Source organism: Scomber japonicus, chromosome 16 (assembly GCF_027409825.1).
Source record: "Scomber japonicus isolate fScoJap1 chromosome 16, fScoJap1.pri, whole genome shotgun sequence".
In the NCBI taxonomy this organism is placed as follows: Eukaryota; Metazoa; Chordata; class Actinopteri; order Scombriformes; family Scombridae; genus Scomber; species Scomber japonicus.
Genome location: NC_070593.1, coordinates 15,629,826 through 15,701,914, shown reverse-complemented (window position 1 = coordinate 15,701,914; position 72,089 = coordinate 15,629,826). Strand labels below are relative to the sequence as shown.

The 72,089-nt window shown below is 40.4% G+C and overlaps 3 protein-coding genes across 4 annotated transcripts; 1 reads left to right on the top strand and 2 right to left on the bottom strand.

Annotated features, from left to right (window-relative positions):
- Window positions 1-22,932: 22,932 nt before the first annotated feature.
- Window positions 22,933-57,170, bottom strand: rnf144aa (ring finger protein 144aa). Of its 2 annotated transcripts, none has more exons than XM_053335689.1 (8): window positions 56,699-57,170; window positions 35,864-36,014; window positions 34,570-34,674; window positions 33,488-33,548; window positions 31,525-31,741; window positions 29,439-29,586; window positions 28,881-28,970; window positions 22,933-27,074 (listed from the first exon to the last, which is right to left on the bottom strand). In XM_053335689.1, exons 2-8 carry the CDS (start codon window positions 35,996-35,998, stop codon window positions 26,943-26,945), a joined length of 888 nt encoding a protein of 295 aa, XP_053191664.1. In that variant the 5' UTR covers window positions 35,999-36,014; window positions 56,699-57,170; the 3' UTR covers window positions 22,933-26,942. The 2 variants fall into 2 exon arrangements, with proteins under 2 accessions (XP_053191664.1, XP_053191663.1); XM_053335688.1 differs by lacking the exon at window positions 56,699-57,170 and adding an exon at window positions 51,640-51,712.
- A 985-nt stretch (window positions 57,171-58,155) lies between these two features.
- rsad2 (radical S-adenosyl methionine domain containing 2) lies at window positions 58,156-60,536 on the bottom strand. The gene is made up of 6 exons (XM_053335870.1): window positions 60,156-60,536; window positions 59,907-60,068; window positions 59,504-59,733; window positions 59,261-59,410; window positions 58,850-58,882; window positions 58,156-58,504 (listed from the first exon to the last, which is right to left on the bottom strand). The coding sequence occupies exons 1-6, from the start codon at window positions 60,472-60,474 to the stop codon at window positions 58,340-58,342; spliced, it is 1,059 nt and encodes a 352-aa protein (XP_053191845.1). The 5' UTR covers window positions 60,475-60,536; the 3' UTR covers window positions 58,156-58,339.
- A 642-nt stretch (window positions 60,537-61,178) lies between these two features.
- On the top strand, window positions 61,179-64,996 carry cmpk2 (cytidine monophosphate (UMP-CMP) kinase 2, mitochondrial). The gene is made up of 5 exons (XM_053335869.1): window positions 61,179-61,777; window positions 62,061-62,175; window positions 62,574-62,775; window positions 62,975-63,208; window positions 64,263-64,996. The coding sequence occupies exons 1-5, from the start codon at window positions 61,187-61,189 to the stop codon at window positions 64,381-64,383; spliced, it is 1,263 nt and encodes a 420-aa protein (XP_053191844.1). The 5' UTR covers window positions 61,179-61,186; the 3' UTR covers window positions 64,384-64,996.
- Window positions 64,997-72,089: the final 7,093 nt, after the last annotated feature.

Here is a 72,089-nt window from a genome sequence, read left to right as displayed (position 1 = left end):
TGATTCATGTACCTTAAATATAATTTGCATGCAAATGTTTTACCTGTAAATTATTTTTTTAAGGCAGTATGGCTACTGAACATAAGTAGTCGATTACTACTACAAAATGTAGACTAAGACTTTTCAAGGTTATTCATGTAGCACAAAATCACAAATTTGTTTCAAAAAATGTAAGCATCTATTAGTAGAATTACAAGATTACAAGGGAAATATAATGCAAACATCTACTTAATAAAGTATATAACTTGTAACCACTGCTTGTTCTTTATTATGTGGCTTGTTTGCGTGTTTATTAGTTTTAGGTCATTTTAGGTAATGTGTCTTGTACTACACACTCTTGTAAGAGCCTAACATCAAGGAATATGTTACTGACTTTCATTTTGAGCTAAACCAGCTCATTTTCAGCACAGGGACTGATAATGAATCGACTCGAATCTGTGTCTTATTTGATTTTCTCCTCTGATGTAAATATCATATTAGCATACTATTGACTGGTCTGAAGCTCTCCATCTCTGTTCCTCTTTCTCTCGCTTTCTCCCTGCCTCTAGGCCTCTTTCACCACTGACCTTTGTGCCCTCTTCTTTGATGAACTCATGAATTCATTGCTCTGGTTCTTGGGCCCCTTCTCTTCCTCTCCTGCTCTTTACCCTTCTTCCCTATGCTGTATAATTGACTCAGCTGCAGCCTTTGTGATATAATAGCTAGTTTACCTGGCAGAATGACATTTCACAGGCTCTGAGCCACCATAAAGCTAATTGTTCTAGAGCGAGAGGGGGAGAGCAGTGTGTATGTGTGTGCAGCTGATGATAAGAGGAGAGCGGTTGCTCCATTTGTGCTGTATAGGCCAGCGGAGGGTTAGAAGTGACATTTATCTCCGTATTGAGCCTCAGACCCAACCATGGCCTGATGTACTCTCTCTGTCTCCCCCTTCCTGCTCTTTCTCTCTCTCAAATTTAGTCTCTATTACCTTATATAGACTTTTTGTTGTTTCATTACTTTTTAATAACTGTTGTGCATATGTGTGTATGTGTGCAACCTACACCTCAAACCTGTCACCCTGCACAAGAAAGATAGGGTCTTTAATTAAGTGACTGTTTCTCCTCTTAGTTTTCAACAGAATGTAGATTGAATAACAAAAAAATATACATTTACATGGAAAAGAAAGGCATATGGTTTCTCTGCAAGTGTTGCTTCTGGTTACGTAGTACTGTTTGCCCTGTCCATCTGTCTTCTTTAAAATTAATATATGGAAGCAGTCCATTTGTTCTAAACAATGTCAGCTACTAAATAAGGCACTGCTGTTGTACTTAAAAATATCACGGAACAGATTAAATGAAGTCCTCTGTTATCTTTGGTTTTTAATTTAAATGTCTATCAGAGTTGCTATTGAGGGTAAACATACATAAGCAATCTGACTGACAACTCTATTAGATATGCAATCTGCATATGTTATGGGATCTTCTAAGCCACAAGAAGTTTTTTGAAGTGTTTGGGCCCCAGTGGTGTTACACTAAGCATTAGGCAGGATATATTCCATTGTGAGTTGCTCTGTGATTGGTTATTGATCTTCTTTGATTCTGTCAAACTAGAAAGTAGGGTGACTGATCAATATTGGCTGATATAAATCCTATCATAAGACATCCCAAACTCTCAAAGTAGAAATCTAATTGAGCAGACCATCAGAATTAAAAATGACAGTTCCAATTGACCTTCTCTTACTCATAAAGCTTTTTGTTAATTAGTGTTCATTGTAATGTTCATTTCAAGCTTTTCTGCAAACCATACAATCATGCTGCTTATTGACCTGAGTATTTACTGTATGAGATATGGTTCCCAATCCAAAAATGTTTGACTGAATCACAGCATTCCCTGAAACTCAGTAGTTCAATTGCAAATGGATGGGCAGAAATGTAAGGCTGGAATTATGGTGCTCTGAAGATAAACAAACTGATATGATATTCAACAATGCTTTTTTCTTTCTGAATTGATTATTCTCTTCTATATCCTGTATGGTCTGTGGTCAAATTGTTGATATCTATCCAGTTACATTTCTGAAACATGTTACATGAAAATGAATGTGATTCTTCGTGCATCGCAAAATGTAGTCTATATTGTGTGGGGTCCAGGAATTGAGATATAGCAGTCTGACTGCCCATCATTCCAGTGAATCAGATTCTTTATATAGAGTCTGACAACACAGTCAGAGAGTAGAGACCTGCTGCTGACATGTTTTGTATCGATTCTGTCGGTCTGACATTCAGATAGCCCTGTCTAGAGTTTCAGCAGGGAGAAAGAGATGGAGGGACAAATATATAGAGAGAAGAGAAAGGTCCCAGAGGGAGAGCAGCTGCTCAGCAGTGCAAGAAGATACATTTCATAATGACAACATATTGCTATTGATTCCAAGTTTGAATAGGAGCATTGATTTGATTGAACAGTCATTACGTCGTGGACCTTAACAACCCTAATGTAATCAGACTAAAAGCATGTCTAATGTTATCTACTCAGAGCAGGATTATTTTGAATGTACATGCTGAATAAATACTGATTTTTAAAGTAATACTTTGATATTTTGTTAAACACACTTATTCGCTTCCTTGATGTACATCAGATGAAAAGACAGATACCACTTTCCTGTCTTTGCATGGAGCTTCTCTTAGTATAGATACTGGAAACAGCTAGCCTGGCACTGTTCAAAATAAAGACAACACCTACCAGCATTTATACCTCACTAATTAACGTGTTATCTTCTATGTTCTTGGTGAACAGCAGCTGGCTGTAGCGACTTCCTGAAGTCTTGTCATCACAGTGAGGTTGCAAGGCAAGCAACCAGAGGAGACTCCAAGAAATCACTGTGCCCAGCTGTTGCTTGCTAAGATAGCTCCCCATAAAACCACAACTTGTCATTTTTACATTTCTGTTCAATATCCATGTTAATTTGTGAAGTTTGAGGTGTTGATACTGTAGATGTTTTTGAGACTGTAGGGAGAGACAGGCTAGCTGTTTATACTTGCTTCCAGTCTTTATCCAAAACTAAGCTAATTGCCTCCTTGCCCTTGCACTATACTTAACACACAAACACGAGAATAGGAGGTTTTGAATTGATAACATTTTGGTAAAAAGCCTTTGTTAATCCTTAGGCAATCACTGCATCTGAGTTTTGTAATTGTGACAATCAAGAAAAAATATGGAATAATATGTGCAGACCATAATATGTAACGGTAAATAGTGAAACAAATGTTGACTGAGAGAAACATAATACCTACAGTAATGACAAAAATTGAATTTGCAAATTTCCAGCTGAAGTCATGCTCCAAGTAAACATCCTTTCATGTCGGTGCTGCCATATTAAATATATGGCAACACATCCATCTATGCTGGCAGGTTTTGAGGAGGCATGTCCGCCTGCCTCTGTGTTGAACAGACTGTGGGATGTCACTGTAGCGTCAATAGGTTTCTTCTGCTCTGTTCCTGTCAAAAAACCCACAGGCCCACCCATCCAAGATGGCCTCTCTGCTTCCCACTTAGAGAAATAGATGGAGTGTTTAAGTGTTTTTGTCGAGTCAAATGGCACCAGGCAGATGACTGCATACCATTACCATAATTTACCCTGATACAGGCTGTCAGGGTGTATCATCAGCAGGTCTGTTTCCTGTCCTATGGAGCTTCCAGGAGCCTATAGACAGGTGTAGCACTCTGTTGTCACTGTGTGAAACTCTATATAGGTTCAGATTGTTGGTTAGTTTGCCAAAGTTTTGTTTGTTGTCTGCCACAGCTTGTCACCAGTAAAGTAAGCTTCACTTCGTCTACTTTGGTGACAGCTGAGGGGTGCTGAGTGGCACTCGTCCTTCAGTCTGTCTGTCTGTCCATCCCCACCTGTCTCTCTCTGCCAAAGCTTTCAGTGGCTGCCCGCACAAATCTGTCAGGCAGATGGGGGGCCGGCTTTTTACATGTCACTTGAGGGACGCCCAGGCAACACAATCTGTAGCCCACAATGCAGTGTGTTTGAACCTTGTGAAACCGGAATGGAGAATCGATGCAGCGCCATACACGGCCCAGATTCTCTGAAGAATCCCTCTGTATCCTGCCTGTCTGTGTCTACCTTCTGCCGGGCTCCTTTAGAAGAACTCTGCATCTTTTATTTATCCCTTGAAATAAGGCTGGACCCTGACGAGAGCATAGGCTGCACAAACACACACACACTCTCTCTCTCTCACACACACACAAATGGGCCTCCTTCTGTTACTGAAAAGTCGGCAATTATGGAGAGAGAGGGGAGGGACAGTTGGGATTTGCATTATGTCGTTGAGAGAAGAAACTACATCTCCCACAAGGCCCGGCGGTGGAAATGAACCAGCTGTCCATGGTTTGTAGATCAGATCCCATCCTCTTGATTACGAAATCACAGAATAATAAGGACCAAAAAGTTGTGGGCCACGCTGTTTGTTCCTCCTTTGTTGTTCCCTAGAACAGAAGTTATTTTGCTTCCGCTGCCTCCGAGCTGTTTGCCATGTGCCAATGTTTGGTGCACTGTGCTCCACTTGTTCTCCTTCTCACACAGAAAATCAGACGGCTCCAGCCCTGCCCCTCCAAAGCTGTCATGTGAACTCCCGCCTTTTGTTTAATTTACATTTTGAGGCACAGCCCATCAATTCCCCCTCTTCCTGCTGCCCCCTGCCAACACCACCACCCCACCACACCAACTGGCTTCATCAAAAATGCAGAGTTCAAACTAATTAGTGACATTTGGCCATTTGTGAAACTTTTTCCTCTCCAAGCTCAGCTTCTGTCAAGCATGGACTCGTAGCTCATAGAGGACTCAAATACTTTTCATCAGTATGAAAAATTTGAATACTATACATCAATGACAAAAAGCTGTTTCTACCTCTACATCAATGCAGATCTGACTAGGGATTAATGTCAACATGTGATACAATTAACTCATGTGATGATAATCAGACTTGGATTTAAAGAAAGGAATTAAAATACAACTATGATACTAATTTTCCATTAAATATTGCATAAATGTGCTCCTTGCTCACATTCCACTTTCTATTCCTTAACATTCAACAGTAAACTGAATAAGGATTTATTTAATGTTAGCACCCACAGAGCAAATCCTTGTCTTATCCTTATTCTAATAACACAGAAATCAAATGAGTGTGTGCGTATGTACAATATGTGGGAGCTTTTCAGTTGATTTAAAGGTTTGCTTTTGTCACGAGAGACATCTGTGTCACTGATTAAAAATAGCTCTCAGTATGAAGGCAAACATCTGTAGGGACAAAAATAAATAAATGATTTGATGAAATGATGACATGAAAGCTTAATTACACAGATAAGTTTTGAGGTTCCAATAGCAGCTTGTGTGGAAGTGTAGAATCTGGGGATTGGAGATAGGATACACACACGGACACATGCAGGCCTATTCAATGTGATTTGGCCAGTGCAGTGATATTTTCAAAGGCCCATGGTAAGGTGTCTCTGTGCTGCCAGCTGTTTTTCAGTGTGGATGCAAACAGGTGCTGTTTATATAATGATTTTTCTATATGTGGCCGGTCTACCTTCCATATATGTAGATGAGGCCCTGGGTTCTTTATGCCCAATAGCTTTGGCATTGTTACTCTGATTAACTTAATGCTATTTATCTTGGGTAACTCTAGAAGCCTCATGCCTCCTAAATATAATTAAATATTACGAGACCACGGTATAGCGAATAATTGATGTACTAACCCTTTAACAATGTCCTTTAACCTCTGAAATAATAAACACGGCCAGAAAATTAATTTCTTACTTTAAGAACTTTGCGGTCAGTTCCCCAAATAAAGCAGGGTGGAACCTTTTTAGAGTTATGTGGTCCTACCACCAAGAGAACAAATCAGCATAAATGTGCTATTTCAGAAAGCACATATTTATTGAGACAAATGACTTTACCTCAACTAAAAATCTAGCCACAGTGTTTAAAAAAAAAAAATTAAAAATAGCTGATTTAGTTATATGATGTGTGGAGGGGGTAGTCTTTCAGGACTTACTCAAATAAAAGGTCCCAACATTTAAAACAAAAGTATCTGTTCAATAAACAAAAGGCTATAATGATAAACTACAGCAACACAAATTGTAGCCTCAACAGCATCTACATGGAAATTAAATAAATAATAAGTTTGCTTTATCAGCTCAAGTTCCACATGCCCTACTGTTTTGCAATCTTCAAACCGGCTATGTATCCATAACTTCATTGATCTGATTCAGTACTATTATTGACTTTTGGTATATTGATTGTAGGGCGAAACTTATCAACCAAATATGTTAATTGTCATAGATCAGTCTCTCCTCTCTTCCTCTCTCGCTCGCACACGTGCACATGCTTGTCAGCCAATTAACAAGCAAAAGCCTATGTGACTATATACTCTTCTCTAGAAAGATAACACTATCGAATTTGCAGTTTTTTTTACAAAAATAAATAAAATAAAATATTTTTTCTATGCATAATATTTTATCACTCAACAATTGTTTTACCATACTCCTTTAACCAACCCTCTTTATTTATTTATTTATTTATTTATCTTTTTATCACAGACAACTATTTATTTATGAACATTTTTGACTGGGATAGATATCAACAGCCTTGTTTTCAGCCTGACCATCCTACACTTTTGCATTGAAGCATTTGACTATAGTCTATAGTCTATAAAGAAATCACTCAATTCTTTGCAGTGAAGTTAAAACAGTATTTTTATATGAACTACTGATCACTTGACATTAATTCACTTAGATGTGAAAGCAGTCCCGCATAGCTCTATACAGCTTTATTGCGTCTTTCCGCTGTTTTTACCACCCACAACTGTTTCGGACATCCTTACTGCTCTCATCAGTATTATTTTTGGCTGTGACTGACAGGCAACTATATTCAGTGAAAAAAATCTGGCCCAACATACAACCTGCATACATAGAGAAGCATTTAGCAGGTAAAGAGCTAAATATTTGTCTCAGGAGTTAGTGTAGTGAGGGCATATTGGACTGTTATGTTGGGTGGCCAGAAACACCATTCCAAATGAATGCTAATGTTTCTCTGTGTCTGCTGGATGTATTAATAATAAGTTATTCACTGGCAAGTTCACTATATCAACTTAAAAGGTGTTGTCTCATCTTGTTTGCACCTGAGTGGCCAATAAATCAGTTACTGCAGGTGTAACGGGAAACTCCACTTATTTTACACTTAAAAGGGGAAGTGTGCTGATTTTACACATCAAAGCCTATTTACAGGTGTTGGGGAGTACTACTGCATATTTGAAAACTGTTATATAAAGCCATTTGTGGATCCAATGGGACTTGTATGAAGTCTGATAAATTGCCTCAAGTGATGTAATTTGTCATATTAGTTGGGGTAGAAGATTACACATTTGAAAATGGAACAAAAACTAGAGGTGTGGAGTAAGAAAGAAGTGGGCTTTACAGACCTCTGTAGACCCCTCCTCATCTCTGCTTCAGGCTGGCAGCGTAAAGCTATACTGGTGTAACACACCTGAATCTCTGACCGATGTTGCACCAGGTTTTGGCAAGGAAAAAGCACATGGGGAAGAAAAACATGATATGGAAACTATGTGGTTCTGCTGCATTGGTTTTGATACCCTAAAAAATACTTGTGAGTCAGGCAGTTTTTTAGAAATGCAATTTCAAATTGATGGACTACTCTTTTAAAGCTCATCCACAGAACTATGTAGCCCGTGCAAACTGTTTTATATGTTTTGTAGCTTTAGTGGTGCTTTGCCTTGTTGTAACCCTTGATGTTGTTACCAGGTGCTAGGACAAGACAAAGCTCATCTTGAGCTTTGAGAGCACAAACACTGTGTGTGGTAGAAAGCCTCTGTTGGCTTGGTGTGGCAGCTTTAACAAAAAGATCCAAGGTTTTTGAAGTGCGACCCATAAGCATTAAAAGCCAGAATATTGTGTCCACTGCTGCTTAGATTTACAATGGTATGATCTATTAGACAATGACCATACAATACAATCTAATATTGTCTGCTTTTAGCTGCTGTGTTAAAATCTTTATTTCAGGATTAGAAAGATATCTGCTATGATGATGGAGTTGATATAAATGGGGTTTCACTCCTGTCTGTCATATCATCCCCATGAAATACAATATCTGACTCAGACCAACTTGACTCGATACAGTTGTTATAGCACACAGGTGCCTAATTATTCACAATGTCACAGCACCCCCTTCAGCTGACTCACCAGAAATGAGTGACATCTTGTTCAAAAGTGTGTGCATCTTTGACCTTTACAAACAGTAGGGTGCTGAAATGTACATTGCTGTTAAGTTTCATCTGATGTTTGACTGTTTTTTGTTTCCATCCACAGCCTCAAAAACATATCTGAAATCGAAAAAGCATGGCTCCAAGGCTGAAAGTTTCTGCCAAACTTTCTTCTACTTGGGTGAGAGGGGAGCACTTGAAAATGAGTGAACAGCAGAACATGGTGAGGAATGGAGCAGTGCAGGTGAGGAGAGAGGAGATAAAAAGCTGACAATGTTAATATGGAACCAAAAGGAGAGTGCAACCTGGCAGTCACTCAAATCCTGCACCTGCACCTTTATAAAACAAGCTCTCTGGTGTGCCTCTCTGGCTCCCTCTCTCTCTTTGTGCTCCCCCTCATTTCTCTCTCTTTCTCCCTCCCTCTACCCCTTTCCTTTCCATGTGCTGTGGCTTGGGGCGTTGTCATTTTCGGCATGTTTTCTCTACACTGTGCACTCTCTGTGTGTGTTAATTGCGGCCATCCTTGGGGAAGAGGAGAACGATGAGGAGGACCTGTTCGAGAGCAGCCGTGCCAGGTTCTGTGGTACGACTCAGCGTGGAGCTACAGACACCTGGTCTGCCTGAAGGGCAAGAGGAAGGTAGACTTGCTTTTCTCTGCTCCCTTCTTTTGCCCTCCCCCTGCTTTCTATTCGACCTCTCTCTCTTTTCTTTCTCTGAGTCTCTCTCATTTTCACACACACTCTCTCTCTCTCTCTGTCTCTGCTCTCCTCGAGCTTTGAGAAAACAGCTGCTGTACAGCCTGTGCACAGGCATCCCACCTTACCAGCCCAACCTATCCCATCAATCATGGCACACAACTCACCGCTGTTTGTATGGATGCAAGTGTGCAAGGAAGGAAGAAATATATAACTTTGTGGGTCAATGACTTTGAAACAGTTTATTCACAAGGCCTGAGGCCACCATACCAGCTGACAATACTTCATAAATTACCACAATATATCACTGACCATCCCACACAACTCATAAAGCACTTGGGAGCAGGCAAAGTTATACCTATTTTCTGAACCCAAAGGCTACATTATTTTTTACTATTTAAAGAGTAATTTTGGTTTATTACAACTTTAATGTAGTTTGGGTAGTTATGGCCACCATTTTTATCAGTTTGAATATAGGTGTACTCGCCAAAGTAATTGCTAAGATCTGGGAACATGGCCCTACCCCTGTTAGAAACTTCAATCAGCCAAGAAACATAGCTAGTGGACGTAAATCGTAAATCTTTGAACATCCTCTTTGTCCACTACATCCTTGTCCACCTATCACTTAAAATAACTTTGTGTTTCTCTCCTAAACTGGTATTTTATTGGTTTACACCTGCAAATGATCTCTTCATGCACTATGTCCCACCCCAACATCTTGTTTCAACAGGAAATACATCAAATCGGGAAGTGAAACTGTCATTTCATGGGGATTTTAACAGGGTGAGTACAGTGAAGACAATGCATTAAACTAGAATTACACTTTCAGGTGATATCAGTAAGTAAAGTTAACTATTGGTGGTACCAGTCTTGCCCTAATTGACTGCATTCACCCAACTAACAGCATTGTGTGTCCCGCATCGATGCAGAGATGATGCAGACGTAGGGTTGTCTGGCCAAAATGTTGAGTCTCGCTAAATTGTTGGCAATGCAGTGGCAGTATTGCATTGGGTAATTAAATATGTGTAAGTGCACATTCCTGATAGATAGCTTTGTAACATAAACAATGCTTACCTTGCCATTGTTGTGACGAAGGTTAAACGACTTTCACTGAAACACCCTTAAATTCCAACTGAACTGACAATACTTGTTGCACATGTTACACATTTTAATACTGTGCTTCAATACAGTCTTGTCCATTGAGATATTTTTTGTGTGAAATTACTTCATCACATTTAACATCTAAAAATGGACAGGGATCTGTGTCCATCACCACAGTGGCTTGGATTTATTGTCTCTGCAGTGCTTTGTCACTTTGTCACTGCTCCTTGGCCTTTCCACTCAACTTTGACATTCACCATCAGCTTTGTGGCCATATGTGCACATGGTGGTTGAGTGATGAAAAAGTTGCCCATTTTCATATTCAAGTCTGACATATTGAGAAATGGAAAGATGCTCGTGGAGCGCTTGTGGGCAAAGACAGTGACATACGGACACAGTCACTCTCTCTCTCTCTCTCTCTCTCTCTCTCTCTCTCTCTCTCTCTCTCTCTCTCTCTCTCTCTCTCTCTCTCTCTCTCTTTCTCTCTCTCTCTTTCTTTCTCTCTCTCTCTCTCTTTCTCTCTCAGATACACACACATACGCACACAACTCTTGGTCAGCAGCACAGATGAGTTCTGGGAAAACAAGCAGCTGCAGGAGGAGGAAAGGACCATAAGGCTGGACGGCTTGCCAAATTTCATCATCTATTATGGATTGCCTGAGATGCACACTCTACTGCAACCAGGGGCATGTCTCAGATTCACATGCAATCGCAAATCTGTGCGCATACATATGGATGCTCACATGCACACCTCTACATTTACTGGGACGCAGCATTTCAAAATCTTGAACTCTATAGGACCAGAATTTAGAAGGCTTTGTTGCCTAAACTGGGGACAAAAGCAAGAGTCTTGTCACTCCTTATTAACATAATCATTGATTTCCTATTTATTGTTTCTGTTTTACATTGTACTAACAATATACAGGAAAACTTTCTCCAGGCACACATACATTATACTTTTTTTTAAAGAGTTCATACAGTAAAAAGAAATGGAAGAACACCCACATTGAGCCAGATGTTAGGAGCCAAAAACACAGATGAAAAGTGGGGTGCATTTACACAGAAAATCTGAACTCTGAATACATGAGTATTATGGATACATAAAAGACCAGAGTCCTAGCATCGAGAGAAAATTATTAACACTTCCAAAGATTTATGGGCTATTTAGAAAATGTGAATAGCATAAAGTACTGAACATGCTCTCTGCAGATGTTTCTTGTGGGTGAAGTTATGATGTTAGATGGTTGCTAATTTCTGCAGATTTTTAAATTCAGAAAGAAATAGGTTTATATGAAAGCCTGCCTTACTATACATATACCCTCTCCTGTTTATACTGCACTCATTTAAAGGTATATCCATGCACTAATCTGCTGTGCTGCTTAGCTTTGCTACATAACCTCTCATAAGAGGGGTATGTGAGTCCAAAGCCATTCATTTAATAAAACAAATTATTATCTTCTACAAAGCTGATGTGTTTAGTTTGTCTGCTACATATCAGGGGGCTTGCTAAGCTAACATTTATCCATGTCAATCATCATCTCACCTACAGTAATATGAATCTATCAGAAGAAAGACTCTAGAGAGAGTTGACTAAGAGGAGAGAAAGAGTTGCCTTCTGCTGATAGCAAGGAACATTTTGTTGAGACTGTGATGGACAATTAATGATAATCCTCATCACTGAGGAGTTTTGGTTATTTTTTAAATTGAACAACCTGAAACCAATTCTCAGCTAAATGCATGGTTGGCAACACAAGAAGAGGAAGAGACTGTGGGAGGCTGGTTGCGCTCACCAGAGTTTGGTTTCTTGTTGGCAACCAAGGAATTCAGTATATGTTACAGCCTGTCAAGCCGAGAGACTTAGCGGTAAATTGATAATCAAATCATTTTACCATTACTACCTGTGCAATGACACAATTGACTTGATAAACCCTGAAATGATTGAGGTGTTGTTTGGGAATAGCTATGTGATAGCTGGTGCTAGGTCTTAAATAGAAGGTACACTTTAGATTTTATATCCCCTTCATGGGCAGAAGCGCCCAGCAGGCAAATGGTCAGATGGCAGCTGGTTCCCAATCCACATATAATAGATTTCATGTAACATCTGTTGTCAAGCTCTGGATCTAATGTGGTTTTGTTCTGTTTTGAGATTGGTGTATGCTTGTGGTGAGTGATGAGGTCAGAACCTATAGCTAAGTCTGTTCAGCTCAACAGCAGCCTTGCATGAGAAAATGCAGCAGCATTATTACTTTGAATGAGGTCGGTCAATCCACACAGCAGGGATGCCAACGCAGAGGGCTGCAGCGGAAATAATGCAAGGTCATTCAGCAGAACAGTTGAACCTGGTTCACCTTTTTCCATACACTAATGCAGTGTCATTCAGCAAGGTGCTGCAGAGCACAATCAGATATATACAAGCACACATTACCAACAGATTATTTGGCAACATGAATGCCGTACTGCTGTTGTTTATGATACGATAAAATAATTGCTGCTTTCCAAAGTTGTAAAATCCTGTGTTTTGGCATCTAATAAGCCTTCAAACTCATAGTATGTCACTCAAACTGGGCTTCTTGGATTGTATGACATGTCTCACCACTACCTAAAGCATCACGCCCTCACCAATGCGGTGTTGATTTGTATACAAAATCATTTGTGGTCTGAAGGCCTGCTAAATATGAACTTTGTAAATGATTCTCGTATGCTCTATATGAGTTGGCTAACTGAAAAATAGCAAAGCCTGCAAGCTAGTACAGACAGAAAACTTGCTGTGCTGCTATACTCACACAGGACACAATATAGTAACATACTGTACCTCTGAGCCTTTGCAGTGAAGTGTCCTATTTGTGGTATGCTGTCTGTGCTATACTTACTTTTTTGTTCAAGTATGCTGTTTGTGCAAACTCTGTTATATCTCTCTCTAATATTGCTGCAAACACTTCAGCTGCTGCTGCTACCTGTATAGCATTTCACAAACCACCACCATCACTTGAGATTTCAACCCCTAGTTTCTAAATTGCAGTTCTCCCAGAGGTATAGTTTGTGACTGTCATTCCCCAATCTCTGTAGTGCTGGACTTGGTGTACTGTATGCTTGTGGGGAGTGACAGGATCAGAGTCTTGAGTCTCACAATGTGTTTGTATTTGTGTTTTTCCTTCCTCAGGGATGGCCACTGTTTAATTTAGACATTCTCCCTCTCACCAACCAGTGATGAGATGTTCATGTTGGATTTTTTTTTAATTCAGTTTAGTTTTATTTGATATTGAACTCTCCAGGAAGTAGAACATTGAGGCAAGATGCCTAGAACATACAACCGATGTCTTCTGGACTAAAACAGCACAATCTCTAATTCTGTGGTTACAATTTATAAAGTGGTCTTGGCATTCTTCGTCCCATCTTCAGGAAGCGAAATGGGATAACTTGTTTTTGTGCATGTTTGTGTATCTTTTCTGAGGGAGCACTTTGGCAGGCACCATTACCGCCCAGCAGTAAATTGCCTTGTAAATTACAGTGCTGGGGTAATAAAGCCAGATTTGTATATCACCGGGAGTGGAGACTGTGTCTGTCTTGTAAATTTAATTAAACAGCAGGTGCAAAATCAGGTCATATGGCTTTGATGTGCCCCATGTGAGAATGACAACCAGACAAAGATTCTAATACGGGCAGCATTTACATATTTTTGCATGTGGCGTGCGACTTGTACTGAGGTAGGGGGAGCCTCGCCTATCACCTTGTAGTGTATTTAATTTCCCCCAAATTAAAGAGGATTCAAATTAGCTGTCACCTTTAATTTTAATAGATCTACAGCAAAATAAATGGTTAAGCTCTTCAAAAACAGCCCCTTGCTTGTTTAGAGTGTGCATAAATGCAGCCATTACCAACACCTAGTGCCAACTGAAACACTTTCAGACTAATTAGCTCTTATTGCCTGCCTACTGTACATTACACAACATCAGTAACAATAGCACTGTGAGAATGGCAGCCTGTTGAAGAGGCTTTGATACCATGCTTTATTTTTATTTGTTTTGGTACTCCAGCTGGTAACCTTTCTCATTTTTGATATAATCGCTAGGAGTTGGGTAATGAAGAGTTTATACATTTTTACTAGCCTTAGAGACATTTATATTGGCCAGTTGCAATGCAAGTTATAGCAGAGGTACCGTTTACTCATGGACTCAGCTGAATGCCCTAAACAAACCACCTGTGTTGCAGGGAACACCGGGACAATTCCCAGTGGCCTGATAATCGTTCTGGCCTGACTTCACAGTCAACTTCACCAGCGAAAATATAGCAATCAAGAAGGAATTGAAGGGCCTATCAAATCCACTTATCTTCTGTCTTAAATCTGCAGCCATGTGTTTACAAGCAAGTCGCAAGAAATGGAAGGTCTGAATAAAGGAAAGGTTGAGCAGAGAGGGAGAGGGAGAGAAAACAAAAAGCCCTTGCTATGAATAAAGCTAAATATTGCAAAATAAGCGACATGTTCGCCAGGAGGGCAGATCAGTTAAGAACGCTGTGGGTTGCTGGTAAAAAATAGTAAAACTGGGCTATGCCAGTACTCGGTCATGCCACATAGTCTAGGGAAAGTGTGTAGCCTGACAGCAAAACAAGCTACAGTAACGTAACTAACACAGTCTGTGAAACATGATGATGGATCAATAGTCCCATGTTTATTGTTGTTTTTGCCATATACAAGCGATATCAATGATACCAGATGTAGACTTGTTGATGTTATAAATATGTTTTGATTGAAATTTTAACGTTTAAATAACGTATACCATACCATACCAAACAGAACAACAACAACAAAAACCAAGAAAATTAAACTTTTCTCCATTTGGTCAGTATTGTAATATCGACTATTAATGTAGCCTTATACCACAGGCTATGTAGCCTATGGTAGTAAAATCATTTAACTTTTTTTCTGATCTTCATATTTGGCATAGGTATTTTGCATCCTCCTGGACCCCAGGAGGACAGTGACAACTAATAGGGATCCAAATAAAGAAGTATCTAGAATAGAAAAAATAGTCATTGATCAAATGTAAAAGTAGTAGGCTAAATTGAAAAATATGTCTTGCCAAGGTGGAAAAGGAAGCAGCAGTAATAGTGCTGCAGATGCTCCTGAAGAACTGGAGATGGTGGACAGTTCAGACACAGACACAGAGCAGGAACTTTCAGGTACCACTTAAGAGCACAGAGCTAAACATGTAGAGTATGCTTTTAGATTAATATGTGCTTCATTTATGAGATTATCAGCAGGACTGTAATTAGGGCTACCCAGGTACTGTTGACTGTCCAGGTGATGCATGTTTATGATCAGGCTATTTACAATATGAATCTCATTCTGCAGCACAACCAGAGGTACATAGAGAGAGAGAGAGAGAGAGGGAGAGAGAGAGAGAGGGAGAGAGAGAGAGAGAGAGAGAGAGAGAGAGAGAGAGAGAGAGAGAGAGAGGTAGAAAGCGAAAGAGAGAGAGGGGGGGGGGGGATGAAAGGGAGAGCGAAAGTACAGAAAATCAATTTCATTATATTTTGCTTTGCTGTCATCAGCCCTAGGATTATGACTTAGTTTTTCTGTACCACCAGAAGCAAACCCCTCAAAGAGTCATTCCCAATGTATTCAAATGTATGTGTAATATACATTAATTATTTGTGTGAATTTCAATGTATTCCCGTTCCAAATTATTGTGCCAGAGAGTGCGGCTGGATATTCCGAAGGAGCTGTAGAAGAGGAGCCTCAGATGCAGAGTGGGAGTGAATATGCACATGACCATTGATGGCTCTCAGGAACAGTGCAGTAACTAGGGTGAGCATAAACGGAAAGCCAGGGGGCTTGCCTTGCTTGTGAGTAATAGATGGTGTAATCCAAAACTTAAGGAATGACTCTGTACCCCAATATTGAATCTCCCCCTGCATTCTAAAGCCCTTATATCAATCAATATGCCCTCTGACAAGGTGTAGAGGCAGTTGAAGAGGCTCCAGGCAGGCAAGGCAGTAGGCCCTGATGATATCAACCAGGTGTCTTCAAGGCATGCGCAGACCAGCTGTAGGGAGTCATCCACGCACATCCTAGTGATGTGGAAGACTTCCTGCGTTTTACCTGTATACTTAAAATAGGAGCCCCAGTGTTTTGAATGACTAACCTGTGTCATTGACTTCACATATTGAATATCCTAGAAAGGTTTGTGCTGGCTCCTCTCAGACCCCTGTTGAAGGAAGGACTGGACTCCCTACAGTTTGCCTACCAGGCTAACATTGGAGTGGAGGATGCCATCATGTACCTGCTTCATGCCCACTCCTATCTGGTCACAGCAGCCAGCACATATGGATCATGTTTTTTTATTTCTCCAGTGATTTCAACACCATCCAACCCATTCAACTTGGAGATAAGCTATGGACAATGTAGGTAGATGGCCCTTTTGTGACCTGGATTATTAACTCCCTAACTGGCAGACCACAGTATGTAAAGCTGCAGGCTCTGTGTGTAAGATACAGTGGTCAGTAGTATAGGGGACCCCCTTGTGACCCCCCTTATATGTGTGTGTGTGGACTAAGATACCCCCCCCCCCAAAAAAAAAGAGAAGAAAAACCTTTCTCCCCTTATGGATAAGTAATAAGTAATTAATTACCTAACTACCCACCTATCTATCACAACCAGTGTGTTAAAATGCAATTAACAGACTTGTCACAAGCTTCATCTAAACAAGATTCAACACCAAGCTAAATGAGTGCCTGCAATATGGTATATAAGATAAATGTGATTTTCTAGCCAACTAGAATTGGGTTTTAATATAGATCTCCTTCTGGCTGATGTGCACTGAAGCCAAAAATCATCCTCTTATGGCTTTGCTTGACCTGTGACACTGTCAACGTGCTGTCTGGGCACCAGAAGGCCCTTTGCTGTATGTCGGTTTGAGCTCACTGCCAGAGTGCCTACGAATGTGTCAGCGGCATCAGTTGACCTGACGGCAACACCTTCGCTTGTTTCTATTTTTTTGTTGGGAGGAAGTGGTTGATAATTACCACCTAGGATGTAGCCATCTGTGCCGCCCTTTCACGGCCTGTTAAGCTCGCTTTTCAGAAAGTTTACTGTTGACAGAGGGCACGCGAGAGGAGTGAGCGCCAGAGTGCGTTAAAAAGACTGCACACTCAAGCAATATTAAAAGCAACGCTAAGGAGCTGATTTATAGGCAGAGAATGGAGAAGGAGGCAAAGGAGGAAGAATAGGAGGTAAAACGTGGGTGGAAAGGAGTAGGTGCTAAGGAAGGGAGAGGATTGTGTAGGAATTGTCTAAATTGGATACACTCATTAATACATTTCCATCAAGCAAGAGTCATTCTAGGAACTTGCATCTAAGTACAATAGTGTACAGCAAATCATTTAAATCAGTGTACCCATTACTGAAGCAGTAACACAATGATCTCACACAAGTTCACAATCCCTATTTTGTTTTTTTCCCATCATACACACCTTCCACTTGTTCCAGTTCTGTAAGTTTTCATCAATCCCGTCCATCACTCAGAGCTGTCTATTGTCATGAGCCATGAGGGACACCTGTGTTTCTGCAATAAGGCAGCAGTTATCATCAAGCTGTCGGATATCTGTCACTATGGCAAGATCTATGTGGAAACCTTCGCTGTCAAAACCTGTCAAATTTCACTGAGCCTTTAATGAGAAAAAGCCAAGTTGAAACCACAGGCGCAGACTTATGTGTGTGTGTGTGTGTGTGTCTGTGAGAGAGGGAGTGAAAGATAGAGCAGGCTGAGGGAACAGGTGCATGGCTGGAAGCTGTGGTGGTGGTAGGAGCAGTAGGGGCTCAGTACAGTACGTCATCTGTGATAGCTGATGGTTCCAGTCCCACTAATCAAACACACATCAACTGCTAGTGACTAAAAGACACATGACTGACATTACATAAAGAGCAGTGGGCTGGAAATGTATGCAGCTACATTTCACCTACTCACCTTAAATTGGACATGAAAATACTTTTTACTAATTGTAGCCTACGGTAAAAATCTGTTTGTGAGCTGCATAAAAAGAAAAAGTTCTTTGCTCAACCAAATGTAAACAGAACTTCAAAAAACATTTTTTGAATGATTTCCCTACAGTTCTCTTTACACTTGGCAATATCGTAATCAACTCAAGTCTATTTGTATTTGACTACATGCTCATTGCAAACCAAATCCCTTAGGTCTTAGCTGTTCTCAGGTATGTCATCATGACAGAAAACAGGGTTTGTTACTTCCCCTGCGGCCCTCAACAAACGTTATCCTCACCAGGCAGGCCTGCCATCATAACAGGCCTTCAGAGGCCAGGTGAGGAGGCTCAGGTGAATGACCCCAGGCAAACTTCTTCTACCGATAAAGTTGAGGGAAAGTAGGGACTGGGTGGAATGAGACAGGGGAAAAGTGGAGCAATAAAGCAAACACGGGGGGTTGAGAAAGAAGTATATGAGTTTTATTGCAGAGTGCAGAGTGTGGAAAGAGGGTACGTCAAACAGAATTGCAGGTAAAGGGAGGAGAGGTGATGATGACATGAATGGAAAGAGGAACGATGAATAATATGCAGTTCAGTCTGGCATAGACATTGACAAGCTCTTTTGCAGGAACCTCTTGTGTAAATCAACAAGTGGTGACAATGTTATATTTTACATTCTGAAATACAGGATTAGACCATCAAACGTTGTGCTTATAAAAGCCAGTTTACATTTTCCAACTGAAAAATTACAAAATATCAGATGAATCATTATGACTTTGGTCCTGCATGGAAAATCCTACTTACAACAACAACAACTCAGACATCTGAAATGTGACTCTGATTACACACTGCTTTTTGTAAGATATCATAAGCCAAAAAGGTTGAAAACCACTGGTGTCATCTTTAACAATGTATCGAAGGCTTGTGATATTATCCACTGTGTCAAATCTTCATCTGAAAAGTAACTAAAGCTGTCAAATAAATGTAGTGGAGTAAAACATACAATGTTTTACTCTAAAATGTAGTGGAGTAAAAATATAAAGTGGCATTTAATGGAAATAAAGTCAAGTGCAAGTCAAAATTGTGCAGGCTTCAAATGAATGACTTAGCTTAGCTGTACTTTGTGTTTAGTGGTTATTATTATGTTAAAATATTAGCACACTAAGAAGCTAAAATAAACTAAGATGATAATCATGATGAACATTATACCTGATGTTATACCATTTTAGAATACTCATGATTTAGCTCAAAGCGCTACTATGCCAACCTGATCTCACAGAAATATGTGACAGGGGCACGACCTGTTAACACTAGTTAAGTATTTCTGTGAGATCAAGCTGTACTATGCTCAAGTACAGCCTTACATAGCTGCTAGCATGGCTGTAGACTTGCAAAATGAGTTTATTTTTAATGTGATAAAATCTTAAAAGTTCCATAAATTTTCCCTGTAGAAGTGCTAGCAGCTACTGGCTAGAAGTGAACTTTTTCAAGTCACAATCCAGGCTATCAGATGTGAAAACAACAACAATAAACTCTGTACATTATGTGTTGTTGTTTTGACAGGCCAGAGCCTTTTCTTGCTGAACCACAGGAAGCTAATGAGAGCTAATAGGTGTCACAGGCTTAAGGGACAATGAACAGTACAACTACATGCTAGGATAAAATAGATCAGAGGCGGGACTCAGATCAGCCCTGTCACACTAATGTCAGTCAGTGGCTCATGTACAATGGCCCCTAGTCACAATTAGAGTTCTGTGTACTGTGTGTGCAAGTATGAGTGAATGCACATGCCTATTATTAACCCTTACCCCCATCGAGAGCTCGCAGGGAGCTCTTTGCTCTTATGTCAGCAACGTGTCTTTACTCCATTCTTTCCTCTGTGGGGGGCAAACACTGACATGTAAGGACTGAAGAAAGATTAGGCATTGATGCTCACTGCCTCAGAAAACATATAGGACTTAGCGCCTTTTCCTAACCTTAAAGATGTGAGGAAAAAAATAGGATGCTGAACTATACAGAATGAATCCCTGATCTATTTGACCATAACTGAAATTGTGACTAGCTAGCAAAAGACTGCATCTTCCAACTATGCATACAATAAGGAGAGTCAAAACATAGAAAGCTAGGAATAAATGTGGATCTTAATCTTTCTACACTAAGAATGTCTCATTTTGTATTTTTATTTGATGTATCAAATGTCAGTGTGTGTGTGTGTATCATTATGGACAAACAGGCTGTGCTGTTTTTACAGCACTCTAGTTCCCTCTTCTGGCAAGAAGATTTACCATTAACGTCAAGTGGATCTGAATATTATGTACAATCCCACTACTAACCATATTCCCATGCAAATTCACCTTCAGAAGTGCAGGTAAGATGTCTCTTACTATTGAATTATTGTCATGGAACAATCATTAAAGGAACAAGCTACATTAGGTCAAATAAAGCAGGGGGCATTTATCAAATGGTATTCTTGGACAAAATGTTGCAGATCCTCTATTTTAATCGTGAACACAGAAAAATAAATAGCACTGGTAACTCTCACTGTATCTGCATTCTGTAGGTCTTACCTGAGCTAAACCAGTGGTTCTCCAACCTGGGAATCCGGACCACTACAATGGATTGCAAGATTAATTGAAGGGATTGCCAGAGGATGAAAACAAACTAAAAATACTTATTGGTTGAACTTTCTAATCCTTCCTTTTTTCTACTCTGCTGAAATACAGTTTTATCTCTTCAGGCCTCTGCAAAAGCTATTTTTTGATTGAAGTGCACACAAGAAAGATATGCAACCTATGATGACTGTTGCAAGCCTGACCTCATATTAAAGGGTCACAAGCCAAACTATTTTTTCTTTCTTTCACTTAGCTCCTGTTTAGCTACCTTTCCCCATGAATAGCACTACTGGCAGAGTCCCATTTATAACTTACTCAAAACTACAGTACAGACATACAAGTTCATTCAAAACAAAGTATTATGATTTGTGACTGTAAACCTCACTCTTTTGCAATGAAATTACAGCGTAAAGTACAAAAGTGAGATAGTCGGTTGGTTGGAAAGTACAGAGCAGCAGAGGAGAGGATGCTGATGAGGAGCAGGAGGAGGACTTGGCAGCAGGGTGTGGAAGGTAAAGCCAGAGCAGGCCAGCCTGATCGGCCTGCAGCCAGCACATGTGTGATAGCTGAACCTTGTGTTCTATACAGAGCAGGTGCAAAGGCCTTGTCTCTTCTCTTTTCATCCATCCCTCTCTCAGCAAAGGAGCTTGGCTCTCTGTCTCTATTTCTCTTAGATTCAGCTCTTTGTCTTCTAGGCATTACACTCATCTCTGTCTTCTTTGTCCATCTCTCCATTTCTGTCCCCACACCTCCTGGCTCTGTCTCTCCCCCGCCTCTCTCTGTATCATACTTCATTTGCTCCAGATAACACATCAGCCTCAACGCCCATCCACAAACCCTGTCACCATGGTGCCCACAGATGGTAACTTCCTGTGGTCCTGCCCAGTGATTGGTGGAGAGACTTCCAAACAGAGAACAGCTGGTGAGGGATGATATATCACCAAGCGTTTGCACTTTCATTTTCAGGGTTGTCTTGTTAATGCTCCCAATCCAGCATCTGGCAGGAAATAGACACAAAGGCAGAGAGAGGGAGAGAACAACCTGTTCTTTGGCAGACCTTAACAAAAGGCTGACACATGTCTGATGAACAGACAGAGCTACAGTGGAACAGACTGAGCTGCTGTGAATATGAAGGAAAGATGCTTGACACAAGTGGAAAAAATAGATGAGAAGGTGAGAACATGCTCTACAAAAGGTCATTGTTAAGAACAAGACATGATGAATATGACTCATGAGGATCAAAACAAAGTAATTGTATGACTCATTCTATTAATCTGCCATGTAGGAGAGGAGGATTTGCATTAATATTAAAATTACATACCCTTGTGACGGCCACATAATACATTTTTCCATTTTGAATCTTGTGATTCTACATTGTTTTCCTCAGCCTGTTCCACCAATCATTTTTATGAAATAGTAAACAAAACACTCAACTAATAAACACATAAAAGGGACAATAAAAGTCTTTGTTGCATAAAGGCTAAAGATATTAAAAAACTGTAATTGTTTAGATTAACTGGCCTTATGAAAGTATGTTTGGCTTTTATGTATCATGTTTCTGTAATATCCAGTGTATCAATTTATTAATATTTGTAATATCTTTTGCAGATTAATTCAGAAATGGTAATCTCTTGTTTAACCGATGCAGATGATTTATGCACATCTTGGTCTACCCCATTAAATGGAAAAAGCAACTATACACTTCCAACACCAGAGGGAGGCATTACACAACCTAAGGGGCCTCAAGCCGGGCTGATAGTGGATAAAAATTCTGAGCCTGAACTTTTTTCTGTACCCCGGGAGATGGGGAAGGGTGGGGGTTGCTATGTATGCGGCACCATTTTAATACATAACATATATAACATTATTTGAAAATTAGCCTTTTAACTATCTCGCCACTTATCTGCCATATTGTCACATTGCTCTTAGCATACTCTGACTACAGCAGGGATTAAAGCAAAAGAAAAAAAAATCTTCTGACTGAATTTTTTTTTCCCGACCAAGTCATAAACTGTTCTAAACCATCTACCTTGTCATAGAAACCCTTTTACGGTCGCTTTTACGTCCCCTGTTGCAACTGTCCCCAGTCTCCCCTATCACATTATATATTATTATTATTATACCTTTGTAATTCTCATTGGATCTGCATTGATCTCATATATGACCTGTCGGCAGTCACGCAGGTACGCCGGAGACCCGGCACGGCCCGGAATACTATCAGCCATGGCCTCAAGACATCTTCATGATATGCTTGAGTAATTGTTTTGGTGTGAATGAATGAAGAGTACAGAATCACAAAAAACAACAACCTTTAATACCTGGTGTCACAGTGTTGGTGGAACTGTAGATATACTGAGATGCCAAGTCTATGTTGTACAGAACTGATCAGAATATGCCATTTTACAATGCTGATATTTTTGTTATCACTCAGGTCAATTAATGTTCATTTACCGACTAAACTAGAGACATTGTTTACCATCTCTAAATACAGAAGTCTTGTGTACAGACAGCATTTCCTCTGACAATAATCCACTTACTGAGGTGACTGACATTTAATTGACCAATCAGGCCTGAAAAAGCCTACCGTTTAAAACAAATGCAAATACAACAAACTATTAGGTAACACAGTTGTATAAAAAGTAAAACAAAAAAAAGGAAAAATGTAACAGACACATGAAGCCAACCTGAATGGAGGAGGGCTGAACAACTTTGTATATCATATGGCTAAACAACGTAACATGTTTTCTAAAAAAAAATAAAACCAAAACCAAAAAGCTGGGCAATGGGGTGACAGCGCTACCATTCAGAAGATCTTTAAAGGCTACAATATTGTAATATTTAACATGTAGACGTCAGAGAAAAATCATGCAGCTTCATCTCTTGACACAACAGGTTATAAAATATAAATTGCTGTTTGTAACCAAACTTGATCTTAGAATAGTTGCAAAGTAGGTCTTGAGCCTTTTGTATAATAAAAACTTTACCTTGCTTCCCATTTAAGGGCCAAATATTAGAAGCAAGCCCTTACTCAAACTATCACAATCCAACACCTGTGCCAATGTTACATCTGTGTGAAGTGGTTATATAGGCCTTTATATCAAGGTCTGATAAGCCTCTTCTAGTGGCCCCAGTGTGGAAAGCAAGTCATTATGCAATGTGACACTACAATGTTTGGCCCTTTTATGTTTGTTGCATAATACATTATCTACCTGTTTTGTGGTTTCAGCAAATATAGGTAAAGAAAAATGATGTGTTGAAAAAATAAAAAAATGTTGAATTAAAAAACAAATAAACTGGAAGTCTAGTTTGTGCCTTAAATGTGACATTTTGTGTTTGAATGAATATTATACACTATCTAAAATCATTTCTTATCAGGCCAGGCTTGAGCACTGACCGGTGATATTAACAGATATTACAGACCCCCTGACAGATAAAATTGTGAAAAGTCCTAAAAAGTACAGTTGCAATCTCTCATATGCGTTGACGTTTCTATTGAGTCGACGTAGATCTCAGCTGCTAAACTCCTCCAATAAACACGGCAGGCAGCATACCACACACGCACACACACGCACACATACATCACGGATCATATCAAGAAGTAAAACCATGAAACCCATATACAGTGCAGCGCTTACATTAAGAAGCATTCAAATATTTCCACCCTGTAAAAGCTCGTAATACAATACAAATACATGGTCAAAATGCACATACAGTAGACAACTTAAGTTTTCTTATCCCTTCTAGGAGAACTGCTTGGCACGATTGTCATAAAACAACAAAAGCTTAAGGGATTCAATCAGTTTTAGGGAATAAACTAAAAGGTAAAAAAAAAATTGGACTGGCTTTGATATCAAACAATCATGCTCATAGAGTAGGTGAGGTCAGTGAAAGCAAAACAGGCTACGGGTAAGGTACTCAAAATTTAAGGCTACTAATAACAATAACAGTTATACTGAATATCAGAGCTAAACTGGTGAGGACAGGAGCGAGGTGCAGATGTTTAGCTACTGCTGAGCTTAGACTAGCTACTGCTGAGCTTAGACTAGCTACTGCTGAGCTCAGACTAGCTACTGCTGTGTAGTACTACCTTTTTTTTTTGCTAACTGTAGCCACACCTCTCATGAAATGCTACAAGAACACTGGTGAATTACACCAGAGGGAGGGAGAAAGTCAATGGCTTATTCAACACTGGAATGCCTGTGAATGGTGGCAAATCTCAGATTTCTGTTTAATCTGAAATGATTACATACTAATCAGACAGACCTCAGGCAGATATACATAGTGAAATAATCTGTGTACATAACTAAATGGTTTCACCTTTTTCCACGTTTTTGTTAGGCAATTAAACTGTGTCCTGGTTTTCATTCTCACCATCTTTAAATATTCCTAAATGATATACAGATAACAGCAACATACATAATGAAAGTAAAATGAATAGTTTCAAAATAACTCCCTGATTAAATAAAAGCCATGATATGCACATGTATGGTGACATTCTGTATGTGACATTTCACTGTTATCTTTACTCATGACATAGAGCTGTTTATGACCAATCAATGACAGTTTAAGAATGGTAATGTACAAACTTGCATAGATAAAGTGATATAGTATAGAGCAGCTTCATAATAATGTGCCCAAAAATTGTAAATTCTTTAATATTTTACTGTAGAGGCTTTTCAGACGTCCTTGTAAGGAATAGCTGCTTGTTGTTGGAGGTCAAACTACCAACAAAACAAAACATCGACACTCGGACCACTAACATATGCAAGTTTGCAATTTGGGCCGGCGGCTATTTGTTAAGTCTCAAAGAGTGGGAGATCTGATCTGAGTTAAGCTTCTGATGGTTGGATGGATGTTTATCAGCTCTCCTGCTCAAAAAGGCTTAGGAAATATAGACCCTTGGTAACACAGAACATCAGTTTAGGACAGTTTGTTTTTTTCTTTTTTTAACTGTATGGCTATTAACAGTATGGCATATGGATGACATCATAGAATCATCTGAATATAAAGGGCTTCACTGACTGTCTGTAATGCTTTAAAAATGCCTTTGTACACGCTTTCCCTGGGATTACTTGGATTTGACCTTTTAATGCACAGGGGGAAATGCCTAATTTTGGCTATTCTCAATTTTAAGGCTATCCATTTCTATTTGGCTAAACCACCACCTGGAATCAGAGAATTACAGGAGTGACATCTCTTTTACTGTTAAAATGGGTCCACAACACGTGGACACAAAGTCCTGACAGACTTTAAATTAATGCTTAATTTAAAGGGGAGCGCCACTCAATCTAGGATTATAAAAATGTATAACATCCATGGAGATGACTAAAACATTTAATGTCTGGATGTGCTCCAAAGAGAATAACTTAGGACAGATGGTAAAATAACAATGACAAACATCTGGCTATAAAACATAAGCTGATACTTGACAAAATTTGCTTTCATAGGCTATTTATTGTCACTAAACCACAGAAAAGAATTGTACTTTAAATTTGAGTGGCAATCCCCTTTAATATATGTTTAACGGTTTGGAATACACTCAATAATACAATACACAGACACTACTCTGAGCACAGTTCTATTAAAAGCGACAGGTTATAAAACATTGACATCATCAAGAGGACGTGCTGTACATTGAACTGAGAGTGACAACAGCCTCCCATCTCTACCTCAGTCGTGAACATGACAAAGAAATCATGTTCTTTGTGCAAATCGAGTGAACACCAAACATGCGTGGTGTAACTCTGATGCTACTGACTGAATGAGTAGAGCTACATTGAGTGTGGTGGTGGGGAAAAAAGCTTTTGTTGCGTACGACAAACCGACAAAATAGAGCGATAAAGTAAATGTTCTCTCTAAGGTGGCTCCTGCATGATATTGTCCATACAAGAGAAAAGCCTTTCTTAACATTGATTTTTCCTTTGCTTGCAATAACTCTTCAAAATACCACCCCGCAGTAAACAACAACTATTGTAAGGACCACTGGAAGTGGCCCAGACCTGCTTCACATTCTCAAACCACCAATGTCTGACACGCATGGACACAGTGGTCCTTAGACAAGTCTGACCTCCTCTGACCTCTGACCCTGCATCTCTCATTGGGCCAAGTTGTCGGGTCGCTTTTCTACCATGCCTCTCTCATGCAGAGCGATGGATCCCAAAGCAGCCGGGGGCCGGTGCAGGCTCGACCCAAAAAATGAAGCACTCAAAGCGGGTGGGAGGAAAAGAATGTAAAGGGGTGAAAAGGAAAAAAAGATGGCCCATCCTCGCAGCGGCTCTCCGCTTCAGCTCTGATGGTGTGTTTTAGGTCGGTAATGGGTCGTCATCGCCTTTGCTGCACTTGCACTTGCAGCAGAGGACAATCGGAGTGGCCAGAAGAAGGAAAGGGGAGGCAACCAGCAGGAGCAGGCCAAATCCAGCAAAGATTCCCACAACCTGCAGGGCGAGGAGCACAAATTGAACACATTAATTTCAATGTAATCTGATGTATCCACTGCTCTTACATTGCAAGGTTTGTTACATCCAGGCTTGAGTAGACCGATGTAGACATCAATTGCAACTGTGACGTAAGATCTATTGTGGTTGCTTGCAAATTGTTGCTGGAGATGTCCACATTGAGTAACCTAGTGGTTTAATTGTCAAATCAATTCACACAGACTGGCTTTCCTGGTTCTCTGCCCAAACATCAATACCAGCAAAGCTGGGTGGTGAACGTAGAATGTTCAGAATATGGGAGGGTCTGAACAACTATGATCACATCCTATCCTATTCCCCCATAGATTACAAAATATTTAAAGCAATGCTAACATTGCAAAAGGCATATCCCCATGAAATTAAACTCTTATTTCCATGATTTTATGTATTTTTGGGGCGGGACATAGTTCAGAAAGGGATCATTTGCAAGAGTAAATCAATAAGGTATCAGTTTGGGAGACAATTTTATTTTAAGGCATAGGTGGACAATAGAGGATGTTCAAAGATTTATGAAGGTTTTATTTTTAAATTTTTAATTCATATCCACTAGTGCAAGATGATGTCACTATTTAAGATATTCTGTTTTACAGGAAGTATAAGTCATGTGAGGTCATCTCATGGGGACGTTGATGAAATTTTCTCTTTACCTGAGCAGTGTAAGCTAGCTAATTCACCACATGGGGGAGCCAAACACCAGTAGTCGCAGAGCCACAAAATTGGATACATAACACGCAGCTTCACTCAACAGTGACTTGTAATAGCACAAAGCCTTTCCCTCTGTTTTGAGGTCAAAGAGACATTTTGGGGGATCACTTACGGCCAGGTCTCTCCCTGTTATTAAAGACCATGTTACTATATTACCAACTGTCCTAACTATTTTTACAGTAAGAACACAGGCTGTGCTGCAGAGGAAAGCACAGTGCACTGAGCACAATGTACTTCACAGACCCCGATGATGCTTACATGATTAGGATGTGACCTTTCGTCTAGCTGATGGCACGATTTGCATGGACACATAAACCCCATGTAATCCGATACAGACAGGGAGAGAAGATGGTTTTTTTTGTGCTGGTGCATCTTATGTATTTATGAGTGACTGAGCTAGAGGCTTTTTAGATATGAAGGAGCGAGGGGGGTGAAATGAGGAGAGCAAGAGAGACACACAGGGCAGTGAAGCTATAGCTGGCCTCCACCAGCTGAACTGTAATCATATGACTCAACCTGCCCCACTGGGCAACAGCTGCTATTGTGTATGCTAATGTTGACAAAATAACAAGTATGTTGGACAAAGGGACGTGTTGCCTGTGAATATATAATTTGGCTAAGGAGAGCTATTAAGGTGAAATGTGTGAACTGAACAGAGTCGCCCTCCAACGCAGACTAAATGGGGGGAAATGACATGTTGTGTTCTATCTTTCATTATATTCATAATCTGTCATTTCATTTTTTATTAGAAGAAGAACATTTTGTAGAAGACCTTGGTTATGTCAAGCTTTCTGTGAGAAAGGTGTACATAATAGGCTTAGCTGGAAACAGCAGGACACTGACCACTAGACACTTGTCGCTGCAGATGGATCAAGCTGTCCTTTTTCTATTGTGCTGTCAAGATATTACCAGGCCATTGCTGAATGCCAGTTTGTGTGAGACACAAAGAGAAAAAGAGGCAGAACTGGAGATCACATGTAAGGCCACATGCTGCAGTGTAGTTAATATGGGGTTGGGGGCTGAACGAATGTGAGAGACAAGGGGGGGGGGGGGGTTTCTCACCTGTGTTCTGTGCCAGATAACAGACGCCCTGGAGTGCCCCAGTTTGTTTCGACAGGGCCCTTTGTCATAGTGGATCAGGAGAAAGTCATCCTGTCATACAAACACATGCAACAGAGATGAAGATTGACCATTAACAGCCTGAAAGACACAGGACAGCTGTTCTGACAAAATTGCTTTTCAAAAGACCTGTGTGTCCTGGACATCAACGCTCGTACAATTAGGATTACATAAGGTACCAATGACTCATAAGTCACCCTTATCCAAGCTCTGCTCACTGTCATTTTTACCAGTCTTGTGATGAATTAAGAAAAAAAGACGCTTCATGCAATTACATCTCATTCATTCCTCATCAAATCCAAGGTTAAGGTACAGTTTCCTGATAATGAAAGCTTATGCTGTCACAAGGAGACAAATCATCCAAGATTATCAGTGTGCAAACACAGTATTGCAATACTAGTAAAGTGATTTTTAGTGTTTGGGAAAAATTGGCATAACGTTGCTATCACAGCTACTGAAGTGAAAATAAAGTAACAATGAAATTAGTAAGGACCAACTCACGTCCAGAGATTCCAGGCAGTACCAGCAGAAGGCGTGTTTGCAGTTCTTGCACATCATCTGTGCACAGCCCTCGTCCCTCTCAATGTAAACTTTACATTTAGGACAGCGCTTGATTGGTGCATCGTCCTCTTCATTCTTATAGAAAGAGCTGGGAAGAAGAAAGACACAAGCTTCATGTTTTTGTTTCTTTTTAAATTTTACATAATGATTTAGGTTTATACATAAACCAAAATCATTTAACATTCAGTTTGCTGCAGATGAGATTGCTTTAATGCAGTGATCAATATTTATAATCTTTGGTGTAGCAGGATTGTGTGAAATGGTGGTTGGTGCCAGCAGTGTGAATAGCTTGAGTAAATGGTATTGAACTCCCTCCCTGACTCCCATTTTTTCCCCTCCTGTTGATGTATCTGTATCCATTTCTCCTGTTTCAGCAAAGTGCTGACTGTTGAAACCTGGAGGCGGGCAGGTACCTGCCATTCTGGGCGTTGTCGAAGGACAGCAAACAAGCCCATTCATTACCAAGCCAATTCTCCATGAACTGATCTCAGTGTGCCTTGAGTGAATTACGGCACACTCTGTACACCTCCATTCATCTGACACCTGGCAGCCATCGCCAAACCAGGAAGCAAAACTGCTCTAAATATCTGCCCAGCATAAAGCCAATCCTTGTTTTTCTGGAGTAACCTCGGCTAAAGCGAGTCAATCAAATCATCTACTTTGCATATCTAATGGCCAGCTTTTAACATTCTTGGGTGACTCCAGTTAAACATTATTCTGGGCTACTACAGTGGTCAGGTTAAAGTGTTGTGGGGAGAAAATGACTTTCTTTGGGATGAAGAAAAGAAATGAGTAGTTCTTAACTTTTCACTTTTAACATAAGTCTAGCTGGCTTGATCAGGTGTAGTGGACCAAAAGAGTCGGATGAGAATTTCTCAAGTCATCATCCTCAAAGGTATAATAAAATGCTTGGGATGCAAAGAAAAATCAGAATGCAGCTATCAGAGACATCCTAACATTGAACAAGTGTAGTTCAAACACCAGGGCTCTTTACAACTTAGAGTAGACCTGTTAATCCTCTCTTTCCCTCCACTGTGGCCTCTGGTCCTGAACCTGTGCTGATAGAGGAAAGCTCAGCAGAGCTAATGACATTTTCAGAGTAAGAGGATATCACAAAGAAACGGGTCAGCCGTATATGTCTCGGGGCAGCCCTCTTCTTCCAGACAGATCCCGTATCCTTAAAATGAATAATACGCCCATCTCAGACTATTTTACTGCAGTTTAATTTTAGCAGATTGTTTTCTAAATTCAATCCTGCTGTATATTGACTAGTGGTACTGAGCGGTAGTGAGCTGAGCATGACATGCTACTTCAGTTCTGAGAAACTCAATATCATTTCCAGGGATTGCATCTGCACAAGTGGCCCTATAGCAACTGATACTGTCCCGATATGTCAAAATGGAGTGAAAAATATGTCCGAATGTCTGATGAAGAAGTAAAAACATGCTGGATAAAGTATTTTATTATTACTAGAGTGGAAATTACTGAGGTATAACATTTATAACTGTTGATGTAATAAAACTGAGCACATTTATTACTCTAGTCATTAAATTTAATCACTTAGTTTATTAGGTTTTCGTCAATATATTTGTAACAGTAAAAATATCAGTTTTAAATGGGTCAATAATAACTGAAGAAAATTAATTTATACATACAATTAAATCTTGGACCAATTAAAAGGGTATTTTTTATTACATTATGACAGGTGATAACACAATCCAGTAGCTTACACTAACCTTTGTCAATTATAATATATTATTATTTTGTTATGGTCCTTAATAATGTCCAAACTGACATATTCATACTGTATGGTTTTGTCTGACCAAGGATCCAGAACCCAAAGATATTTAGTTTAATACTGAATAACTGAATATGCATGTTTGCTTAAAAATGTTTTTTAACACACAATTAGTTAATTATCAAAATAATATAATTCTCTGTTTATTAACTAAACAACCAATCATTTCAGCTGTAGCTAACACTTGACAGTTGCTGAAAGCCTATCTAAATAGGTAAAAAGCAGTACCTGTTTTCTCCTGGTAAGAAGGAGGTAATGGGCAGGTTGTTCTCCTGGCAGGCCTGCCCAGGGTGCCAGTTGGCCTTGCAGGCTGAGCAGAACTCCAGGGCACAGACAGCGCACTGAACCTGCTGGGGCAGCGTTGGAGAATCTGCTTCCTTTAGTTGGCACACAGCCTGGCAGGTCGAGGAAGGGCACCATGTCCGGCACGGGTCCAGCAACACCTCTAATGGCACAAATGAATTGCCAGCATTATGGACAGATGCTCTTTTAAAAAGATCAGTTACCCTCATCATAAAAATAGTTTGCACAACAGTTTCTTGGTAGAAAGCAGTCAAGTTGGTCTTAATGTTTTGCAAAAATGTTTTAAAGATTCGAGTGACACCTACAAAATAATTCCATCTATTGTGGTGAAAGCCACAATAGATGAGTGGATATCTTAAAAACATTGTACATAAAACCAGAACTATCTGCATGGCTGCACAGACATTTCCAAAAAGGAACGATCCAAGCTGAAATAGAAATGTGAACTTCTGTTCATGCATATTTTATGTAATGAACAATTTTCAAGAATCATATCGGTACTTGTTTATGTTGGAAAACTGCATTTGTATAGATTGTCTTTTTTTTCTTGCTTTGAGTTTGTGTGTTTTTCACTAGTTCTATTCTAAGTTCATAGCATGATGCACTTGCCCTTGCATCCTCTCCTTCCTTCCCCTTGCTTCTCTGCCAAGAACTCTGAGCACACGTTTCACATGCACTGTTGGCTCAGCCAAAGAAATATGGAAAGGTTACAGCAACTGTTCTGCCTGACTGGGTGGGACATTGATGAGACGGCTGACTACCCATATCTAGGCAGCATCAACAGCTTTTTCTGTGGATTTTTATTCATTTGCAGGATCCCCTCTGTGTCCCCATATATGTGATTATGTTTGTGCTCATGCATTTATTTATTTATTTGTGAAAGTGTGATCTGCTTGTTCTGTGTACAGTCTGTGCTTCTGTGTAGGTGGAGAACCTGCATGTTGACTACCATCAAAGAGGAATTGCTTGGTTGCTGGTTTCTATTGTAGCGAGGGATCTCCAATATTACTGATTAGCATATCTACATTGACAATGCACAGCAAAGCTACACAGACCTGCCATTATCTTTCCAGCACTGATATCCGAGCCTTTTATCAGTAGGTTAACATTTATTCTACAAACAGTGTAAACTGTAGACATTGAATATGTAGCAGCACACTGAGACAGAGATAAAAACGATTTAACTAAAACATCTTGCTGTGCTAAGAGACCAGCCTGAGTCAGAGTCAGCCAGACAGTTTACGAGACTAGTGCTGAACCAATCCAATTACAGTCTCTTTAAACAAAGTCTAGGAGGCTTTGCCCTTCATGTATATTTGATGGGAGCTGGTGTTATAATGTGATGAGGATGGCAGATTTGAGTCTGAATACAACAGTGCAAATCAGACAAACGTTAGGCCTGAGTACCTGTCACAATAATCTTCTCTGACTGCATGATGATTTGCAGTGAATGGTAGGAGTCCAGAATTATTTTATGTCAGTTGTAATTGAAATGCTCGCCGCCAAATCTGTCGACTGCTCTTCAATTTGGACGTGGAAAAAAATGGGTGGAAAGAACTCAGACAACACTTGATGTTGGTGAATATTTACTAAGCAAACAAGTACTGCTCAAATCTTTTCTATTAGCTTTCCTCAGATACCCCATTGTGTAATTCAATAGCAGAACAGTCCACAGGGGGTGATTCTTGACAGAACATGCAGCAGTCCAGCTACACGTGCCAGACTGGATTGTCATCATCCTTTTGTGTGGCAAAGTGAAATGCAGTAGCAGGGGAAGTGAGGAGAGTCCACGTGTGTCTGTGTTTGACAGCCTTTGCCCACACATCAACAAAGTATCAACTCTGGAGTCTAACACTGACGTACTGCGGCTGCTTTTGAATTGACTCACCTCTTTCAAACTGAAGCTTCTTGTATCTCTGCATCATCTCCGTGGCCACCATGCACTCAATCTACAGGGAGAGAGGAGAGGAGAAGTGGGAGGGAAATGAGCAGGTCATTGTGCATATTTATAGACAGAAGCTGCGAGGAGCGATTATACATTCAGAATGTGAATTTCATTTCCAGAACAATGTCAAATTCAAATTTCAACAAGATCAGAACTTGCTGCTTGCTTACCAATAAGCCCTTTCATCCCATTCTCAGACAAAAATGGAATACAATTGCCAGAATATATTCAAGGTGCATACACAGGCCCACTCAAGGTTAAATGTACTCATTTAATGGGTAATGAATGCGTTGAGTTTTGTAACAGAGCAGTCAGTTATAAAAAGGCTCAGGCACTGTTATGAGAGCAGACAGGGATGAGGTATATTTTGCCTGACTGGCAGCAGTAGTAGCAAAGGCCACTGACACTGAATGAATAGAAACACAAGGGCCATGGTGTGCTGAACCATGCTGTGCCTCAGAGCCTCTGAGACCAAGTGAGAGAGAAGGAAAGTCCACCAACTGCCTGGAGGATGAAGAGTGCTTTGCCCTCATATTGACCTCTACTCGGAAGGCAAACACACAGGTACACTCATTATAGTGGGATAAACACACTAATAGGTGCAGTGCAGGGGTCATCTTGTGTATGGTTAGGGCTGAACTAACTGCAAACACATTCATATTACTAACTGGTACATTTTATTACACGAGAAGGTTAAGACACCACCATTTACTTTTGCTCATTTTATGCACATGCACCTCTGGTTTAGCATGTGGTACATTTGCACGTACATAGTTACTTAGCAAATGTCTATTCACCACTATGTGCAAACTATCCTTTATGGAAACTGCTGCTCTGATAAAGTCCAGTGTCATGCTATCACAGAGCAAAGACATGTTGGACACATTTGGTAATCATTCATGAACATGATGAGCTGCAGGGAATGTGGTGTTATTTGCAACATCAGCAACAACCTAAAAGGACACACTCATCTAATGTCAATCAAAGTAAAAAAAACCAAATCACACTTGTATTTATATCAGTACCTCATTTTCCTGCAGGTGTCCTCTTTTGGGACAAGCAGAGTCTGGGCAACTAATTGCAGTTTCAAGGCCTTCTTTAATCAGGAGCTCCACATACTGCTTCAGGCACTGAAGGAGAATCAGACAGACGGACAAACATTTACCCAGTTCAATATCCAAACAGTTTAGTCAGATGAAGATAAACAAGAACAAACAGAAAGCAGATTGTTTATCATCATTCCTACTGTGCAAACACTGACCCATAGAATCTGACTGTCTGTCAATTCAGCCAGAAAATGAGGCAGGAATATGTGATAGTATGTGGCAAGAGTACTTGTTAAAAACCTTAATTCTGACAAACAGCATACAAGCTAAATTAGTGACTAACTTGTGAAAAAAGTGGAGCATTTCACAGGATTAACAGCCAGATTATTTCCTACAGGATTTAGTGGAGGCCAAAACGGAGCTAAACCAAACAGAGAATATTGGAATTATATTTGCCAGGAGTCAGAAACACGACTCCAAGTAGATTAAAATCATGCTTGGTGTCTGACTGATGTGTAAAATACGCAATTATTATGTGATAGTACGTATGTTGTTGTGTGTTTTTCCATTTTTGCTGCTTTATATGAAATTTTGAACCATGTGAACTTGAACTTCTATCAGATTCATATTAAAATGTCTCTTTTAACAGCAGCAGGTATTTAAGTATTCTACAGTTTCTTCAATGTATGGAAAACATATTAAGTATAATATCAAATATGAAAGTAGCTTGAGTGAGACATCATGCACTCTCTGTGTTGACAGTGTGGCTGACCTTTGTGGAATAAAGTGTACAGACTGAACTTTGGTAATGACTGCCACCACCCACACTGTGTTCTAGGAAGAAGTTATTTTTAGTGGTCCTTCTTGGGCATTGTTTCCTTATCTCTGGACTAGATTGTTTAGGATCTTACGGTGGGTGTTACAATTCCTCTGTCCTGGCCTTTTTCACACAGGTCCACTGTTACACAGGAGGGATGTGAGATTTGTAATAGATCCTGAGCTCATTAATGATTACAATACGGTGCAAATCCCGTGTGGCTCTTATTAAGTTCAAATCCATCTGAAAATCACATTTACTTTAAACTGCAATTTGGGCGACTTATGTTCATTGAGGTGTATCCAGATTGAACTCTAACTTCTTGCCTGCGCTAGTTCCGAGTACAGCTCAATCAATTTGTATTAACTTAATTTGTGGATCATTTATTTTCCCTTAAGTCATCCCTTCTGTTGACAGCTGCAGGAATCTGGTTTATGTGTGGAATGTCTTGCTCACCATTGTGCAGAAGATACATTGGCACTGTGTGATAGTGGTCATCTGCTCCAGAGGGAACTCTCCAAGGCACAGCTTACAGGAGACCAGGGGGTCTACGGCCAGCTCCCAGGTGGGACGGTACCGCGCCGTGGTCATCTTCACCGCCACAGAGCTGATGAAACACAGAAAAAAAGATGCAGAGTTAAAATGAGACAAAACAAATAAAAATGGATACTATTTATAATCCTGCTACTGACAAGAGGACATTCTTCAGTTTTGTGTGTGTCTGTCTACATAATATATCCAGAATCCAAGATGTGCTTTATTGGTTGTGACAAAATCAGCATGAAGATGTGAGCAAAGACAGTAAATGCATTGTGAGTTGTGTCCAGTGAGGGTGCACATACACAAACAGGTCTGCTATATGCAGAAGGACACCAGCTCTCTCCCTAAATGGCCCCTGTCAGCTGTGTTCATTTTTATTTCTGGCCTCATGCTTTATAACAGTAGAAACAAAAAGAAAATACAGTTCAGGAGCTCCTGAAACTCCCATAGCTATCAGCTATCTTGGCACCCTGTGAAATTTGCACTTGGGATGATTTTTTTTCCTCCACTGCACGTCATCACGTTTCTTTGTCAGAGTCAGAAAGGGTTATTTTAGGACGTCTCGTCTCACTCCCTCCTTCCCTCTGTAGCTGAGAGCAAAGAGCACCCACTCAGCTGTTTACAGGAAGTGGTCCCGCGCACACAACATCAAGCTCAAGCTCTCCCCGTGCTGCCTAGCAACCGACTAAAGGAGGATTTTGGAGGTGGAGGGGGCATGCATAGGAGGAAGAGAAGCATGGCAGAGTAGGAAAGATGGGGAGGGATCTGGACTGGTCACAGTACAGTCTGCCTCAATGTGCAGCTGCCTGTTCACAGACATACAAGAAAAGGTCAGTGGGTGGGGAGAGAGGGGGCCACAAGTTCACATGATCATTCCCAGGACTCTATGCTGTCTGCATGTGCTACCCAAAGAAGGGAGCTGAGAGAAAGGAGACAAACAGCGTGCTCTGGTCTAGGAGATATGATATCACTTCACGCCGCTACTCTTAACAACACATTTCATCTTTTAAGGAGGAGTAGAAGGAGGACAATGCAGGCGTATGCATCCACTGTCTATTAACTGAAAGGCACTTCAGTGGGATGAAAGGTCAGGGCAATCCTCAGACGACATGGTCAAGGAACTGGGACAGACTAATCAGTTGTTCTAATAAGGCTAAACCAAGAAATGACATATTGTGTTCAAGCCTTAGGGTCATAGTAATCTATCAAGAAGACACTGAGGATGTGTGTCCATCATATGTTTTTTATTTCTTATCCCCTAATTCATTTGTTCACCTGAAAAATATATTGGCTATCATACAAAATGTCTCAGTTTATGTAATGCTGCTTAGTGATGCAAGGGCAGAGGAAATAGGAAGGAGGAGAATTCCCAAAGGAGACTTCAGTAAGACTAAATGAGTCTATTATTGGAAAGACATTCATTGAAAATCTGTAAGTGATTTGAGACTACAGAGCTGATCTCATGAAGTGTAATCACAATCAAGGAGAGAAGAAATGGCAACATAACTATCAGAACATTTTTTTCTTTATATTGGATAAATGTTACATGAAGGTTTCTCAAGTGTCTCTTCAAAAAAAAGCGAGATGACATCTTCTTTGATGACTTGACACATTTAAAGAGACCAGGAGAACCAAATTGATTTAAGGCATTAATTGGCATTCATTCATCAATCCACCATCCATCACAGTGACAAGAAAACACTGAGGGCTGAGCCAAGGTCCTGGGGTTTGAGGGATCATTGCAAAAAATAAAATAAAATAAAAAAAAATAAGAGTGTTTATGTTTATATAAGAATATCGGCCAATATACAGATCACTGGAAAAAAACAATGAAAAAAGGCAATAGAAAAAACAGTTTGCAGCCCTGAACTCCTCAGACAAGTCATCCCAAAGTCTAGGAGCCCTAACTGCAATGTTCTTTGTCTGAACATTGAGAAAAACAAGAAAAGACACATCCAAGATTCTCAGGGAGCAGGAAGGGACATAAAACGATAGCAGGTGCAAAACATAACTTGGGGAGAAGCCTTTATGGGCTTCATCAATAATCGATTTATCTACAAAACTTTTGTAGTCAATTTGAACAGCAACAGCCAGTTTAAGAGAAGCCAGGTTCTATGAAATGTGATCATGTTGCTTTTGTCCCAGTTACAAAATCCTGGCAGCTAACTTTTGGATGAGCTCTAGGGCTGAAGACAGATTTTATTTATTTATTTATTTATTTTTATTACTGATGGCAGGGAGCAGGGGGATTACAATAGTTTGATCGACTGGAAGTGAAGGCATGCATAACAGTTTCCAGATTTTTGGCAGACACAACAGCTTTTCACAATAAAATGTTGAGAGAAAATAAATGTAGCTAATCTGCTGTCAAACATCTCCAAACCTCACCTGAGTTTACAGTTTGTTGATTTTGGCTATGAATCAAAGTTTCCTGCATCTGATAAAAGATTGGATTGATTACAGTATATCTTTATTAGATCAGCAGTTACTGACACTTTGATTCTTCTTATTTCCACTTTTCCATTTTCAACTCGAGTAATGACATTGATAAAAATTACATCTGAGCAATGATCAAATATTAAGGACAAATTCAATCAATCAATCAAATCACAACAAAAGCCATCTCAAGGCACCTTCCACATTTAATTCAAAGAGACACAACATTCCCACATGAGCAGCACTTGGTGACAGCAGCAAGGAAAAATTCCCCCCAACGGGAAGAATCCTCAGGCAGAACCGGGCTCTAGGTGGGCGGCCATCTGCCTTGACCGGTTGGGATATTATTAACTGCATATGGTTGGTAAAATAACTCCATGATGTTTGAAATGTTTAAACTACAGTCACCACCGCTCATCAGTAACTTTGATAACACATGTACAGCTTGAAGTAAGGTCACCATCCATATCCATCTATTTTAATCTTCATCATAGTACTCTCAACTCAAACAGTTAAAATGACAAGATTGTTTAAGATCAATAAAATATTGGTAGGGACAATTCGGCAACACCTTGACATGTCCCAACCATCCATACCCAAATCAACACCCATGAGTTATGAGAAAGCCCTGTTTTTAGGTGCTGGACTCATACACAGAAGCTTCAATGGCAGTTTGATATCAGGATGGAGCCAAGGACACAGAAACAGGACCCTCTGGGGAGTGTGTGGGATGGCATGTGTTTTGGTGGTCAAAATTTTAAAAAGACACATGAAAAAGGATTTTAGCACTGAAGTAATTACACCACAATTGCAAATGAAGCCACACTGGTATAAGCTGTACTCAATTGACTGCAAATAAGCCACAATAAGTGTCACAGTGATGGGCAGATCTCAGTTATATCCGCAGGCACCGCTGTTAATCCACAGGTCGTGCGGGCTGTGTCATAAAAATTAACATTGTGATTAATAGCAGATGGGTTGTGGCCGGGTGAGTGAAATAATACATCAATAATGAGGAAAATATTAATTACATTCTCTAAAATGTGAACATATTTTAAGCTTCATTTTCTGTCCAGCACAAATGATCTAACTAGACTCATTGTGGCAATTGTGGGGTCCATTTGTCTTTAGCAGCAATGGAGGAAAAGGCAGTGAGAGAGCTGCAGGCAGAGAGGCAGCATACACTCATGTTAGGCTACTATGTTTGACAAGGCTTGCATGCACACACACACACGCTTACGCTCATGCCACATACATTCAGGCTATTCAGGCTATTGTGCGAATACCTGGAATTTTCATTTTATCAAAATAGTACTTCCGTGTAATATGTTAACATATCATCATGTTAACATACAGTATATTCCCTGAGAAATAATGGTAATGTGTGATAGGGTGCAGCGGGTGGAGGTCTTTAAATTGGATTATATAATTCGTTCATGGGGGCGTGGGTGGCGGACGTTTTGTATGTACATGCAGATTCCCATGACACCAGAGTGCATCACTAATGTGTCATCTTTAAGGAGGCATATCATACTTTTTGTGATTTTCTGTAGATTTTCTATTGTTAAGATGTTGCATGTTGATGTTAAACCTAGTCCTAAATGTCCAAAACTTGAGGTGAACCTATTTAAAAATGCCCCCTGCAAGTCAAAAGCCCATCCTGCTCTGAATGCTTCCTCCTCTCCACATAAAATTATCCCAAACGACTATTCGGTTATATGGTTGTTATGAAGGTTTTTCCATGTGTTTCTGTTATCCTCTCACATATTTCTGATTTGGGCAGATGTATTTGAGAAGCTTCCATTTCGAGTAAAGAATGAGAAAAAGAAATGAAATCCTACTTTTACTGTTTGTTTATAGTAGAAAAGATACTTTCATGCAGTGTTTTTTTAAAGCGCAAATCATGTAAAGATATTCCAGTAGCATCCCAGAATAGTAGCAGTAATGCTAAATCAAAGTAGCTGAATCAATTTAACTGCAGCCTTAGTTTAAAAGCACAATGAGGAGGACTGCTTCTGATCAATTAATTCACTTCTTGTCTGTGGTTCAACACAGAAAGGTGAATGACACTTCACTTCCTGTTCTCTTATTGATACTACCCTTGGAGAAATGGTGTTCTCTCAGAATACAGATTTTACATCAAGCTGCCCTCAGTGTATTTAAATTTGAGTCTGACAAAGACCTGAGTAATAAGAGAAACAACAGCAGGTGATAGCTGGCAGTGGGCTAAAGACCATAAGACACAGTAACAACTTACAGTAGTGTGAAAGATTTTTTTTTAAAGTATATTTTCGGGGCTTTTTTTGCCTTTAATGTACAGGTTAGTAGAGAGAGAGACAGGAAATGGGAGGTAGAGAGGGGGCAATGACATGGAGGATAGGACCGCTCAGCACGGGATTCGAACCGGGGTCGCCTGCAGTGAGGACTGTAGCCTCAACATAGGAGCTAATCACCGCCACAGAAGTCAGCCTATTTGAGTTAATAATCTCTATGTTATATGATGGTTCTTCACTGAGTTTCTTTTTGTGCTCCTAATTTTTATCATCTAGGTGCACATGTACTGGGAACACGTCTGGGAAGAGCCCTGCATCTGACAGTGTTCTAAAGGGGCAAATGTTAAAAAGGTATCAGTCATAAAAACTTTTTATCAGAAGAAGAGCTTTCATGTCAAAGCTCACTCACAGAACTGATTGGACACTTAACAGGATAGGTGCTAACCACTAAAAACTTAAGCCTTAGGACCTGAATTATCATGTCTGTTGTAAACTCTCTAAACTTCACAGCAGTGAACTTGAATAACAGCAGTTCCAGGAAGATTGGAAATTGTCTGTTTATCTTCCTTCCTGTCTGCCAGTCTCTGCATGAGCCAACCCCCTAAACTCCATTAACCATGTAGCAAAAAAATACCTCAGAGTAAAAAGCTATTTACACTGTGCAAAGCAAGCCTTTCTAATACAGTGTGTACTTTTTATTTGAATCTGCCTCTCTCCTCCCAGACTTTATATTGGCTGTGCAAATGCTGACAGACTGGGTCGATGGGGACAAATGAAATAGTTTTGTAAGGATGGCCTGAGGAGGGGAGGGAGCCAGAGAGAGAGAGAGAGAGAGAGAGCGAGAGAGAGAGAGAGAAAGAGCCACAAAGGGAAAATGAGTTTTCATGAGGAAAGGTGGTGCAGTGCGATCCTTCTGCTGCATTATTAACTAGACGGTCCATTATCACACAGAAACACACAGACAAAGAAAGACACACACACAATTCTTTCAACACATGCACAAAGCTGTCCCCTCAGCTGATCTACAAGACTCTGCTTTCACTGTACACTATATACATCAGGCAATGGGATTCTGCATGTAGGCCACTCATGCTCAGTGAGCTCATTTCAAATATGGCCTTCCAGAGCACTATACATCTGAAAAGGTGAGGTCAGAGAGCTAAAAATCCATAAAGTGGGCATTCAGAAGTGAGTCAGAAGTCAAAATAAATCCTGAGTAGTGGTCACCATGTGTCATTCATCAATCTGAAAGGGCTCCGCTCATAAGTTTAAATGATAAGAGCAGCATTCATCTGATAATGGTTCCATATCCGTGAGACAAAGGCACATACACACACAAATGCATTCCATTCCATTCCATTGCATAACATGGTCATGGAGGAGCGATTGAGGAGAACTTCTCTGGGGAGCTAGAAGTGAAAGGGAATTTTTGCTGTAGAATACATGATACCATCCATTAAAGCTTGTCAGTGTTCATTTCCAACCTCCCACATGTATAGTGTTGACACATGAAGGTCAAGTAAAGTATGGAAAACACAAGACACAGATATTTATACTAAAACATGGATACACACACACAGCAGCAACAGTAACCTAACCCCCGGCTCTAAACTAAGCTCAATCTTAAACTTTGTGCCCCCGCTCCAGTCTATGTAAAGCTTTAAAGCTGCAGTTGGTAAGTAAGACTGTCACTATGTAAAGACAGCATTACATGAAACTAACTCTGCCCAGGATACCATCAGGGCATGCAGCCTTCCAGGGGTTGACCGTGTGTAGAGTCCTCCTCAACCCTGCTGTTGTCTTGCTGAATGAGGGGTCATCATCGGGTGAGAGTGCAAACCTGGAGGGCGGAGTGCTGTTAGAAGCCTCAAAGCGGGGGTAAAAGGAGTTCAGGGTGTCAGGTAGCGATGGATCCACAGGGCACTGTACATCCATTTTGTTGTAATCCGTGACGCATTCAATGCCCTTCCACATGCTCTGGGGGTCATTTGCGGAGAAATGACCATGAATTTTTTGAGTGTAGGTGGATTTGGCCCTCTTTGTACCAGTTGACAAGGTTCTTCTGGCTGCCCTTAGTGCCGATGTGTCGCCAGCCCTGTATGCTGCGTTCCGCGCTCTCAGTAGGGAACGTACTTCTGTGTTTAACCAGGGTTTCTGATGATGGTCATGGTAGTGGTAACATTCTCCACACACTTGCTGATGTAGCCCAGGACAGATGATGTATAACCCTCCAGGTTCACACAGCCCCCCTTTGTTGCAGTCTCTCTGATCATCTGCCAATCTGTTGTCTCAAAGCAGTCCTGAAGCATGGGCACAGCTTCAGTTGGCCACACATATTGTTTTTTGAATTGTTTTCCAGCTCTTTAACACAGGGCGGTACGCAGGGAACAACATGACAGAGATGTGATCCGAAGAGCCAAGATGGGGCGGGGGATGGCTCTGTATGTCCCTCGTCTGTTTGTGTAAACTCTGTCCAGTGTTTTTTCACCCCTAGTGACCATGGTGACGTGCTGATGGAACATTGGGAGTGTGTCCTGCAGATGTACATGAGTAAAGTCTCCCACTACTACATACAAAGTTTGCCTTGCAGCGAGCCAATGCTATCATGTAGCTCCTTTAGAGCAGCATTAGCGTTAGCTTGCAGGGGGGCATAGACAGCGACTACGAACACGGCCGTGAATTCTCGTAGCTAACAGCACCATTTGACAGTTAGATGTTCAACTGCTTCAGAGCAGTGCCAGCCACCTAACCGTTTGTGCACCAACCTTCATTCACATAGATGCAGATACCCCCTTCTCTTGTTTTCCCTGAGTGCTGGTTACGGTCCGAGCGGAAGAGAAGCCGCCCGTCGAGCTGGAAAACAGAGTCCGGCATGTTGCTGTTGAGCCAGGTTTCTGTCAGGATAACACAACAGTTCTGCATCTCCCGTTGGCATAGTCACAGGCGAAATAAGTCCATTTGGTTATCCAGGGCATGTACATCAGACAGGAAGTAATACCCGGAATACCCGGTCTACTAGCGCCACCATCTTGTGTGACGTGACCCTTAATTTAGGGCACATTATTCAAAAAGCATTATTCTGAACCTTAATGGTCGACAATTTTGATTTATAAGTCTGATTCTAACTTTTCAAATGTGATAACTAGCTTATTTTTGATTTTGAAATTGCTTAATTTGTTTTGGACAGTTCTCAAAAAATGATGTCATCTTAGACATTGGAAAACTGCGTGGGCATTTTCCACATTTAATTAAAAATTAAATCATAATAAAATTAATGAAAATGAAAATAATAAAAACACTATTATGCTGCCTATGATACAGACTTTACATTCATTCATTCAACTAAACTCAACAAACACGTCCCGGTGCACAAAGGCGTAGTCTACCCTGCTATTTGCTCCTATAGAGGAGAGAAAATGACAGGAATGTGAGAAAGAGGAAACAAAAGGGGGAAACTGTTTTTCAGCTCTCCATTTTCACCTGTGTGTAATTATATAAATCACATCAAAGCATTGCGTAAGACTCTATTTATATACCACACCTATGGTGATGTGAAAGAAAGCTGCAAACAACTGTTAGCTGTGCTAGGAATGATGTCAGCCCACACATTTTTCTCACTCATTTTCTCATACACACACACACACACACACACACACACACATACACACAATAACATTCTTTCAACACATGCACAAAGCTGTCCCTCAGCTGATCTACAAGACTCTGCTTTCACCCAATAAGACGAGTCAGGGAGTGCAACGAAGGACAAAAACTGAAGAAAGCTCCACTGTGTTCAGCTACAGACAGGAGCGGTACTGAAATAAGGGTTGAACAATGCAGATGATATACTACCTGAAGCCTTGAGGGACAAGCAAACACAGTAGACCGCATGTCATTATTTGCTACTGCAAAATTAATGTAGTGAGAAGCATGATATGATACCAGCTGACTTGGACAAAATTTGCTCCGATCAGCGAAACCTAATCTTGCCTCAAGTTTACTCCTGTCAACATTTCTGTCTGGGATACTGTTATAATGATTTCCTTTTGTCTCACTGGACTCATTTCTGTAATTGCATTCCGCCAACAGCTATACCATTCAAACAGTATACGATTTCATTCACCTCAAAATCAAAGTATATTGAATCACATGAATTCATAGCACAATGAACAGCAATTTGTGGTTAAGAAAAAAAAAAGAAACCTAGATTGGCCTATCTGTGTGGAGATCTCAGTGAACTCAGGTCTGTAATAAGCACTTACTGATCCTGATGTCTTCTCCTCCCTCCCCTGTTCCTTCCTGCCTTTCCTCCCTCAAGAGCTCAGCCCTACTCTTCATGGCCAATTAGCAGGGCCTTTAAGTTTCACTTATGTCATATCCTCTCTGTGTCCACTGTTGCAGAATAAAAAGGCAAGAGATGAAGTAAAATGAAAGAGGGAAAGTGGCGATGTGCCAATTAAATCAATTTTACAGACTCTTTTGGCTCACCTCAACTGCCAGCCATCTCGTCACCTTGCTGTGAAGTTCCCACAAGGCAACAGAACAAACAGCCCAACAGATCGTAGAGGAAACACACACACAAACAGTCTAAGCACGTGTGCAGACACACATGGTTAGTTAAAAACATCTTGAAGGTGGAGTAAACAGAAGAAAATGATACTATGGGTGTTGTCAATGTGGCATATAGCCTAATAAAGGCTGAGACTGTTGGCCTCCTCTCAAACAATTCCTGGACGCCTATGGGATCATGAAGATGTTATTTGATCCCATAGACACTAAACAATTGAGCCAAGATAGCCTGACTTTATTTGACACTTCACACGACACCAAATACATAAAAACATCTGTCTGAAGGCATTTATTTGTTTCTCATTCTGGGAAAGTAGGAAAACAACTACTACCCCAACTACTACTATCTTTTCATTCATTTCTTCAACAACCAAATCAAATACATTTAGGCTTCTCTATATGATCTCCTATTGATAACTAATGTAACAACTATTTCACAATAATTCATTCACTGAGCCTCTCCTGAAACTGTGTGGAGCCTCTGTGGGGAGAACCACCACTTTGAAAACCTCATCAAATATCAGGAAGGCTAAATTCAAGTCATTTACTTTACTGATCATCATGTTACTGACCAGCACAAAATTATTATTACAAATCCACTGCATCCTACAGGGAGAAATGACTGATGGGAACCAACTTTCCAACCAAAGTTCCAATACATGGTACCAGAGTCACAAACACATGTGAAAACACATCTCCTATCTCATATCAAGTCAACATTGACAGAAGTTCCATCTTGTAGTCTTGGGGCACAAATTCTGTTCGCCTCGATAGTAATTGAGATGAATTCTGCATTATTCAGACAGATAAATGATTCCTCTCAAAGAGTCATGCAAATGCAAAATCAAGAGTATATTAAAAGGTACTATTGAGTCATGCTTAGGGATTGGCATTTCAAGCAAAAATACTATTAAATGGTCGCTGAGAACTATTCAACTGAACACACAGAAAGAGAGAGAGAGAGCGAGCACCATTCTTGATTTTCACAACTGTGTTTTTATTTTGATGTTATGTTATTTAGTGATACAACACTTGTCCGAGTAAGTGAGAATCCACAAAAGAATCTAATTAGACTGTAAACCAAAAACCCTATAAAACACAGTGTGTAATGAACTGTACCACCTCCTTCCCCTTAAAACACACAGACAGGTTATTGGGAATCAGCCTGTTGTACTACAACTCAGCATGTTTAAGGCAACATGGTCCTGACTCTTCAAGCCAAACAAAAGCTAACAAAATCCCATAAGCTAACGGCACAACCAAATAAGGGAAAATGATGTACTTATTTCTGTATTTCTCACATAGTGAAGTATCAGTGTTAATACAGCACAAAAGGTGAGTTTATCGTTTCAGTCAGTGTCACAACAAACTCTTTAACCCATCAGGGAAAAATGTGCGTTGGCCTCAACTAAGCCATAATGACACTGATAATTTAATTGCCCACATCTAAATTCTCAACATACCTGAATGACAGCAGTGTTGACATGAACATTGATTTTTAAACAGGTCCATCTTCATACGGCTTATTCCATATTTTTATTTAGAAAAATGAGCCACATGATCAGGATGGGGAAGGGAGAGCAGTCTGTTTACCGTAAGTCCTGCTGTGGAAAACACCCTCTCTGATGTAATGGCACAGATGTTGCAAGGAACACACAAGTATGCCCTTGTTATAGTTTCTCCAGTTTTGAGATGGATTTTTTTGATGGGACAATAAACTCAGGCTCACCGAATGCCATCAAACTACAAAATCCCTCTTTTTCAACAAATGGGAGTCTTAGCTATCGTCTTTAAGATGAGGGCTGCTGTTTGCTCTGCAGATCTAACATCAAACTTACTTTGTCTGGTGACAAAGTCAGCCATTGATTGTTCTTCTGCTGGGTGCTTCGCCCTCAAATGACTGTGTGTAGTTGTTGTAAACTGGCGCCTGGTAGTAACACTGGTAGAAACAAGGGAAAACATATATTTTTAAGACAATAGTAGCATAATTTGATGTTTTTTAATGTAATGACCCATCTCTAGTCACAATAAATAATAAAGTATAAATAAATGATCAGAGCTCTTCATAACTTAATGCAAGGGTTCCTGTACATATTATGTAGTTTCTGTAAAAAAAAAGAAAAAAAGAAAAATATAATTTCCAGATTTTTTTAACCCTCAAAGCCTCACTACAATATAAAAAGGTCATCATCACAGTTAAGACCTCCTGATGAAAAACGATGTGCCAGCATCTATTTTGAGCACATTGGTTGTAGGCGGATTATAGGTCATGGGTCTATATATGGGCCATAGTTTGAAAGTTATACTGTGCAAAGAATATAACCTACAAACACATGTTGTCTGTCTGTGTCATCCTCTCAATCAACAACTATCAACTAATCCACATTCAGAACCAAAAACGTGCACACGCACACGCACACGCACACACACACACACACACACACACACACACACACACACACACACACACACACACACAGGTACTTTATTTTTGGATAGCTCAATCTTTGAATGTGAAAGGTGACATGGAGGGACAGCGGTTGGGGACAGTCGCCGTCTGTCCTTGACGTGGGGGGCGGGGGTCTGGCGCTAAGAGGGTTGCTAAGAGTGGTGATAGGCCCTGTTTTTCCATGCCCTGAGGAGTTACAAAATCACCCAGATGTATTTTGGCATTGTGAGCGGTGTGGAGAAACTGTGTGTGTGTGTGTGTATGTGTGTGTACTCTTCATAATGCCTTGCAAGTCAAAGTCCGTTCTGCTGTTTGGTGCAGATAGACACTGACAGTGGTCATGCTTGGGTATGTAGGGCAAAAGACTGTGGTCTCATGTCTACTTGGTCTCTTGCCATTTTCTCTGCTGCAATGCAAGATAAATATCCTCTTTCTAAGCAGGGTTACTGCAAGAACAGCGAGCCGTCTGCTTGGGCTGCTTTGTGTTTGCTTTATATGCTGATTGTGTTTGTGGATAATGACAATAAACACACAATAGGCTGAAGAATGGCTAAATGGTATTTTTTTTCCCTCAGTAATGCTAAACATTTATTCTGATCTAGCAAACACCGTCTCATCCTTGTCTTCACAACCACTGCTACTACTCTCTATCAATAAATGAATGAGAAAAGAAAACACGATTACTATACCGTGTGTGATGAATGCATTCTAACAGTGCAACAACAATTAAATCAATCCTGTGCTAAACTATAAAACAACCAATACCCTTATTCTCTATAGCATAATCACTCTCAAAACTAGGACAAAGAAGTAGTTTATACCTTTTCAGCATTCAGTATGTTCGTGATGAAGGCCATACTCTACAACTTGATCTCAGGAAGGTCAAAAATGACCAGAAATCTGCTATTTTCAACAGTGTCAACAACGACAGGAAACTCCGAGCTCTGCGAAGCCTGCAGTGCTACCACATTTAAAATAAACACTGTCTGTCAGCAAAGACAACCGTCTCATAGCATTAATGCTGCCCAGTTGTACAAACCATACAGTTGCCCCGCGAGAAAGGAGAGAAGGGAATAAGAACAAAAGACATGAGAGTGACGGCACAAAAAAAGAAAAAGGGAAGGAAGGAAGATGAGGAAGTAAATACCAGACATCATGTTGTGAAAAAAAAGTGTGAAGAGTGAAATGGAACAAAAAAACAAAAAGACAAGGAATAACAAAAGATAAAAAGGACTATTTTCCATACTCCCGTAAGCCTCCTAAGTGGACTATTAGGCAAATGTACTGAGGCTTTGGCATTACTTAATGACGGAATGTAAATATTCATGAGATTCAGTAGCATTTTAAATGCTCTGTGTTTGTTCCCTTAAGTTGTAAAAGGGTTTACATTTACTAGACCCCAGTTGAGCGGCTCTCAGAGCGGTAGTAAGCTATAAAGAATGTTTTTTTTACCTGAAAGAGATAATGTCCACACCCCGAATCACTAATCAGTACCTGGAGGAAAGAGACAGTGCACAATACACCCTGCTGTTTCACAAGAACTGAAAGACTCAATGATATGTTAGTGAGTAACATGCACAGAGCATTTAGATTAGAGGATGAAGCAAGAGGCGATTCTTCCTCACAAAGTCTTATTGTCCAGGACGACATGTTCAGACGAGATACAGTTCTCTACCACACAAAGAATAATAAAGAACATAAAAAACAAGATGAGACAGCTAGAAGAATGTCCTATTGAGACCCCGTCAAAAGACATAGCCTCCCAATTCCACAAGTGCTTGCAACAAGGATCTAAGCAGCAACATTAGGCTTACTCTCCCCTCCAAAAAAGCCATCCTGGCTCACAGTAGCATCTCTGAAGCTAAGTAAAGACGACAGGCATGCCATACTGAGCCTATTTCTATTGACAGATGCAGAGAGCCCGAGCACAGGGTCGACTTTGCTGGCAATCTGTTGTCACTCACTGCTCTACAGCTTCAGTTGGTATGTGTACATGTGCACTATAACCAGATTATGCTCACAATCAGATATAACTGTCGGGTCATAATTATGGACAATACGTTTTTCTAACATTACATGAAAGCTCAGTTGGCTATTAAGATGTCTCAACTCAATTGCTTTATCATGGGAGACTACTTTCTATTTGTTATTGAAGACAGCTTCATGTATCCATCCAGTTCCCTTTGTACTCCCATCCAAAAACAGAATTTAACAAAAATAAACTGGCAAATATTGCTGTTTCAGAACTCACTTGATATAGTTACTCATGTTCTTGGCTTACCCTAATTCTGTGATATTTTATCATTTTACTGGGGATTTGCTGCCAGCTTTCACACTTTCAGTTTACCTTTTAAGAAAGCCTCATTAGAATTCTGTGTGAATTTCCATCGACAAGAAAATTCAAGATAAACACTGCAGTAAACCCCGCAGAGATGACTGTCTAGATTTACTGAATGGACTTCAGTTCATCACCAACAACACAGCAAACTCACACAAGGTCACACCATCCCAGTGCACAGGCTGAGCACCAACAAATAAGGGCTGCATTCACAGGCTGTCTGCCAGTGAGGTAATTGGCCAACACTCTTGAGTGTTTCTGAGACAAAAAGAAGATGCCTTCCTTATGACTGTCTGCTCAACAGCTACTACACAGAGACAGCTGACAACTGTGAATGTTTCTCTTTAAAAATAAAGTTTTTTTTCCTTTCAGTTGTTAAATTTGGACTTATGTATGATATATTACCACCACTAGCTATGCCGCTGTTTGTATATAGTTCCACTGGAATTAAAAGAAAATCTAATGTAATGTACCTTAATCAAACTTAGATAATAAGCTGCATAAGATATTTGAAATGTGAATATTGCATTTGCATGTGATTCTGTGTTTACACTGCCTTGTCAGTCTGACCCTAGGAGACCACTAAGCTAATAACAGAGTCTGAGTTTATATAATAAAAGGAATCTGAATCAATACAGAATCAGCAGTGTGGCTCTCTTAATTGTATATTTCTGGGATTTCTGACGACAATAGACTTGCTAAGCTATGAATTAATCATGTTAGTAAGATTAATTCATTTGATAGTTAGATTGTAATGTTGTTAAAAGTAATCATAAAAAGAAACAGTAGCATTATCCTTTAAATCATCAGGAATTTGGATGCTCTGTATCTGCCAGCTCCTTTCAGACTACATCAATTTCTCATGACACATACTGTACACACACCACCCTAGGGACAAATTCACTGTGTAATAATGCTATCCGTTGCTATGCATGTGGAGGCTAGAGGCACTGAGCAGGCCACGGCAAGTACCGCAGTAGGCTTTCATAACAGTGCGTGCCATTTCACCTCAACTTTAAAAGTGACTGTGCAGCATTGAGACACTTCAACTGAGGCATATCATAGCACCAGTCTGATCCTTTTATTGAAATTAACTGTAATGAGAACACTCCATAGCTAGTACTAAACTAACTAACGTGACTGCTGCACAGTGAGGGCTGCTGTCACTCTAGTGGACAATGCAGTTTTCATGGCCACAGGAGGAGAGAGACACTCCAACAGAGAGGCACTCAGGGCTTAATCTGTGCAGTACTGTGGCACTCTCACCAGCAGTGGGCTAAACAATTCACAAGCAATTTCAGTAATTGCTGAGTTAGGGCCACACCAAACAAAAGGGTGATTTAAGAATTTTAAAATGTTGTGTGTTCATTCTAGGATTTGATTCAACTAGCTTGGCCTCCTTACTCATTGCGGTCTCTCCATGGATAAGATACTTTGACATATCATCTCCCCTAGCAGGATTTCACACATATTATACACCTCAGCACAACAGCACATTCTGTCTCTCACTTTATTTTCTGCCTGCCAGCCCTCATTCTTGCTGTTGGCCAGCTGCTGCCTTGTAATGCAAACCTAGACTCTTAGTCCCACTGCAGAAGAATAGGGAAGGAGGAAGCCAAAAAACTACCTTAGGAAATGCGCTGACATCCTGTTGTTGGGTTTGTTGTAGAGGCACAAAGGATGTAAACCCTGTAAAGTGCAAAAGGGGAAACACTACAAAAGGCAGATGTCTCTGTGTGACTTTTCATATCAATAGAGAAGTGTGTGTGTTTGGGGGAGGTGGGGTGCAGACAACTCCTTGCTGACACATTTCAAGAGAGGGCCTTAAGCAATGATTGTCTTCAGCAATTCATCTTCTTCCTTGGTGACATTACAGTGCATGAGTGTTGCTGGTTGCATGTAGAGTGGAACCAATTAGTAGATAAATTGATTAGTTGATCGACAGAAACATAATAAGTAGCTATTTTAGTAAATGAGTAATGGCTTAGTTAATTTTCAAGCAAAAACAGAGAAACAATGCTACACATCCTCAGCTTTCAACATCTCAAAATGATATGCTGCTTCTTATAATACTAAATTGAATATTTGGTTTTGGAATTTTGGTCTGACATTTGAATATGTCAACTTAGACTCTGTGAAGTTGTAACTGGCAGTTTCACAGTTCTAATATTTAATAGACCAAACAATTAATCATTAGTTAAGACATTAAGCCTATCTGGGCTTCATGTTTTTTTAATCATCTCCAGACAGCTAGTGTTTAGGTAGGGATACACATATGAGGCACTCACTATCAGACTTGGGAAGTAGAGGAGTAGAACACTGGGATATCAGACAGTTGTTAGCAAAGGAGGAAATTGTTATCAGAATGACTGATAAACTTATTTTCAGATAACCTGGAGAAGTCTCATTATGCTATAGGGCTCTGACACAGCAGGCCAAACTGAAAAAAACCTATAACGTTGTCTCATGTTTTCTATTATAAGTTGCACTTTAACCCAACAGCCACTATTACATTGAATATACTGATGTAGGTACAGTAGGTTCATATGGGGTATCCACACACACACACACACACACACACACACACACACACCCACACACACACACAGACGTAACATTACAGCCAATTATTATTTCACACCACTTAAATCTAAAGTTATGGCTGCTCATTGAATGAGGAACACAAAGCCTGTCCAGTATGAAGAAGGGCTGTAATTGTGTTCCAAGTATTAGTCAAGCCCTTCCAAAAGTGAGATAAAGTGCTAGCAAGAAAGTTTAGATTTTAGGAGCATATGCCCAAAGAATGAGAACATGCCAAGCCTAATGTGATCAGATCTGTTGTACTTTGCATAGTCACTGTGCCGTTCATCTGTTTTCTTTCCCCAGTGGCGTTAGCTCGTGCTTTATGCCACGCCAGGATGCACCAGCTTTTGGCTCATTGCAGGCACTCCCAGATCCCATCCTACCTACTGACTCATCTGCTTCTACTTCAGTTTGTGATTTCCAACCTTCCCAAGAATTACTTTCAGCAGAGCACGAGTCTGAACGTGCTGTATTCTGCCATTGTACATGTAGGCGGAAAGCATCAGTGATATAGAGACAGACATAGTAAGAGCAAAGGGTTGGCTTATTCCCAGTTGAGTTGGAGTGTGAGTTGTACTCCTTTATGAGCATGAAATATGATTTGTTGTTGAATTGGACGACGGTCAATTGAGTCTATTGTGGGTGGGAAAATGTATATCTCCTCCTACAAAACATTTTTCTACGATTTTATTTCAAATTTCAAAAGAGTATCTGGAGCTGTGGGTGTGTGGGGTGGACACCAAAATCTAAACTTTAGCTAAAATGGAGCGGTACTGGAAATATCTTGACATAATGATGGTGAATCATCTATATTTGGCCATTATTTTTGCTGGAGTCAGTAAAAACTACAACCAAACAAAAAAAGGGGCTCCAGAATTGCAGTGACAGCTGTTTGTGCCCCTCATTAGGCAGTTCTCAATGACACTGCTGAAGTATCACTGCTTGATGACAACTCAAAACTTAGACACAGTCACAGTATATGCTTCCGATAACAGAAGAACCTGTTCTCAGTTTCATTGTTTAAAGAATAATTGTGAGCTCATAGGCAAAAATAGACTTCAAATCGGGGATCAAGTTTTTTTTTTCCTTTGTCTAAAATGACCTCTGCATGCTGCTTGCTGCTTGCTTATGCGTGGCTGATTTAAACCCCAAGGGCTTGCTGCAATTTATATGCTACTGAAAAGCTAAATCTTGGCAAGTGTCACTTTTCGAGCCCTACCTGTGTGAAAGAATGGCGCCTGCGAGAATCGTTCAAAAATACCGAGCAGCCGTCTGGAAGAAGCGAGGCACACACACGAGCATCATCACGCTCTCATCACAATCCCTATCTCACCCCTGTGCAATCCTAACTGGCTGAATGCAAGCCATAAACACACAGCTAAAACACTCATTGAACAATGAACATCATTTTCAGGGGCTATTAAGAACTCAAGTGATAGCATTGTTGACAGTCTATTGTCTACACACTACTCTAAACCGGCACCACCCTGAACATTCACTCACAACACCCTGCTGAAATGGCATTTAGGCTGTTACATAATCCTTGGCAGCCTGACTGAACAAAAGGCAGACTACAACCCCTGAAGTCAGATTATAGCTAAATGACTTTTGCTAGACGTATAAATGTTACTAGAAGAAAAGAGTGATTCAACAAAAGCATACTGCAATACTGTACTGCACACCTGTCTTAAGAAATGCCTGTTACCTAACCATGGAAGTTTTACACTCAGTGCCCTCTGTCTCCTCACGGACCCCCATTTAACAGGTAACTGGTTATGAACAGTAATTCAGTTTTAATTACTGTTAAAATGTAAATGGAGCAAGTGTCACATTTGTAGATCAGCTCAGTCTCAGCATGTCTAATCTCCTTACTGTTAGGTCCTGCTGTGTGATCTAGAGCTGACCAGAGTTATATATTGTAGGTCTTAAACAGACAGATATCCTCTTCAGGACCTGGAAATTTGCCACAAACGGAATAAGAGTTGATTTTTCGGTTATACAAGATGTTAAATGACACCCTACAACACAGAGGATTATAAAGTATGACAGTATTTACAGCAAGCAACACAACAATGTTACAGCTACTTTCATGCTGGAAAACTACAAATCTGAAAAGTGCTCGGTTTTGAAGAACACTGTTTAAAAAGGCCCAACCCAACGCTGATGCAATGTAAAACAAATCCAGTGACATACTTTCCTGTGTAATCAAAATATCTGTTAGGTCAACCAAAATGCCTTATCATCACCTTCACAATAACATATTCAACAGTGATCTTTTGAAAAACGCAGCAGTAATACCCTTACAGGATAGACAGACCCATGAAAGGCTTAGATAAACTTTACTGTTTGAGGTTAACATGGCATGCCAACAAAATCATAGCGCCTCATGAAGTGTCTCATACAAGCACACCTGTACGGTATTTTGACCGTGTGTTCTAGACTGGAATGGTACACAGAGTTCTGGGCATCATAATCTCATTCCTTCTCACTCTTTCAGTAAACTCATCTTTTTCCTTTTGGGAACGGGCCGGCAGCTGCTGGTCACTCAGAGGAATGTGAAACTGTTTTGTAAGGACTGTCTTTCTCTTGTTTTGAACAAATCTGGAGATGACGGATTGGCTTGATGCATTTATTCCCCAGTGGGAAATGGGGTACTTTCAAGAACAAATTTTTCAGAGTGGAAAAAGCTGCATGTCTGTGAAATTCACAACAGACATTCCTTTAATGTGGGTGTATTTGTGTGTGTGTGTGTGTGTGTGTGTGTGTGTGTGTGTGTGTGTGTGTGTTTGTTTCAGTATGTGTTGCTCCTGTAATATGGTGGGAAGCATGACATTGGAGAGAGAATCAATATCACACAATGAAAGGGATCTTAAAAGCCATGGTTTGTAACAGTATGGGTCATGTATGTAGAATGTATTTCATGAAGCTGGCAAAGAGACAAAACCAGGCACTTAAACACAATGTATTTACTTATTACACACATAATTATTTGCAGCAGTAGGGTATTTTTAACCAAATACCTTGATACTGATATTGCGACAATATTGTAGGGATGACTATTGATGCTTTCACAAAATATTTACACAATGAGTGGATATAATAAGTAAGTGGGTAAAGGCAAATAACAGACCAGCTAGAAAAGCCTTGTAAGCCTGGTAAAGCCTGGAAAATTACATCACTTTACTGTGTTGTAGACTTTAAAACCAGGAAACACTTATACCATATCGCAATATCACGGCATCCACAATCTAAGACGATATCTGATCTCATATCACAATACCAAAAGCTACAAATCTTTGAGAAAATATGCCTCAGATGACCACAGTATCACTAGGATACAAACATGTCAGCCTACCTCAGGCAGAGATGTGAACACAGTGTGAAGGTAGCACAGACATTAGAAATGGATTTCATGTGCGCAGCCTTGGCCAGTGCAGACTCCAGGAATGCTCTGTTTGTCTAGTACCCTGGTTTCATGCCTATAATCTGACTGCTACCCGAGGGGGACCTGCTGCTTAAAATGGAAATAGCAGGGCACTGAGTGACCTTTCAGGGCTCAGTGGAGCCATCCACTCGGAGAATGTTTTGCTTGGAGTTGCAGATGTAACACTCTGCAGCTGCTGTAAGGAAAACACAGTCTACATGTAGATATAGATATAAATATAGTTATAGATAGGCCTGTATATAGATCACACATACACACATACATACGAATACACACAGATATATGATTTAAGGCTGTTGTGAAAATCTGAAAAAATCATCCATAAACGCAGTCACTCTGAACACATAGGCTACACACATGAAAACCTCACTGATGTCATCCTGATGAAGCTGCATCCAATGCTGTGTCATCTACCACTGTAACTGTTTACCCCAATATAGGCCAGCAAAGAGTTAAAGGCTTCATAATTGGATTTAAGAAGCCTCATCTGACATCTCTAACATGCGGCTGGCAGTGGTCTAAGTACAGGATATCTTGCTGTGAAAATAAGAGGAAATGGCGAAAACGTCCGACAGCATTTTATTAATCGACACTGACAGATCATAAGCCAGAACACAGCCCCCACTGTGATACACTGAACTAAAGCACCAAATCTTACCTGGCTTTCTGAGATAACGCCGTCTTGATGGTGTAACCTCCGGAAAGGTTGAAAAGATGATCGCCTGAATTGGATTAACGAAGAGGCGGCCAACCAAGTCAGTCAGACGGAAGAAGGGGATATATCAGAAGGGATGATGGCCATGTTCATTTATGTGTCCCTCCAACGTCGGGGTGGAAACATTTGACCCACTACTGTCGCCTACAGCGCCCGTAACCAGGCCCTGGTGAGACTCTGACAGCAACAACCATCGGCGAAAAAACAAAACAGAAGAGAAAAAAAATAAGCAAACCAGAGGGAAGCATAAGCTGCAGCTGCCACTCTGCTATCTGTTGAGGGTTGTTTGTACACCGGAACAGCGGTCTACTCTCGGTTACTGAAGAGTGCGCAACGTCCAGCCGTCACCCTGTTACACAAATCCTGCGAAATGCAATAGGCTGTCTTGTTGCAAAGAAATCCGGGGGCGGTGTGTTTACCTCTTCACCGTTCCTGCTGCCGTGCTCGGTAGGAAATCAGCTGCTTCGCAATGGAGGGACGCCATTTGTCCGTGAGAGGCTTCCCGTCTGCTGTCCTGCGCTGCCGCTTAGAGGAGAGCTCTGCACGAACACCGTCTCACAAGCGAGAGCTCCCCCTGCTGGCGAAAATATGTTCTTGCTTTCCCCTAGTGGTAGCATAGTAATGCAGATAGTTTGCACTGCAGATACATTCAGGTGACAAATTAAAGGAAAAACCAACATACAGTGTCTTAGTATGGTGTGGGGCCATCATGTGCCACGAGAACAGCTTTAGAGCAGCTTGGCATTGATTCTACAAGTCTGGAGGGATGAACACCATTTTTTTCTGAAAAATATTCCCCCATTCAATTTTTTGATGATGGTGGTGAAAAGCTGGTGAAATACTCATCAAACCATTCAGTGGCCCCATGACATTTTAAAAACAAAACATAACATGGTCCTGGGATAAAAGCCTTGTTAAATTGGGTCTATATCCTCATGCGAACACATTTTGAGCTCTTTATCGAAATGTTGCTACAGTTTCCATATACACAAAGTTAAATGAAACTAATGTAGGCTACCCTGTGTTTGAAAAGCCGGGTTTCTACAACAAACTTAGCAAGTAGAGATCTGTCCTTAGCAAACACATGACAAGACAGGTCAGTCATCTCAGTTGAGTCAGGATAAATACTGAACTGAATGATGCACACACCCAACTCATAAAGGGTAGGCTATATCTCAGTTATGTTGAGAAGAGCAAGGTACAAATTCTTCTAAGTTGATAAAGTCAATTACTTTTGTTATTGTATACTTTACTAGAATTTGCATGCAAGTACAAGAGCCAGTTTTGGCCAGTCTTAGCCTTTAAATGTCCATAATGAGAGAAAGTGACCTAACTGTATTGTGGATGAAAACATAAAATAAAACACAAATTTATTAAATCTAAAATATATTTTTTATTATATTTGGCCACAAGCATCAGTCAGTGCAAAGAAACAATATACAATTAAATAAAACAGCAAACTGCATAATATTTGTATATCTGTGTTAATGTTTTAACAAATTATATAAGTAACAGACATAATTCATACTGTACAAATTATCATACTAGTGCTAACAAGGGTAGAAATCCTTGAGGTGTAAATTTTCACCACTCCAGCTTCATGTCAGCTTTGCTCCAAACATATTTCCCTCCTCTCTTGAGAAACATTTTCTCATCAAAGCCACTGAAGCTGATGGCCTCCTTCACGCCAACATCAAGGATGGACTTGGATGGGTCCTTTCTACCGTCTCGACAGTCCAGGAAACGCATCTGGGGGGAAAAAAAGAGTAAATCAAGTTCAGTTCCATTGCTTATCAGATGAGATAAGTTAAATGTGTAAATGTGTAATTTGTTATATTTCTCTTTTTCTAAACACCTGAAAAACCTGCTAATTACAATTATCAGAATAAAAGATTCAAAAAATCAACATTTTGATTACTTTTATCTGCTTTAATTGTTGAAGGAAGAACTTTCAGTTTCAATTATTAGAATAAATAATAATAACTAATAAAGTTAATGCACTAACATTTCATTAAAGAAAGACTCCTATGGCACATCAAAGAAGGACTTTTGTCACAAAGAGTGTGTTTAATGCAAAAAATACAAACTACTTACAAATTCATCCAGGATCAAGTAGGAATTCCTCATCTGTGAAGACAACCAAGACCACAAAATTCAACTTACTGTAGTATGTCAGCTTTATTCCCATGTGACATGGGTAATATTAATATCATCGCAATTACTGAAGTTTGATATCAGTATGTGAGTATGTTTAGTGAGATTTGACTTGCAATCATTTGTTTAGAGATGACATAAGTGAACAATGTTATCTTGATGTGAAAATGTTGTTAGTGTAAGCATATAGAAGATCACTTATAATAAGGCACCTATTGTAGCCCTAATCCTATGCACTGTCTTAAATTACAGAAAATCAGGAGTCCATATAGAAAGCTCTCTCAAAAATGTGTTTCTTTGGCAGAATGTGGGTATAAACATGCAGTCATACTGCTGTTTGTAATTTCATACCTTTTCATTGGACTCAGGAACAAGGCAGGGGACACTACTGTGTCTATCCAGAAACTCCTGAAACTGTGTGTCGCTGATGATAAACCTCTCAGCCTCTCTCAGGGCTTCCTCTCCTGCATTTTCACCATCAATCAACAGACACTGGAATACCTGACCACAAGAAGGACAGACAAAGAAGATGAGTATATCTGGTCACAAAGATGCACAGAAAACATATACACACTCTCCTTTTTCCATCCTTACCTTCCAGCGGACAGGATTAAGTGTGACGATATGCTCCACCATGTCTTCGTCAACATTGAAAGTATTGATAACTGAGTTTATTTTGAATGCCACTCTATACTGCTGGCACCAATTGCGAATCTTGTGGAGGTTGTCCACGTGGCTCTTCCTTCCTTGAGTTCTGCCAATCAGCTGGTTGGTTGCGTCATCAAAACTGTCGCAAGAGATGGCCAAGATATCTAGATAGTCACCTGAGAAAGAGAAAAGAGAGCGTGTTTATGAAGATTGGCACTTGGCAAAATGTCATCAACATTTTTTTCATATGTTGCCAACTGGTTGTGCACTGTCATAAAAAGCTATGACACAATTATTGAATTTAATAATGAATTTGTCCTAAAAAGCTGACACTAATTTGAGATTTTACCATATTTCTGGAACCATTTTTCTTTGATCATGCTTCCATTGCTGACGATGCTAACACTTGGGAGCTGGAGGTCCTGTTTACAGTACTGAACTAATTTCCCCAGAAATTCTCCCTTATCATGCAAGAAGGGCTCTCCTCCAGAGAAGTTGATCTTTTCCATGCCTAAAAAACAAATGCATACATTAAATTCCAAGCAAGAGATTTGACATAAAAAAAGAGAATATACCAATCTGTCAGTGTCAAATTTACCTGAATCCTTCAGAAGTTTCAGCCCCCTCTTGGCTTCCTCTAGAGGCAGGACGAAGGACGTCTTTGCAGTGTGGAAACAAAATCCACATTTATAATTACACTTACGCGTAAAATGATAGTTGACACTTGTTGGAGTCATAGCATTTTGAACTCTCTTTTGATCCAGCTTTTGTGGTGAGACGGGTGAGGGTGTTCCCCTGTAGGCTCTTATTGTCCAGTTCCAAACTTTGGAAAAGATGCTGGCAAATAAGCAGTGCAGGGTGCTGATGTAGAGCTGCAGACGCAGCACTGAAAACGCAACCATGGAAGAGACGTTCATCTTCGAGGTTCAATCCCACCTAGTGTTTGCACCAGGGATGTCGACGCTTCTTAAATACCGAAGTGCAGGGCTCACCTTAAATAGCTTAATGATGCTGCAAAACAGTCAGCTGAGCAGTTTCTGTTTACAAACAGCGAAAACGAAACCCAGCTGGTGACTGACTGATAAAACAGATCCCACTAGTTATGTAAGAATGATAAGAATTGAGGGAATGTACGAGTTAGGGTTATATGTTTAATGAGAGTTGATAACAATGTACGCACATGTATGCACATTTAAAACTTTAACAGAACTGTCAAATTTATAATGGACTGCCTTATCCATTGAATTTTAAACTGTCAGTATAGGATTGTTGGAGTTTTTGAAACTTTTCTGTGCAAGCCTTCCACCTTCCGTCTGTCTTCATAACTAATTTCACCCCAAGTTTATTTTATTTTATTCCTAGATATCCACATTTTTTATTACCCTTGTTACCTTTCTTGCCCACATTTTTATTACATCTGATGGACTCAGGGCTCTGGTCATCTGTCAGAAAGAAGAGTCTGTTTTGCATAAACATAACTTAAGCTGAAGTTTCACAGAAACAAAACACGTTGACTTGTTAAAGTTTCGTTTCTGTCTGTTTGGCTCACTTACTTTCGTTTTCCCCGCAGTCTGCGTCATAGCTTGAAGTTCATAGGACTCATTGATACAAACAGGAATGTGACCAGTAATGGCACGACGCACAATGGCTCTTCTTCCTCAGTGGTCTTCTCGCATTTTTTCAGTAGATCTGGATGGAGCACCTCTCTACTTTGCAATTCAAGAAAAACACCAGGGAACCGTGGTGCCACATATGTTCAGAAGGGTTCAACAGTATGCCAGATGTTACTCTCTCCTTGTGTGCAGCAGCGACAGAGTCCGAAAAGCCAAGTTTTACTGGGAGCTGAAAGACAAACTGTTGAGAGACTTGCCTCGGGAGTGTAATTTGTCGCCTATGTCCGCATTTCTGCCAAACGTAAAGGACTCACTCATCAAGGGGTACTTTTTAAAGGATTCATCCAAGAGTTCCTCCCGGACAGAGGGCCTTCTGCGACAATTGATCCAGCATGACCCAGTGTTAGTGTGTTCATACTTAAGAAGTGAAGATGGTCGGCAGTGGACACAGCATCTCTGGTCACATGCAGAGGGCTCAACGATGGAAACGTCCAACAATTACTATGTGGTACCATCAGAAGCGCCAGAATATCACCCATCTATTCTTAACATCATCAACTCTGATGTTTTCTACAGTTTTCAGGAGGCCTATGAAGTTTTAAAGAAGGTTTTCATATTCTCATTATTTACATTCACATACTTAAAATAAAAATATAATAACTAAATACAGTATATGTATGAATGAAAGCATGTAAGAGTTCAAAAATGGCACACCCATGTGGTAAAAAGTGGTGTTGCACTGTGTAACTATTGTCTCAAAGCAGTTAATTCTTCATTTTATCTAGCAGTGCCAGCTGGCCTACAGTGGTGTGTGTGTTCATGTGTACCACAGTCTGTGATGCCCTCCTGCCTCCTCTCACAACAGCAAACCGATGTTGTCTGTTCTGCAGTGTGGTGACATCATCCCAGAGGCAACGTCTGTACTAGAGCTCTTGTCCAGCAGATTGGAGGCCAGACGTAAACCAGACTTCCCTGTTATTGTCATAGAAGGCCTGGATGCCACAGGTTAATGCCATTACCTCATAAATAAATACATGATCAGCATGATGTATAGATGTCTTGTTAGGGTGATGGCTGGTTGTTTTCTGCTAAAGCCATTATCTGCTAGTGAGCTTTGCCTAATGGAATATCATGTATCATGACCTCAGAAAAGTTGCATCACTGTGAGAATGGTTTATTGAATAGCTCATCTAATATTGTTTGCAGACCTTATGAAAACTTAACCATAGTCATAGTAGTCATAACTGGAAGCTTTAGGTCAGACTTTTCATCAGGCACTTTAAACCCTTATTGAATTTAAAATAGACAAAAAAGAATGAATTTATGCGCTGTATCTCTTTTTTGTGTCTGTGTCTCCTCTTTGTTTGTGAGGTGTCTCTTTTCTCCCTCTCTTTCCATCACAGGTAAGACGACTCTGACAGAATCTCTGAGGGATACTCTTGGAGCCAGTCTTCTGCGGTCCCCTCCCCACTGCCTCTCCCCCTGGAGGGCCCGCTTTGATCAAGAGCCACCCCTCATCCGCAGGGCCTTCTACGCTCTGGGGAACTACATCACAGCAGAACAAATAGGCCAGGAGGCCACGAAGACACCTGTCATCATTGACAGGTAAAGGCAGCTGAGATGTCAGAGGTGGAGTGATGTTTGCCTATTTTGTGACCTTTTTCCTCTCTTTTAAAAAGTTGTAAGTGGGTAGAGGGGACTATCGAACAACATTCCACAGGGATCTAGACCTACAATTCAATATTTAACATCTCCTAGACTACCCATGACACCTTTTAATCCACCGTCCATTATCTGTCCCCAGATTCTGGCACAGCACAGCAGCATATGCCATTGCCACAGCAGTGAGTGGTTCGGTGTGCAACCTTCCAGAAGAGGGTTCAGAAGTGTACCGTTGGCCCAGTGACCTGTTCCAGCCCAGCCTGGTGGTCGTACTCAACCTGGATCCTGAGGAGAGGAAGAGGAGGCTGATGGACAGAGGTCAAGGAAAGACTGAAGAGGAGCAAGAATTGGATCAGAACCAACTTTTCAGACTCAGGTGGGATAGGTTGATTCAATGTGCATAGAATATCTATGGTATTCAGTTCATTTTAATAATATCCCATTCAAAGTGACTACTGGAGTAATCTTATTTTGGTTTGTGGAAAGACTTAGAACATTCCTGAAACAAGGGAAGTTTTCTCAAGAAAAAAAGTTTAACATGTAAAATCACTACATGATGTTTAATGAAAGCCCAAACAATTTGTTAAGATGGACATTTAGTCTTTATACACTTTCAAATTCACAATCACAAATGACTACTGTATAGTAGGTGTACATTGTAACATAACGAAAGCTTTCCTAAAATAGGTGTATTTGGGGTTGTATTATGATTACATTCTGTGAGTCTGACGAAGACAAAGAAAAAAAACCCTCAGTTGACATATTTCAATATGTGATGTTTGGGGAGAGTTTTAATGCCTGTGATGAAAAAAAAACTTGTGAAAACATGAAACCACAGATGGTAGTACAAACTGTACAGCACGTTTCACTGAGTCAGGTCAGCTTAGTCTGAGTCTGATCCATCAAACACTTAACAATCAATTACTGTCCCGTGGGGGAAGCAGCTGATGAGAAAGAACAGGTGATTAGTTGCTGAGCTGTTGTGCTCCATTAAGCTGGTCAAAACTCACAGGTACTGCTGGGCCAGTTAGTCGCTACGCAGACATGTCAATGGCTACCTTCATTCATTTTCTATCCTGACATAATGGCCTTTCCTCACGGGACAGCCAGATGTTGGGCCAGCAGAATTAGAACATGGAGGGAGTTGACTGCTGCTGAGAGAGTGAGAGATTCTGCAGACTTGGTCAATCACTATCACAAGAACTATTCTTCATTTGTCCCAGGAAATGGCTGCACTTGAGGCCATCTGTGCTTCTTTTCTCATATATATTTTTCAGATGTGCATTTTATCACTGTCCTCACTGTTCACTGTTAAAGTACTAAAATATCCAGAAACAGATTTATCAACGTAAAGTGTAATTTGCTGTGTATATATATATATGTATATCTTCTTCATTTGTTGACCAAAGCGTTTGTGCATATCTCCACAGAGTGGAGGAGGCTTACCGGAGGATCAGTGGCCCAGCTTGTGTCACTGTGGATGCTAGTCCTTCTGCAGACCAAGTGCTCCAACAAGTGCTGCTTTTAATTAGGGGCAAATGCCACTTGTAAACAGTTCTCCATCTCCCCTACTGGCAGCTAAATATCAAGTGGACGTAGTACTTCTTTTCACCACTGGGTGCCAGTAAGGTGATGTGAATGTGATAGTAGGAGGGCTGGTGGCCAGATTGGAGTGTGGAGAGGAGATCCTACTCAGAATAAGTAAAGGTTTAATGGCCAGGGGCCAGAACTGCATGCTACAATCAGTAATACATATTCATGTAGACTCACACACACACACACACACCTACACACACACACACACACACACACACACACACACACACACACACACACACACACACACACACACACACACACACACACACACACACACACAATATTGTCCAGAAGAAGTGTGCATTTAACTGCTGCTGTGAGCTCTCAGAAATCAGATACAGTGTAGCTGCATTTATTGACAGCCACTTGTATCTGGACCGACAAAGAGGGAATGAAGAGAAACACTTACAGTATAAGCACCAGTCACAGAGATTCATTTAAGTGCATTAACAAGCAAAATCCAAAATTTAAAGTATATAAGATAACAAGATTGAAAACATTTATGTCAACAGGATGGAATTTATATTGAGATAACAGTTAAGCTGTTTTAAATTAAAGAAAATGACACTAAAGGTGTGGTTGTGATCTCTCATTGATTTCTTTTGTCTTACATAAGCCTATAAGAAGTTATTCATTTATATATATCAGTATATCTGTTGCTTACTGGTGTATATGAAGTCTATGAACTTTCTGTGGACACATCTTTTTTTTTTTTTGCATTTTACTAAAAAAACAATATTTGCTGTAGTTAGCAATTCCCTTTAGTTCAACTGTGTGATATTGACACAGATGATACCACTTGCATTGATAACCTGTGTGGCTTGTAGTGGAGCTATAGAGAATACTGAGAACATATAGTGCTGTTTGTACTTGATGTTCTCATGGGCACAGACACAACTACTTGTGTAAACACACACACACAAGCATGCACATTTACCAAGAGCATATACTGTAACTCATTTATATAGGGAGGAAGTGTATATTTGGCCTATGTGATGGGAAGATTAATTGGGGGTTTTAGTAATTATGAGCTTGGCAAAGCTGCGGGCTAGAGAAGACAGAGTGACCCATCTCTTTTACTGTGATGCATCAGCAGCGCGCCAACCACTGCAGACCCCATTCATATGGCAATTAATGGAGCGCTGTATATCAATGTCATTCCAATGCTCCCCCACATAAGCACATGGATTACTCCTACTACCAATTACAGCAATCCAATGTTTTACTGAGTGGAGAGGTGCTGTGGATGCAAATCTTAGCATCACATGTAATCACATAAACTAAAATAAGGTGTCATTATGTTTATGGAGTATGGATTCCTGCATGAGGTAAGTATCTCAGAACAGTTAACTGAATTCATAAGGTCTCAGCTGCCTGGCTACATGGTAAATGTGCTGTATGACACAAAAATGATTGTAGCTCAAACCTGTGTGGAATTTTGATTGCTATTAACACAGTAGCCTCTGTCTCAAGAGGGGCCAAAATTTATGAAGTAGGAGAGCAAAGCAATTAGGCCTTATGCCATTCATCATACCTGAATGTAAAGTTGTGTGTGCCCGTGGTGTTAGCCATATTTCCATGTCAGATGTTGTTATGCTTTGTTATTCTTGGCAACAAGAAGTGAGTGGTGATATCATGCCATTACTTCACTTCAACACAACTGTAATATGACATTAATGGCCCATAATCACAGTACATTACACATGCACTGTAATAATTTTTTCTTCATTTGTTAATGTTGTTCCTTTTCGAAACATTAAGGAATTTCTCAGTTGGTTTTGTCAGATAGCCAGGATATATATGGAGGTCCTAACCATAACAACAGCTCACACATTCGTGCACTGGATGTCTGTGCTTCAAAGTTGAACTCTAGTTTGAGGAAAAGTTAATAACTAATGTCATCTGCTTCCATTCTGTGACCTTACTACTGAAGTTGCAAGATAAAAGTCCAAGAAACATTTATGGCCAAACTAAGATCTGTCTGTGAACCATAGGAGGAGCCCAGCCTCTCACACATACACACACATTTACTGTATACTTACTACACACACACAAAAAGCAAAAATAACACACATGCACACACACACACACCTCACCCTGTATGGGGCCACTTTGCACTACACTCCTCAACTTCAATATTTCATCTACACAACAGAGAAGGAGCAGCGGAGAGGAGGAAAGCCCTCCGTGAAATAATTAAAGATCCAGCAGGGATGCAGCAGCACAGCAGCCGCCGTCCCATCCTAAGTAATAGATCAAATGAAAGCTGTCCCTCAGATCATTAATAATGAGTGTGGTATGGAGACTGAGGGAGTAAGGGTGGGAGGGGAATGGGAGAGCACAGGGCTTGTACAGGTTGGGGGAGGGAGAGAGGGCATCGAGGAAGCACAAGGTGTTTTATGTGTGTTAGGAGTGTGGTTGGGTGGAGGATGAGGGGTTTGAATAGTAGTCTGGGTCCCCTGGCAAAGACCCCAGTGGGCCTCACTTGGCAGCCACATGAAGCGGCATGGCAAGAGGAGTCATGCATATGATTTGGCACCAATAAGAGTCTGCCAAACTATAAAGACCCTACAGCAATGTCTATGTGAATCCCTTGTCAAATAAACAACATTTTACACAGTGAATAGGCAGGTTAGCAGGGGCTAATAATGCTTCTTTCAATCAGTGGGGCCTGTGCAGTGGCTGGATATGACGGCACATTTTGGGAGGGCTGAGTTAGCTTGGATGCGTTGTCTGCATTGGGGGAGGGGGGCTAAAAGAGGAAAAAGGAGCCGAGGGGAAAACTGAAAAAGGAGGACAGGATAGTGGAAAGGGGGGGAAGGCGAGAGTGAAGGGAGATGCTGCTGATGCTGTCATCTGCAGGCTCAGCTCCCTCTACATTCCTCCAGCTGGCAGGTATAGCGTATTCCTCAAATACTATCCTTATCCCTAAATACAGGATGTAGCATTACCCAAGCAGATCCAAGGTCTTTCCTAAATATTCACATCCAACATCAACCTCTTAAACGTCCTTAACAACTGCCAGGTTTGGTGCGTAAAAGCATTAAACCAAATTGGATTAGAAAAATCAGATTAAAATAGAGTGCAAAAACAAAATTCCAAAGTATGTTTAAGGAGGCATTTAAAATTTAGGATTAAAAATGGCCCGCTTAGCTAGCCTCATATGTTTTTCAGACTTTTAAACAAGATTAAGGAAAAATAATCAGATTATATCATCGAGTTTGAATCATCCAGTAGACTAAATTAAAGTACATGACTACGATTACAAATTCTCAGCCTTCAATTGTCTCTTTGACCCCCCCTTTTCCCATCAAAATTTTGCCCACCCAGCCCAGTTCCCTCTAAAACCACTCCTCCAGTATCCACCTCCCCTCCTCACACACTTCCATATATGCACACATAAACACACAGTATGCATACACACCACTATCACTTCCCTCTGAACACAGCAGGTGGTGGCAGACACCCAGCACCATTCTCTGTGAATGACGGGTGGTGGGATGTAAAAACATGAAGGGAGTAGGAGTTGAACTGATCGGTGGTGAAATGTTTCTCAAAAAATACAGCAAAGCTCAAAATGAGGTGGAAAAGGCAAACGCGAGGCAGAGATGAGGGAATTACTTTGTCGGGGGAAGAAAAAAAGTTTTGAAAATATCCCATCAAAAAACAGATGTATAATTCAACAGCTTTTCATCATCATGCTCACTCTTTGTCATGGTGTTTGAATACTTATTTGCAGTGGCAAAGACAGCATCTCTGTCGATAGGTGAGGGTATTAGGCACAGCAGGCTGTGTATTCAAAATGCCATTATACATTCAGGGCTGTGCTTATTTTCTGATGTTTTCAGGGGATAGGTGCTGTATAGTCTGTGATGATTGCATGAAACCTCACCAGTTTTGCCTGTTGGGTAGGCTTCACCAGGAACGGTTAAATATTTAAACACTGCTGTGAGATTTCATTAAAAACGGCACATCAGCCCCCATGAGGCCCCTACAGCACTCCCTCACACACTCCCAAAAACACAGTTAGAACTTGGTGGAGTGTGACAAAACAGCTATTGTCTATTTACTGTGGAGTACTTGTGATAAATCATCATATCCTGTCAAATAAGGCAGCTGGCAGTGGTGTTGATGAGTGGTAAGTTGTCGTATCAGGGAAGAAAATGATTGAGATTCAGTTCTGTTTTGACAGCTGCAGACAAGCAGAAATATGACAAAAACAAAATAACATGACAACTAGACCAGACTAATATTTCCATAACACACATATGAAAACAAGACAGAGAACAAACTTTGCCTCTCTGGAGTCTTCTTGCCTTCTCACAAAATCTGGGCAATTAATTCCAACACTATTGTTTGTAGCCTCCCTATTTTTAGCCTGGCTGCCCTCTCAAATAAATTGATTTCCTGTGGCGAACTTGGAATGTTCCTTGTGTGCCATGTTTTTTTCCTTTTCCAAACACACAAATACAGCCCCTCTTCCCCCAGAGGAATAAATCAAAGGCAACAATGCCAAGTTCTACGCAGCGGTGTATGTGCATCTCTTTTTATACTTGAAAATGGTTTATTTTTGTTTCAGTTCCATTAATGCTTAGGCATGTCTCCTACTTCATCAGGCATCAGCAGACAGCTGAGGAGCTACTCGCTTGAAAGACAAGAAGCTGACTGACTCTCAAAATACCTACATTGACTGACACATACACTCTCTCTCTCTCTCTCTCTCTCTCTCTCTCTCTCTCTCTCTCTCTCTCTCTCTCTCTCTCTCCCTCTCTCTCTCTCTCTCTCTCTGTCTATCTATCTCTGGTCTTATTCTTTGATTTAATCTATCATGAGACTAAGAGGTCTGGTTTTTTGTGGTCCCTACCACAGAAATAATGGCTCGGTCAAAGCAGACTAAGCTCTCAGATCACAAGACAATATTTAAACACCCAGCACTACACATAAATAAAAGTAGAGCAACTTGATCCCGGATTCTTGTAGCGGTGTCAGGGGAGCCACTACTCTTTGATGAACACTACCAAAGACAGATGCATGGTGGTTGGGGGAAGCTGCGCTTGCAGGGAAAGAAGAAATTACAATGCACAGACTGACAAAGAAAGTGAGAATAATACTGAGGAATATGAATCATTAAGCAGAGCAAATGTTTGCTCAACTTCAGTGGGACAACTTTGTAAAAGTGCACCACATACTGTCATATATCAAATTACTTTTTAATTATAACGCTGTTAACTCAGTGTACTGAATACTTGCTTGATGAGTGCGTATTGTGAATATTGTGAGTGCATTTTCTAAAAGCAGATGACCAGGGATTTGGTGAGGCTTACGTTTCAACTTGGGTTACCCACAGCCATTGTCACAGACTGCAGTGTGAGAAGTATAGGATTGCAAATAAAGCCTTTGGGGTGTGAAAACAGATTGTGATAGAAAGAGAGAGAGAGAGAGAGAGAGAGTGAGTGAGAGAGAGAGAGAGAGAGAGAGAGAGAGAGAGAGAGAGAGAGAGAGAGAGAGAGAGAGAGATAGAGAGAGAGACAGAAAGACACACACACACACACACACAAATGAGAGAAACATACCAAGAGATCTCAGTTCCTTATCCTGACTAAGCCATCTGAATCCCTCTACGCCCATTTAGCTTGCTCACTCTATGGCTCTCCTGTGTTAGAGCAGAGGTATTTGCCTACTTTACAGTCCTCTCACTGCACCTTGGAAAATATTGAGTTTATAGCCACTCATCTCCATAATCAACACCATATACCCAGCAGCCTACAGGAGGGACTGCGAGCTAACAGGGGAGAAAAATTCACATCGGCTTTACCTCCCAACTTCCCACAAGTCACTCCATCTGCCTTCTAAACAGAGTTCAGCGAGCAGTCCTTAGGGGGCTGATATAAGAGCAGAATCATTTTCACAAGTCTCAGACTTACTCTAATTGAAGCACTCCCAATGCTGTCCATCTATAATGAGAATACTTTAATAGTCAAGCCTGTGATCAATTATGTTATGGTCAATAGACGATATTGTAAAAGAGCTACTACTTTAAAAAAACAAAAAACTTTCATACCATTAGATTCTTTCAGTGTTTAATGTTTTATGTATCATAATTTGCAGCCATTAAAACATACAAGATAAAGTCAAGTATTTGAGTCTTAGATGATGCAGTGTATTATGACAGAAAAGATAAGAAACCTGCTAACACGATTTGTGATATGAAAAATTCGATAAATGGAAGCCATGCTGTAAAGCAGTGATACCCAACCTTTTCTGTAAGACATAGCCCCGCAGCCCAGTCTGATGAACTCAAGTACCCATCATCAACAGCACTATTTATGTTACAAATGTGTTCATTTGAATGAATTTCAAACTAGATGTTATTTAACTACTAAACATATAAAGGTGGATATAACAGTGGATTTTATAATATTTTCATAGAATTGAACTGTCAATGTTAAGTTCGGTTTGGACAAGTTTGTATTCATACTACAACCACATGGAGAGGCAATAGCTGGACATTCCAACAATTCACTAAGTACTTTTAGTTATTTCATTTCCTCTGCTCGCTTGCTAACGAGTTTTCATGCACTCTTAATTGCAATAACATCCAAATTGATTGTTATAGCTGACTCAATGTGTGGATGTATTTTTTTAATCAAATCATTAATTCAATTTTTTCAAATTAGTCGAGCTACTCTACAATTTCTCCACGTTCCTTATTGCAACAGCAGAACGTCCCCCTGGGGTACAAGTACCCCTGGTTGGGATTCACTTCTGTAAAGAAGTAAACTAAAACTGCACCAGTGACAAGGAAAAAAAGAATAAAAGAAAGAAATAAAGAAAAAAAACATCTTGCCTTCCAAACACCCTCTACAGAGCCAAGTGATGATGTAGCTGGCTAGAGCCTGGCTGGAGCAGTTATCCATCTCGCCCTGTGCTGCCAGCTGTCAGAATACACAGCTCCAGCTAGCCGCCGGTGGCAGGTGTAATCAATATGGACTCCACAGAGAGTTGCACTACCAGAGGCCAGTCTCCACTCTCTAACCCATCTCTGTCTCTCCAGGGGAAACAGTAGGCAGGCGGGCAGGGAGAGTGCGTTTGATGTCTCCTCCGGGCCAAGATGGAGCAGCACACTATAGCGCTGTAGCAAGGAGATGATTAATCCTGCCTATTGGATGCAGCATCATGTTTGAGTTAGGGTAGACTGTCTTTACCAGACTGAGGAGGGTATTGTGGGGCTGCAAGAGGTTGGGTTGTTAGAGATACTGCATAGAAGAAACAACTGTCATTTAGTGCTTATGAAGACTACATTTTAAAACACTTTTTTTTATTGTCTGAGGTATCAGAAATTTAGATTTAGTGACTTAGTAACTGTGAAAATCATTACTATGCCTAAAAATGACCAGTATATAATATATGTCAGTTTTAAATATCACATTTAAAATATCAGTTTTAAATATCACATTTAAAACTGACAATATGGTTCATAATAAAATATACTCAGATTCATATTAACAATTACCATTACAAATGCTGCTTTTTCAGTCATATGTATAATGGATTTTATTTTGATGAAACAGCTGATGAAACTGGCATTTAACATATCAAGCAGGTTTTTATCCCTCTTACTGTATAGAGTCATTAGTAGTAATGGTAATATACAGTGA

Coding starts and splice junctions, on each gene's coding strand:
- rnf144aa (XM_053335688.1), bottom strand. CDS start 51,659: ATGTCAGCGCATTTCCTAAG. Junction 31,742..33,487: donor GAAGCTTCAGTTTGAAAGAG/GTGAGTCAATTC, acceptor TTGTGCCATTAG/AGGTGTTGCTGGACCCGTGC. Junction 28,971..29,438: donor ACTGCCTGGAATCTCTGGAC/GTGAGTTGGTCC, acceptor TTTGTATGACAG/GATGACTTTCTCCTGATCCA.
- rsad2 (XM_053335870.1), bottom strand. CDS start 60,474: ATGAACGTCTCTTCCATGGTTGCGTTTTCAGTGCTGCGTCTGCAGCTC. Junction 59,411..59,503: donor TTAATCCTGTCCGCTGGAAG/GTAAGGATGGAA, acceptor TCTTGTGGTCAG/GTATTCCAGTGTCTGTTGAT. Junction 58,505..58,849: donor ACTTGATCCTGGATGAATTT/GTAAGTAGTTTG, acceptor TTTTCCCCCCAG/ATGCGTTTCCTGGACTGTCG.
- cmpk2 (XM_053335869.1), top strand. CDS start 61,187: ATGGCACGACGCACAATGGCTCTTCTTCCTCAGTGGTCTTCTCGCATT. Junction 61,778..62,060: donor CCTATGAAGTTTTAAAGAAG/GTTTTCATATTC, acceptor TCTGTTCTGCAG/TGTGGTGACATCATCCCAGA. Junction 62,776..62,974: donor ACACCTGTCATCATTGACAG/GTAAAGGCAGCT, acceptor ATCTGTCCCCAG/ATTCTGGCACAGCACAGCAG.